Source organism: Juglans microcarpa x Juglans regia, chromosome 5D (genome assembly GCF_004785595.1).
Source record: "Juglans microcarpa x Juglans regia isolate MS1-56 chromosome 5D, Jm3101_v1.0, whole genome shotgun sequence".
NCBI lineage: Eukaryota > Viridiplantae > Streptophyta > Magnoliopsida > Fagales > Juglandaceae > Juglans > Juglans microcarpa x Juglans regia.
This window is the reverse complement of record NC_054602.1, coordinates 25,575,932-25,648,020: the sequence shown is the minus strand read 5'-3', so window position 1 is coordinate 25,648,020 and position 72,089 is coordinate 25,575,932. Positions and strand designations below refer to the sequence as shown.

At 37.8% G+C, this 72,089-nt stretch overlaps 2 protein-coding genes and 1 long non-coding RNA gene across 3 annotated transcripts; 2 read left to right on the top strand and 1 right to left on the bottom strand.

Moving 5' to 3' along the window:
* The first annotated feature begins 9,144 nt into the window (after positions 1–9,144).
* LOC121265844 lies at positions 9,145–10,400 on the top strand. The gene is made up of 2 exons (XM_041169513.1): positions 9,145–9,485; positions 10,022–10,400. The coding sequence occupies exons 1-2, from the start codon at positions 9,145–9,147 to the stop codon at positions 10,398–10,400; spliced, it is 720 nt and encodes a 239-aa protein (XP_041025447.1).
* A 15,922-nt stretch (positions 10,401–26,322) lies between these two features.
* On the bottom strand, positions 26,323–37,892 carry LOC121265949. The gene is made up of 3 exons (XR_005940713.1): positions 37,880–37,892; positions 27,521–27,525; positions 26,323–26,493 (listed from the first exon to the last, which is right to left on the bottom strand). It is a non-coding gene; the product is annotated as an uncharacterized LOC121265949 (long non-coding RNA).
* LOC121265948 (dual specificity phosphatase Cdc25) lies at positions 32,483–35,528 on the top strand. The gene is made up of 3 exons (XM_041169612.1): positions 32,483–32,632; positions 32,737–32,875; positions 35,115–35,528. The coding sequence occupies exons 1-3, from the start codon at positions 32,550–32,552 to the stop codon at positions 35,283–35,285; spliced, it is 393 nt and encodes a 130-aa protein (XP_041025546.1). The 5' UTR covers positions 32,483–32,549; the 3' UTR covers positions 35,286–35,528.
* Positions 37,893–72,089: the final 34,197 nt, after the last annotated feature.

Genomic DNA, 72,089 nt, shown 5'->3' with positions numbered 1-72,089 from the left:
TAAAATTACCATTTTACCATTTACATGTGGGAAAATGACTATTTTACCCCTAATTTAAGGATTTTGCATCCTAACTCTAAAAATCACCAAAATTTACATACCTCATGTAAATTTTGGCCCAAGCTCAAATATCAATTCAGAAAAATTTAAAACTAAACACAACCATTAAAACTCTACAGGGCCGAAACTTACATAGGATATTTCCCTTATTTTTGTTGCGATTCTTTCAAATTTAAAGACTCATGATTAAACCAAAAATTTTCTTCTAATATATTCATAACATATTCCTAAGAATAATCATGTTTTGAGTAATGAACAAAAGTCATCAAAATCACTAAAACCATACTTGAACTCTTTGGTTTTTCTTCTAAGTTCAAAACAGATTTTTGTTTCTAACATGTTTTGATCAACCTCTTGATCCATGACTTATAAAGATGTGATCTTCAAACCAAAATATCATATGCTTTAAAAAGAGGGTCCCAAAACAGATCCAAGTCTCAAACTCAAGATCACATGGTTAAACATCAACCAAAACATAAATTTAGCCAAGAAAATCATCACTTTGGTCTAACCGAATATCTCCTTGCATAAAATTTCATATCTTGAAAACTAACATCAAATATGTTCGAAATAATATTTTAACATGTATATAAGACGCGTAGGATCTTCCAATAAAAATATCAAAGCCATTGGAATAAGATTAAACCATAAAAGATTTAAACTTCTCAAAACAAAAACTGTTTTTCATCTTCCAGTTTCTAAGTTTCTAGATCTAAGAAAATCTTTCATCAAAATTTTTAATCATGCAACAAATCTTCAAAAAATAATCATATACAAATGTTAACAGTACTCCTTAAAAATTTCGGTCCAAGATCTATTTATTAGCTTGGTCAAAAACTCTAAAATAAAACACACTCTCCAGTTTATAGCCCAAAAGTTGTTCCTTTCTGGGGTCTAAACAATGTTTTACCAATCAAATGATCTCCAAATAGAACAAATAAGATATCTACGTAAACTAGACTCCAAAAGGAACAACTTTCATGAAGGAAATTTTGTGAGAAAATACTTAAAAAAGCTTTGAGTCAGGCATGAAAAATAGATAAGAAAAAGTATCCGAGAGTGTCTTTTGTGTTCTATCAAGGAAAAGTGTAAAGGAGGGTTGCTTTTCATGGGAAGTGGACTGGAGAGCCTCTTACACAAGTTATGTAAAGTGATAGGACTGAAAGAAAGCTTGAGTATTGGCCTTTTCTTCCCATTACAATAAACAAAAATCAGCCTAAGATCTTTTCTCAAGCTGGAGTGTAAAAATGAAAAAGTGAGGTGGCCCGTTAGCTTTGAACTTCAAGAACCTTCTAGGCCCTTATTTTGAAAAGATCTAGCCAGCCAAGTGGGTGTGCAAAACTTAGCCAAGAAGCAATACTAATGTGGTTAAATTCATGGGCCTTAATGGGCCTAAACCGAATGAGTCTAAATTTTGGGGTTTTAAGAGGGTTTGGGTTGCAATCAAGCCCAAATCCAATATCACTTGACCCAATCAAATTTTCAAGGTTAACAAGCTTGTATAATGATGTTCTAACACAAATTTGAAGGATTAATAGCATGTGAAAGTATTTTAATCAAGCGATTAAACACAATGCTAGAAACTGATTCATTTAGGTTTTGGAAGCCAACTTTATGGTTTGGATAAAACCATTTAGGATTTTGATTTCAACCATGCTTTTGGGTCCTCCATTGGACTCCAACCTTATAGGATTTCACTAGGGTGGAAATCATCTTTGGTTTGGTACAATTTGATTGGTCAGATGGAATAAAGTTTTTGCTTAGGTGGCATGATCTCACACCTTAATTCCTTTAAATCCATCAAATGTTCCTCATGGTGCCAAGTGTCTAATACTATTCAATAAGTATGGCTAAGATCATGCCAAGTGTCCAAATAAAACTTATCTAATCTAATTTGGACATTCCACCCTATGATTTTAAAACACTGCAATTGGTGAGCTTACCGAGGTTACTATTCACTCTGAAAAAATGAATCATAAGCTTAGCACTAAAAATTTCTAAATATTCATATTAACCTATAGTGAAAATCGTTTACTGAAATTCAACCTCAAAGTGCTCCTAAAAAGAGTTTCATAGTTTCAAACAGGCGTTTCGCCCGAAAATATGAAAATAGACTTATTGCACCATAAAATTCTAAATATTCAATTGAGTCTAACGGCGCAGACCATAACACATTCTGACACTTATAACTACTCAAATAATTAGAATCTCACTTATGGCACTATAGTAAGTGATAACACTGATTATGTTGACAGACTAGACCTATGTGACTGGTCAATTCATGAAAACTTCACGAGGTTCCTAAAGCCAATATAAATTCTACCTTTGAATTTCTAGCGGGCTATTACAAGCGGTGCATGGCCTACTCCCACTATCCTTCTACTTCAGCTCTTAGATGTAGCATTCTCTTGCCAGGACCTGTTCGCCTGGGATTTCTCCCACTCCATGGGGAGTCAGAAACTTCATCTTGAGGTGGTAGGTCGTCATGACGGCCCGCAAGCTGTTAAGGGTAGGCCTTCCGATGATGGTGTTGTACGACGATAGGGTTCTCACCATTGAAAAGTCGACCACAATTGAGGCCGTGTAAGGGGCATTGTGTTGCCCAAGTTTTGTCTAGGTTTGGCTCTTAGAAATGTTTTAGCTTGTTATGGTATTTTAGGAGTCTTAGAATCCTTTGATGTAGTGATTTAAGCCCAAAAGAAGAGTGGCTCTAGTTACCTTAGAATTTCTGCCTTACTTGGGAATTTAGGACCAATGGTATAGGCCCATGATCCAATTCTAAATTTGTTAAGTGTTATGTGACCCAAGAATGTTTTACTTTGAACCTAGTCTTGAAAGTGGGCTAAGGGGGAAAAGAGGTGTAGGAAAGCACCAAAATGGGCTTACATGCCTAGTCCATTGTTTTTGGTCCAGAAATCAAGTTCTAATGTAGGTTTCTTGGAAAAGGGAGCCTAGGGACGTGAAATGGTACCTTTCTAGAAGCTTTGCATAGGAAATTGGAAGAAGGCCTTTGGGATTTCGAATCTTGCTAAGTCTTTGCCAGGTGTCAAACATGCACCAAGGTGCTAGAAGACTTTTGGGATAAGACTTTTATCAAGGACAAGTTTGCCCCAAGGGTTTTTGGCTAGCATGCCCCAAACATTCATTTTGCTTGCCACTTATCACTTAGTGTGTTGAGGACCAATGAAATGTGAAGGGTAACCTAGGGAATAAGCATGAGGAAGATGAAGCAACACCTTGGGAATGGAAAGAGGAGGGGATGGCTAAGGTTAGGGCACACGACTATGCCACTTGTCCTCCATGTCAAGAGCATTTTTGGTTGGAATAGGAAAGGTTATGCATGGTTTCACCAAGTTACCCATTGAGAAGATGTTGACTTGTTAAAGAAAAGGAAGTGCATAAGAGGGAAATGTGATTTTCGGCCAAGGAGGGAAGCCCACATGCCACCTCCAAGATTTGCTCCTTCTCAATGCAATCTAAGTGGGGAACTCCAAGACGTTTTCGATTTTTGAGAGAGGAAGAAGAAGGAACCTTGCCACTTGTCTCACATGCAAAGGTTTTGATTCAAACAAGAAGGGAAAAGTGAAGGGTAACTATATAAGGGGAAGGGTACACGCCTTGAAGGCTTTTCCCTTGCTATTTTTTGGATTCTTGCATGAGTTTCCAGTCTCTCCACTCAATTCTCTCAAGTTCCTTCAAAAGCTCTCTCCCATTCTCTTGTGTTTTCTCACCAACCAAACAGGAAATATCCTTGCAAGAGAACGATTTCGGCACTATCCAAGGATTTGCAAGGTAAGATTCGATTTTCCAAAGCCTAGCTCGCATACAAATCTTTTCTCAATCCAAAAATGAGATTCAAGTCTCATTAGACTTTGAGAAATGATAGAACACACACTTTCTACCATTTTCTTGGAAATAACTTAGGATTTCTAAGAGAAACCCTTGATACCATTAGTGAAGGAGGAATTTATCCTCCATGTTTCGACCATCTATGTATTCTTGGCTATCTTAGGTTTTGTTCTACCTCATGTGTGAAATGAAGATGGTTTAAACCTAACAACCCAGAAGCTGAGTGGTTTAAAGCCAAGCGATGCCCTAGAAACACACACACGCACTTAAGAACATAAGTTAGGGTTTTAGATGCTTTTTCTAATATGATATGTTCGGATTTACAACTTGCTAGTATTCTTTTACTAGGATTTTGTAAGTATACACTCCACCAACTCTTGGTTACACTTGTATATGATTATGTAAATCCTTTCATTTCCATGTTTGTTTTGTTGGTTACTTCTTGTTTGATTATTTGATTATGTTAAAATGATATTGTATCAATCTATGGAAGGAATTTCATGTTTGGAATTTGTGATGAAAATGCCATGAAATACTTGTATATGTTTCGGTTTTCATATGTTCAAGATTGATGGATTATGTGCTATGATGTTTCAGCCATAACATGTGTTGTATGTTTCGGATCTTAGTTAAATATCATGATTTCATGCTTTGTTTTATCATGCTTTGATTCCTATGTTATATGCTTGAAGATTGGAACATGTTTAAGTGATGAATCTCATGATTTTTACCCCCAAGTGTTTCGGCCTAAGCATGTTCCCATGGTTTCATGAATGTGTTTGAATGTTTCATGTGTTTCAAGTAATCATGGTATGTATTGATCATGTTATGATTCATTATTTCATTTATGGCATTTGATATGTCACATGTCAAGTATAAGTATGTACGTCTTAAGTTCCATGTCTCATGCATTTGGGGAAATGTTTTCCAAAGAAAGCAGCTCTTTTTAAAGTAAAGAGTCAAAATATTTTATCACTACCCCAAGTACTAGGACGGGGGATTGTCCTAGTGGAACTCCTTTGTCCACTCTGGAGTGCTTAAAAATGGTGTGGTAGCCCCTAGGTCGGCGAAGAATAGTTTACTAGTCTCGAATGGATTCTTTTTAAAGAATACCGGAGTGAGAAAGCACCTAACTCTAGTGGGTGCATAAGACATGTAATTCGACGAAGTAAGGTCGAGTTAATATGATTCTCTGTTTATGACGTATTCATCACGGTGTACGGACTATTGATGGTGCGATAACTAGCAGGAACACGTGGTACAAGGAGGCGAGCCGTGTTGTGTCCACCCTCTGAGCAAGTATAAGAGCTCATATGATAAGGATCACTCGATTAAAATCTTGTGATATGTTTTGTTAAGACAAGTTCTAAATAAGATTACGTGAATAAGAAAAACTTCAGAAGTTTTTATGAAAAGTTTAAGTCTCTGTTACAAGTCTTTGTATATGGTCAAGTGCATAAGTCAAGTTTTGGATAAGGTATAGGTCAAGTATATGTCCATGCATGCATATCATGATATACTTTTTGTATGCTTGTATTAACTGTGGTATGTTGTGTGATTACTTGCTGATATTTTTCGAAATCTCATTATGGTAGTTTCCACTACCATTCCCTAACCGGACTAGTAGAAGTTGTAACAAGTTTAGTAAGAGGTGACGATATACAAGAGGAAGAGAATGACACTTTTTCTAGAGTTTCTTGGTGTCTGGCTTCTAATAGGACATTAGCGATGAAGAGAAAGGGAACTTGGTTATGTTGTGAAAGAACTTATGGTTCGGATCTTAGTTTTTGAGGAACAATATTTAGAGGAAATCCAGTGTTTTGGGAACTTGAAAATTATGTTTCATGCTTTTGGGATATTTTGCCTTTAAGACCTATGTTTATGTTTTGGGACAATGTTTTGGGTTATGATTTTAGTTTATGGTACCATGTGCTTTGCAATTGCTTATCGCGTTGCTTAGTTATCCGACCATTATTAATTTTTCCGTTGTATCGTTATTGCATACTGCTTGTATACTTTGGTGCATAGCATATTATCTATCATGTACAAGGGGTGTGTAGTCTTGTGTTACATCTCCTAGCGTTTCAGTCACCGTCCAATCCCAAACGGAGGCTGGGGGCGCCACAGAGCATGGTATCAGAGCGATTATGTCTCTAGGTAAACCCACACGTTGTCCTAGGAATGCATGGTACCTTTAACTAGGCTTGAGATATGCAGTCTTAGGCTTGGATCTTATAGCTTTAGGCTTGAATGTAGAGGAAGAAGGAGTTACGTCGTAAGATCGCTAGTTCCAGGGAAGAAAGGTTATTCTCCTTGAGGAAAGGACTGACCCACGCTGGTTTTGTGCATTTTCAGGAAGAAGGGAATTATGGTCTGAAACTGGCATGGGAATACATCTCCAAGAGGCAGGGATCAAGAGACTGGGAATCCTCCAATGGAAGGGGGACAGGCTATAGCTGAAGTTATTCGCCAGATGACTGAAGTGGTGCATACTCAGGTGGAACAAGGACAGAATGCCAGACAAGTACCGCCTAAAAGAGAACAAGGATGTACCTACGAGAAGTTCATGGTGTATCGATACCCGAATTTCGTTGGAATGGAATGACCTTTAAAGGCCAACAAGTGGCTTATGGATTTAGAAAGGACTTTAGAAATCAGTGGATGTACTAAGGAATAGAAGGTCCAGTACGCGAGACATATGCTTCAAGGAGAAGCTGGAATATGGTGGCAAACTAAACGACAACTTTTGGCCCAAGAACTGGGAAGTCTGACCGCACTCACTTCGGAAAGATTCAAGACAAAGTTTGACAACTCTTTCTTTTCAGAGACGGCTAAGCAGCAGAAGGCTTTGAAATTTGCAAGTTTAACTCAAGGGAATATGACGGTCGATCAGTATGCCGCTCGTTTTATGGAAATGGGGAGGTTCGCACCTCATCTGATTAGTACCGAGAAGATGCAACCAAGGAAGTTCTAGAGTGGCTTGCAACCTTGCATCCGAAACCAAGTAGCATGTCTGTAGATAGGAAATTTTCAAGAATTAGTTAATGTAGCTTCGATGGCAGAGGCGGAGCAACGAAGATTGATCGTACAAGCTCAAGCAGATAAGAAAATGGGATTTCCTTACTCGTCAGGAAGTAATACAGGGAAGCGAAAGGCCCCGGTAACCCCAAGTAAAGGAAAGGGCATGGTAGTTGGGAAGGTAGCACCCATTACTCCACCACCTTGTCGCTAATGCAGGAAGAGGCACAATGGAGAATATCGAAGGGCCTCAGGAGCGTGTTTTAAATGTGGTCAAACCGTCCATATGATCCGGGATTGTCCGCAGATTACACCTGAAGGAGTGTCGATGCCAAACGCTAAACCCAAGACTGCAGCAAAGGCCTAGGTTTATGCTTTTACGCCAGGAGAAGTGGACCTAGAAGCTGATGAGACGGCAAACGCTGGAGTGATTACTGGTAACATTTTCAACTTTGCCTTAATTGTCGATAGCTTGTGTTTGGGAAATCTTGAGTAATCATAGTTATCTCTTTAGGTAAAGTTAGCTTGAAGCAATACATGGTATGTGCTTTGTTTGATTCCAGAGCATTGAGGTCTTTTATCTCTAATAGATGCATACGACGATGTGAGCTCAAGGCTGAGCCAATGTCTTGGAAGGTTTTAGTAGCTATTCCTGAAGGGAAAGTAATTGGTTGTATGAGTATGTTGCGAATTGTCCGTTGGAAATCGCGAACTTGGTCTTGACCGCAGATTTGATTGTTTTTCACATGATGAAATTCGATCTAATCTTAGAATGGACTGATTGTTTAGGCATTATGCCTAGATAGACTGTCGGAGGCAGGAGGTAGTGTTTAACTTACTTGCACGTGAAAGGATTTGCTATATGGGTGAATTTGTTCGGCTTGATCTTTTTACGAAAACGGCTGAACAGGTTAAGAAGAGTTTGGTGAATGAAGATGAAGTCTATCTAGTAATGATAAGGGACTTAAAGGAAGGACCTGAAGGAATCCGAGGAATCCCTGTGATTGAGGACTTTCCTAAGGTTTTTGCCGATGAACTACCCGGATTACCTCCAGAATGAGAGACGAAATTTGTAATTGAGCTAGAACTGGCCATAGCTCCAGAACATAAGGCACCCTATAGGATGGCCCCAATAGAATTAAAAGAGCTCAAAGTGTAGATTGAAGACTTCTAGCAAAGGATTTTATTCGACCTAGCTCATCGCCATAGTGAGCACCGGTCTTGTTCATTAAGAAGAAGGATGAGACTCTTCGAATGTGCATTGATTATAGGGATTTGAATAAAGTGACTGCTAAGAATAAATATCCCTTGCCAAGGATAGATGATCCATTGGATCAATTGCAAGAAGCTGCGATTTTCTCAAAGATTGATCTACGATCCAGATATCATCAACTTAGAATCAGGGAGCAAGATGTCTCTAAGACTACTATTCGAACCTGTTATGGACACTTCAAGTTTCTAGTCATGCCTTTTGGGCTGACGAATGCCCCTGTTGCATTTATGGAATTGATGAACCAGATTTTTCGGCAAAATTTAGATAGCTTCGTAGTGGTATTTTTAGACGACATATTGATTTACACTCATGATGAGGAAGAGCATAAGAAGCACTTGAGGATTGTACTGGAAACATTGCGGGAACATTAGTTGTATGCCAAACTTAGTAAGTGCAAGTTCTGGCTTCGTGAAGTGAAATTTTTGGGACATGTGATTTCTAGCAAAGGAGTAGGAGTGGATCCTGCTAAGATTGATGCTGTAAAAGAATGGCAAAGGCCAAATAATGCTCATAAAGTACGTAGTTTCCTCGGTTTGGAGGATATTACCGAAGGTTTGTGGAAGGATTTTCCAAACTTTTTAGTCCTTTAACAGCACTGACAAGAAATAATGCTAGAAATAATGCAAGAGAAGTTTCCAGGAGTTGAAGAAGAGGTTGACTTCGGCTCCAATTTTGGCATTACCGAAACCTTGTAAGCCCTACGTAGTCTACAATGACACCTCGAAGATGGGTTTGGGATGTGTTCTAGTGCAAGAAGTAAGAGTCGTTGCTTATGCTTCGCGACAGCTCAAGAATCATGAACAGAATTATCCTACCCACGATTTGGAATTAGCAGCGATCGTTTTTGCACTAAAAATTTAGAGGCACTATTTGTATGGAGAGAAATGCAAAGTGTACACGGATCACAAAAGTCTAAAGTATCTATTAGTCAGAAGAACCTAAATATGAGGCAACGAAGATGGGTGGAGACCATTAGCGATTATCAGTGCGAGATTAAATATCACCCTGGCAAGGCTAACATTGTAGCTGATGCACTTAGTTGCAAGGCTCAGACAGACTTACCATCGGTTTTAGCAAGATTAAGGAACTTAATGATTAGAGATCTGCCTCAAGATGTCATCTATGCAGTAGTGCAAGAGTTCATATCTGTGATTGAAGAAGAAATCCTGGAAGGACAACGCAAAGATGAGAAACTGGAGAAGCTTCGACAAAAGTTTCTGAAATCTGAAGGGCTGCAACATTCTCTATTGGAAGGAGTGAGATGCTCTTTTATAAGGAGAGGAAAGTAATTCCTAACCTCCCTGAACTTAAGGAAAAGTTACTAAGGGAGGCTCATTGCACCCCTTACAAAGTGCACCCTGGCAGTACTAAGATGTACCGAGATTTAAAAGGGCAGTTTTGGTGGGATGGAATCAAGGACGTAGCATAGTTTATGGCAAAATGCTCCATTTGCCAAATGGAGAAAGTCGAACATCAAAGACCAGCAGGTGAATTACAGTCAATTACCTATCCTAGAGTGGAAATGGGGTGATGTGTCTATGGACTTTGTAATTGGTCTGCCAAGGACCTCTTCAGGAAAGAACTTGATACGGGTTATAGTCGATTGGTTGACTAAGAGCGCACATTTTCTACTCATAGCTAATACAAATTCAATGGAAAAACTATCTCAACTTTATGTTAAGGAAATTGTTTGGTTGCATGGAGTACCTAAGACTATAGTGTCGGACTGAGATACCCATTTTACCTCACGATTTTGGCAGAGTTTGCAAAAGATGTTAGGCACTTGTCTGAACTTTAGCAATGCTTATCATCCTCAGACAGACAGACAGAACGTACAATTCAGACCCTGGAAGATATGCTACGAGCATGTGTTATGGAGCTAAGTGGTGATTGGGAACGTCACCTACCTTTGGTGGAATTTGCCTACAATAATAGTTTCCAAGCTACCATTCAGATGGCACCCTATGAGGTTTTGTATGGAAGGAAATGCAGATCCTTGTTGTATTGGGATGAAGTGGGTGAAAGGAAAATGCTAGGACCTGAATATCTACAAGAAGTACAGAGACAAGAAACTGTGATCACGGAAAGAATGAAAATAGCTCAGAATAGACAGAAAAGTTATGACGATAACCGATGTAGGAATTTGGAGTTTACACCAGAAGATTGGGTATACCTCAAACTATTCACTCTGCACAAGTGACACAAGATGATGAAATAAAAGCTGAAACTTTAGCTCCTTACACCATCGCCCATATCACCCAATCCCCATGGGCTTAGGCCAATGTCTCCTCCCCTTTGGCTGCCTATAAAAAGCCCCTCCACCCTCTCATTGTCTCCACACCTCTTCTCTAAGCTCATCTTGAGTTCTGGAGAGATCTTCTTCCCTTAGAGTACAAAAGAATATAAACCGAGTGAGCGATCTTGGAAGTGCTTGAGTTCTTGAGTTCTTGTGTTGGGAGCTGTAGAGGGCCAAGAAATTTGTAAGTTCTCTTGCCCTAGACCTTAGTTTATATGTCAAGTTGTGATTTTTAAGTGTTGGAGTAATTTTTGGATGAATTTAGAAAAGGTTACCATGCTTAATTAAAATCGGGTTCATTAAGAATGGTTTAAGTGTTTAAATTATTTTAAGTGAAAATTTTAGCTATGGCATGTCTTAGCATATTTTTATATGATTTATTAATGTCTTAGAATGATCATGAAAGGTTTGATTAGAAGCATGCCATCATATGTCTTAATTCTATCTTGTGTTGATCATCAAAATATGCATAGGTTTTAAGTAAGTTTGTGATTAAGGCATGAAATTTGATTTATTCCACCTAGACTTGATGATTAAGCATTTAGAATACCTTTTGATTGGGATAATAATGAAAATACATGTTTTGGGTCAGTTTTAAAAGCATGCCTTTGGGATTTATACTAGGAGCATCAAGCTTAATTAATGGAGGATTAATGAAGATTAAAGTTTTTGACCATGATTAAGTGATAGGATGAACTTGCTCACCCAAGAATTGGCGTTTATCATATCATTAAGGACTATAGTGATTATTTGTGACTAAAGAAAAATTGCATAAGCATGCATTGATAGGGATCAACAGTTAAAATCACACTAAGGCATCAACTAGAGTGCATGCCACGGGTTGAGAATGTTTGAGGTAGTTACACTTTGAATTTTATAATTCTACAGGTATAGATGGTTTTAGAATATTAAAAATATGTAGTCTATAAAGTTTGGTTAAATTTGAGATTTATTTACAAATAGTGAAAATTTTTGGGCCTTAGTGGCAATTTGTGAAAGTTTAGGGGTATTTTTATAAATACATATTTTTGAAACCTTTGATTATGAACAACTTTCATAGTGGTATAAATCCTAACTCAGTATGAATTTTATTTCAGCCACTATGACTTTTCAAATTCAGGAAGTTTATAAGTTGGTCTCTAACTTATACCTTGATAAGTTATTTATGATTTATTGATAAATGCTACATTCATGTTATAATTGTCATTTTGAGCATAAAATATATGTTATATGATATATTAAGTGTATACTTACATGACATGTGATATTTTCATTATTTTAGCATATTGCATCTATAAATGTCATTTTCATATGAAAGCTTGCTACATATGCACATATCATGAAATACATTTTTCAATATTGCATGAAAAATAATTTTTGTTACGACCCCAAAGGCTAGGATAGGGAATCATCCTAGTGGAACTCTTTTGTCTCCTCTAGAGTGTTTAAGAATGAAGCGGTAACCCCTAGGTTGACGAAGAACAATTAACGGGTTTTGAATGTATATATCATTCATCATGCATAATTTATCTTTGTGCACGTTAGTTGTTTAACTTACTGAGATTTCAAGTAAATCTCACACATTGTGGACCCACTATCATTCTACTCTAAATAATAAAAGTTATGTCAGGACTCAAGGAGGACGGACTAGACGGAAGGGTGGATCCAACTGATTGAGGAGGAACCAGATCTCGAGAAAAGACTAGACCTTATCCTAATATTTATAGCACTAGCCCTTCATGTTCTATAACGGATGAAACAGTTGATCCAGTTTTGGAGACTTTTTTGATGATTAGTTGTACTAAGATTGTGCTATTATTTTGCTTGAACTTATAATGGTTATTAATCAATTGGGATGTTTTTAGTTATTTTGGCTTAAATTTTATTTTCACCCTTAATCAGCTGCAAATATTGCATTCTACTAGTTGCACTTATAGGATGCATTTTATGTTAACTGTCATGTACAAGGGTATGTAACCTTGTGTTACATGTTCCGACACTCTAAGTCTCTGTTCCATCCCAAGTGGAGGTTGGGGCGTCTAACTCACTCAAAATGAGTAGCACAAAGGTTATCCCAAGTGCAGCAAGATGTCGCGTAATAATTAGGAATAAATTCATAGATCTTCTCCTCAGGGAAAGTTACTTAAAATTAAACTCGTTTAAAATGGTGAAAATATTCACAAAGAGAAAATAAAAATAATGGTATGTGCAATGAATGGAAGAGTGCAACAAGAAAGAAAATGGCACTAGTCATGGACTAGATTCATATTTTTGAATTTTTGAGTGTCGAAATGAAATGTAAAAGACTAATAAATTGAAATTAACAATCAAAGAATCAACTAAACTGAACAATCTTAATTAATCTGAAAATTAAACAATAAAACTGAAATTATTTAAGTCCTAATTAAACTTTAATCAATCTAATATGCAATGGAACTAAGAGATTAATAAAACTAATCTAAGAATTAAACTAGATTAGAAAGTAATTGACAAAATACGAATTGAGAATTGAAAAGTCCCAAAATCAAGATTCTAGAGTTCATCCTTATATTCAAATCACAAATTCTCAAAATTAATCCATAACAATTGTAATCACTATTAAATGAAAGATTAAATAAGCGAGAAAAATAAATAACACGAAGTAAATAAACGACAAATAAAATGCCAAAAAGTCTAAGCCAAATATCTCAAAAATATTCCATAAACTTTAAACTGAAATTAAATAAAAAAAATAAGGAATGAAAAGAGTAAGCCAAATAAATGGAGATGGAGATGAGAAGCAGTGGAGGAGAAGGTTGGAGAGCAGTAGTTGGATCCTCGAGATTCTTCAAGCGGCGCTGTGTGCATTACTTCTTCGTACGTAGGAAAAAGAAAGTCAAAATATTTTCGTCTGTTGTGCGGCGTTCGTTCCCTCCAAGAAAAGAAACTTTCATTCCTTTCGTAAAAACCAAAAGAAACCTCATTTTCTTTCCGTGTTGCATCCGTATCAATTAAAACCAAGAGTCCTTGATTTTTTTTTTCTTTTCTTTTGTGCGTGCCGTGTGTCCTCCTTTAGAGAAATCCCAAAAATTGCCTTTTATTCTTGCTTCCGTCCAAAATTTAAACACTAACAAAAATGTTGGTGCCTTTTGATGCCTTGACTTTTCTCAAGCTTTTCATTTCTTGACCTTTTGGTACCTTGTCTTTTCTCAACCTTTTCATTTCTTGACCTATAGAAACAATAAAAATTAGAAATAAAATAAAAAAAAAATAATAATAGAATCTCAAAAATATATTGTGCATGTGAATGAACATTATCCAATTAAATCACAAGTTATAAAATTAAGTATAAATCATGCTATTAACCAATTTAAAACACAACTCAGATTTATTCATCTTAACTATTTTTCCATCTAAAACCAATAATAATGTAATGAAATAAATAAAATATATTGGTTCTAAATATATAAAATATGCAATAATTCAGCTCAATCACACTCCCCAACTAGCTTTTTGCTAATCTATGAGCAAAATAGTGAAAAATAATTGAGATGAATATTGCATAAAAATAGAAATCCTAACTGAAACAATCAAACACAATTCTGAATTCTCACAAAAGTGACGCGTTACTACTCAACCCCCAGGGGCTATACCCACCAAGACTATCTCAACAATCTTTCACATAGAATTGAGGTAAATGTATCAGAACTCAAATGTGTGTGTAGAGCTAAACTGGTTGTGTGTTTCTCATTACTAACCATGATTTGTCATAGGATTTTTCAACCTTAAGATTAATCATTGTTGATTCTAACTACCTCAAAACCCAAAGGACTAGCAGTTTTCACACCAGCTCTATTTTTAAAGGTTGAACACTCAACTCTCAAAGTCTTGGGTAACTGTTTCTAGCCCCTTACTTAGGAAAGTTCACTAAGTCGCATTTATCCTTTCTTTTTTTATTTTTTTTATTCTTTTTAAATCTCTCTTTTTATTCTTTTTTATTTCTTTTCTTTTTTTTTTTTTTTTGGAAAGCATGGCTCGGTAGTCCTACAATTTACTTCTCCTGTGTTAAATCAATGAACAGTAAATTGAGGAACACTACAAATGTAAGCATGTGCAAAATGTCCTTCAAAATTTGCCCTTCATTAGACAAAAATCTCACCAAGTCTCATCTTAATGAGTATAGCATCCCGGTGTTTCAAGTCACACATCAACAAAATATGATGCATCAAAATCATGCTCTATGCTTAAGTTTGAAAATAAATCTTCACAAAATGATTATGTTCAACTAGTCCACCAAGATGCTCAAATTTCACAAAATACTAGAAATAGAGTGTGTGTCAATCATATGTATATTAATGCACATCACATTAATTCAATTTTTTTTTTAAGTATGTGTACACACGCTTCACCCCCAACTAGTGAGAGACTTGGTCCTCAATGAATCGAACGAAAGAAAATAAAATGCACAGGAATAATCAAGCAAAACAACAAAAATAACATGAAATATAAAATCAAAGCAAAATAATAAATAAAAACAAACAAAATGCATGTAAAGAAAGCTGTAAAGGGTGAAAAGATCAAAACACTTCTCTAGAACCTTGCACAAGCAAAATCTCTTCATATGGATCAAAGACCTTCAGAAATGGCTTTAGACGTTGTCCATTGACAGTGAAGCAATTGCCATTCTTCAGATTGACAATGTCTACCGCCCCGTGAGGATGAACCTTCTTTACAATGTACGGCCCCTTCCATCGAGATTTCGACTTCCTGGGAAAAAGATGCAGTCTTGAATTGTAGAGGAGCACTTTCTGATCAGGAACAAGATGTTTATCATGGATCTTCTTCTCATGCAATACCTTCATTCACTCCTTTGCCAAGCGGGAATTGTCGTAGGCCTCTCTCTTTATTTCATCAAGCTCTGAAATCACATCAACAACATGCACCTCTGACTTGTCGTAATCACCAGGCATCTTGCAAGTATTGAACACATTCATTTCCAATATCATATTCCCGAATGTGAGTTTCAGCACTCCACTTCGACAATTTATCAATGCATTGGAGGTAGCAAGGAATGAGCGCCCAAGGATGACAAGCGCCTGGTAAATAGTAGTGGCTAGCTGTTGCATATCAAGAACTACAAAATCCACTAGGTTGTAAAATTTGTCCACCTGGACCAACACATTCTCAACAATACCCCTTGGCACCTTGACTGATCTGTCAGCTAACTGTAGTTTCATGGAAGTCTTTTTTAGCTCACCGAATCCCAAATGCTCATACACTGAGAACGGTAGCAAGTTCACACTACTCCCCAAATCAAGTAGAGCTCTCCCAATGCGTGACTCACCAATCATAATGGAAATGTGGGGAGAGTCGGGATCTCCAAACTTCTGAAGAGTCTCACTCAATATCAATGCACTGACTTGCTCCGTTAGGAAATCTTTCTTCTTTACATTCAGCTTCCTCTTCACTGTGCACGAGTCCTTAAAAAATTTTGCATATGAAGGAACTTGTTGTATAGCATCCAAGAGTGGAATATTAATCTTTATTTGCTTGAAGATCTCCTGAATCTCAGTGTGGTATTTGTTCCATTGGCCAGCTGCCAATCTCTGAGGACAGGGAACCACAGGTTGGCCCCCTACGAGTTTTAGCATCTGCACTCACAGGCTTCTTCAACTCTGGTCTCACTACCTCTGGTTCTTTTTCAACTTCACCAGTCTCTGTTGCATCTTCAGGTGTAGGAGCGACTACCTGTGTGTCCATAGTTATCTCTGGTTGAGGAACTTCCTTTCCACTTCTCAAAGTAAGAACGGCCTTCTCTGTCTCAAAAACCTCCCCTGAGACATTATGCACTTGCTATTGTTGTTGCCGGTATACTTGAGGATTAGGCTAAGGTTGTGCTGAAAATTTCCCTTTATCTTGAGTGCTCAATGTTGTATTTATTTTATTAATGGTGCCCTCAAGTCATTTATGGCCTGAGTGTTCTGATTGTTTGTGGTGGCCTGAATCTGCATGAATTGCTAAAGCGTATTAGCCATCTGTGTTATACTGTCATCTAAAGACTTCTTCACAGATGATTGAGGCTGAGAACTCTGTGCAACTACATGAGGCTGAAATCCTAGAGGTGCTACAAAAGGATAGCTCTAAGAACTCTGATATGGCTGATATTGGTGCTGAGGAGCAGCCTGATGAAATGGCTGCTGAGAAGGTGGTGGAGACCGGCCAGGCTGATCATTCCTCCATGAGAAATTTGGGTGATTCCTCCACCCCAAATTATATGTATTGGAGAAAGGTTGATTGTGTGTTCTGTTAACCTCGTTTGCTGATTGCATCTGCTCAGAGCCACTCTCCTGAAATACTGGCATAATCGGGCAATCTTGGGTCTTGTGGTTCGAATCAGCGCATATAGAGCATGCCTCCACTGTTTTCACAGCCTTCACTTTTTCCATCTCCATGACCTCTCTAATCTTCTAGTCAATGCAGCTATTCGAGCTTGAATGTTAGTGTCCTCCTTAAGCTCATATCTGCCCCCACCAGCAATAGCCCTCAATGGCTATGCTGTTAATGAAACTCGATCAGTTCAAATGTTCCATTGTTGTGCGCTCTCAGAAAGATAGTCAAAAAATGGCAATGCTTCATCAGGTTTCTTGCTAAAGAATTCTCCATTACACATAGTCTGAACAAACTGCTTGCATTGTGGAGTGAGACCAATGTAAAAATAATTGACCAATCTCCAGGATTCAAAACCGTGATGTGGACAGACGTTCACCAAATCCTTAAACCTTTCCCAACTGGCCTGGAAAGTCTCGTCAGATTTATGATTGAACTGGCTTATTTGCTCTTGTAAATACTGAGTTCTCTGAAAAGCAAAATTTTTTTGTAAGAACTTACGTTGCATATCAGACCAACTAGAAATAGAATTAGGCTTCAAAGAATTAAACCAAATCTTCGCTTTATCCTTTAAAGAGAAAGGAAATAAACGAAGTCTAATAAATTCATCAGTAGGGGCTCTATTGATAAAAATAGTAAAGGCATCAAAATCTGTCAAGTGCTGATAAGGACTCTTAGAATCCATCCCGTGGAACTGAGGTATCACTAACATCATGTCATGCTTAATGAAAAAATTAGGTGCTAAATAATGCATGATGGTGCAGTGGTGCGAGTGGGCTGCAAATAATCCCTAGTGCAGGTGCACCATAGTTTGTTCAATTTCAATGTTCTCGTCTGTAGAAAAAACAGAAGAGCTATCTATCTCTAGGCTATGTATACTCTTCTCAATACTTGATGTAACTCTAACCAACCTATTTGAATTATCTCACCCATGACATTAAACATTAATCCAAATAGCATAAGTAAGGTTCAAGTAACTGAGTAGCAGGTGACAAGTAAAATGTGTAATCAGAGATCAGATAGTGAAAGAAACATTTGAGATAAAAAATAACAACTCTAAATTTACGTCAAGCAACTAACGGGGCCAAAAACTTGACTTACTAAAAAATGAGCAGTACAAAGGCTATCCCAAGTGCAGGAGGATGTCACGTAATAATTAAGAATAAATTCCTAGATCGTCTCCTCAGGAAAAGTTATTTAAAATCAAACTCGTTTAAAATGACGAAAATATTCACAAAGAGAAAATAAAAATAATGGTATATGCAATGAATGGAAGAGTGCAACAAGAATGAAAATGGCACTAGTCATGAACTAGATTCAAATTTTTGAATTTTTGAGTGTCGAAATGAAATGTAAAAGACTAATAAATTGAAATTAACAATCAAAGAATCAACTAAACTGAACAATCTTAATTAATCTGAAAATTAAACAATAAAATTGAAATTATTTAAGTCTTAATTAAACTTTAATCAATCTAATATGCAAAGAAACTAAGAGATTAATAAAACTAATCTAAGAATTAAAATAGATTAGAAAGTAATTAACAAAATACGAATTGAGAATTGAAAAGCCCCAAAATCAAGATTCTACAGTTCATCCTTATATTCAAATCACAAATTCTCAAAATCAATCCATAGCAATTGTAATCACTATTAAATGAAAGCTTAAAGAAGTGAGAAAAATAAATAACACGAAGTAAATAAACAGCTAATAAAATGCCCAAAAGTTTAAGCCAAATATCTCAAAAATATTCCATAAACTTTAAACTGAAATTAACTAAAAAATAGATAATGAAAAGAGCAAGCCAAATAAATGGAGATGGAGATGAGAAGCAGTGGAGGAGAAGGCTGAAGCGCAGCAGTTGGATCCTCGAGATTCTTCAAGCAGCGCTGCGTGCATTACTTCTTCGTCCGTATGAAAAAGAAAGACAAAATATTTTCGTCTGTCGTGCGGCGTTCGTTCCCTCCAAGAAAAAAAAAATTTCGTTCCTTTCGTAAAAACCAAAAGAACCCTCCTTTTCTTTGCGTGTTGCGTCCGTATCAATTAAAACTAAAAGTCCTTGTTTTTTTTTCTTTTCTTTTGTGCGTGTCGCGTGTCCTCCTTTAGAGAAATCTCAAAAATTGTCAAAAATTGCTTTTTATTCTTGCTTCCGTCCAAAATTTAAACACTAACAAAAATGTTGGTGCCTTTTGATGTCTTGACTTTTCTCAAATTTTTCATTTCTTGATCTTTTGGTACCTTAACTTTTTTTAAGCTTTTCATTTCTTGACCTATAAAAACAATAAAAATTAGAAATAAAATAAAAATAATAAAATAATAATAAAATCTCAAAAATATGTTGTGCATGTAAATAAACATTATCCAATTAAATTATAAGTTATAAAATTAAGCATAAATTATGATATTAACCAATTTAAAACACAACTCAAATTTATTCATATTAACTATTTTTTCATTTAAAACTAATAACAATGTAATGAAAAAAATAAAATATATTAGTTCTAAATATATAAAATATACAATAATTAAACTCAATCAACATCATACATACGTTATGATGTTATGTTATGATAAAATATTATGACCAATACATTAGATTATGATGTCTGCAGACCGGGACGGAACTGTGTTATAGCTGCCCCCCAAAATTTTTTAAAAACACTAATATAGTATGTAGATAATTGTAATTTTTATTTATATAATTAAAATTGCCTCCGCAATTCTCGGACTTTTAAATTTTTTTTTTTTAAATTGTCTCCCCAAATTTCAATATTTAATAACCCCACTTTTCACTTCACCTCAGGTCACCCACGGTGACAACTGATATCAAAATCTACCAAAATCTGCTTGTTACCAATAAAAAGTAAAAACTCGACTTTTTCTCTCTCTTTCTCATCGGGTAATGCTTCAATTTTCACTTCCTTCATCTGACTTCTAAGTTTCTCTTTCTTTTTCTTTCTGTTGCTTCATAGCTTCAGTTTGCGACAGTCTCCTTCTCTCTGGCTGGGTAAGTTGGTAACGCTTCAGTTCCTTTATCTTTGCACAGCAACCTCTCTCTTTTCCTCTCTCTCTCGCTGGACGCTGGGTAATGCTTCGGAAGAAGCCAGTTAGAGGCCCAGAACTCAGTAGGATAATCATACTGATACACTGATATACGGTCTGACAATGACTCTCATAGTCTCATTTGTCATCCGTATATTTTTTTTTTTATATATAATAAAGTAAGCTCAGTTTTGTAACTTTTGTTTGGCTTTTTTATTTTCAGAAAAATGAGTTCTAAAGTTTTAGAGCCTTTGGACTTTGTTACCAAGAGGCTAAAGAAGTTGAAAGGTCAGAGACTCAGAATCACTGACACTGCACTGTACGTTTGTCCTAGAGAATTAAAAGGGCTCAAGTCTGAACTCAAATTTAAGGTACCCGTACATCTACTTGAATACCCTATGCAACAATGCTGCTATTCATTTATGGCTGAGCAGATTTTACTTTTGAGTTTAGATTTTGCTTTTGAGTTTTGACTTTACTTTTGAATTTTGCCATACATTTTGTCTAGATTCTAGAACACACGTTACACACCTACTTTACTTTTGAGTTTTGACTAGTTTTTATTTTGTCATAAATTCTCACCCTGAATTTGATCTAATGATCTGGTATGAATTTTCTAATTCTACCGTAATGATTATTTCATTGCTTTACTGATAGTTTGATAGATTATTTACATCTAGTTTTTTTTTCACTTACTAATAAATATAAATTATACAAAAAAATTTTAACAATTTTATATCATTACTTATTCGGTACTTTTCAAGTTTATTTTTCATTTATAAATTTTTCTTAAAGTATAAAAAAATATGAGTAAGTCAAAAAGAATTGATTCCTTTTTTAAAGAGAAAGATGAAGATAATTCAAAGAGTAAGATACATTTAGAGAGCTCTGTAATAACAGAACGTGATGCTTCTATAACTGATGAGCGTCCCTCTAAAACTTCAAGAATCTAACCTGAAGAGATGGATGCTACTAGGGGTGTGCAAAATTCCGAGAATTTCGATTCCGTCCGACCTCCTCTCCGACGCCGACTCCGACGGAGTCGGAGTTGTCAGAATTCGGAGTCGGAATTCGGAACTACTCCGACTAGTGATTCGGAAGTGGGGTCGGAGTCGGAGCTCCATGTAGCTCCGACTCCGACTCCGAATTTTTTTTTAAACCCAGCTGTAAAACGACGTCGTTTTACAACTGGGTTTAAAAAAAAATTATTGAACGACCCCATTCCACTTAATATGGAACGGCGTCATTTCATATGTCTTCCTAAGGAAGCCTTCTCCTCATGGCTCATACGTTTCCGTTCCCCCCTTCTTCTTCCTTCTCCAGTTCTTCTTCTTCTTCCTTCTCCCTTCTCTCTCGCGTCTCCCGTCCCAGTGACTGAACCATCCCTTCTCTCTCGCGTCTTCCGTCCTAGTGCCAGCGTGCCGCCGTTCGTCTTTGCTCCTCCGTGCCGCCGTTCCTCGTTGCTCCTCTATTTAGCTTCCACCTACGGTGAGCCCTAAATTTATGAGTCCTAAATTTAATTCAAGCACGTCTCTTATGAATTGGAGCCAGTAGTTGTGATTCTTGTGAATTGGTTGTATTGAATATTCAATATAGTCCCAACACGACGCTCAAAACCCTGAATTTTACATTGTATTGCAGACTTGCGCTCGAGCGAGGTGTCGAGCGCACGTTGTATTGAACATTGGCTCGAGCGCCACGTCGAGCGCAAGTCGAGCGAACCTCTCTGGATGGATTCTGCTCGAGCGCCATGTCGAGCGCAAGTCGAGCGAACCTCTCTGGATAGATTCTGCTCGAGCGCCACGTCGAGCGCAAGTCGAGCAAACCTCTCTGGATAGATTCTGCTCGAGCGCCACGTCGAGCTCAAGTCGAGCGAACCTCTCTGGATGGATTCTGCTCGAGGGCCATGTCGAGCGCACGTCAAGTGAACCTCTCTGGATAGACTCTGCTCGAGCGCCATGTCGAGCGCACGTCGAGCGAACCTCTCTGGATGGGTTTTGCTCGAGTGTCAAGTCAAGCACACGTCGAGCGAACCTCTCTGGATGGGTTCCGCTCGAGTGAACGTCGAGCGCACGTCGAGCGAACCTCTCTGGATGGGTTCCGCTGAGCCGAGCGCAAGTCAACCGAACCTCGATGTAATAATACATCGATACAATAATATATTATGATACAATAATACATGTCCAATTGTATAATACAATAGCCTAGTTTATTTTTAAACTAATTTTTTGCTTCTAATTTAATTTTTTCAGCTTCATTGATTGTGATATGGATCCTAGACATAGTGGAGATGATCGTCCACAAAGGAATGTGGCGGATGCCAATGCTACAACTCCTACACCGGTGGGTACTTCCACCCCTAGAGCCACATCTAGGGCAGCTACATCTAGAGCAGCTACATCTTGTGCGAGTAGTCGACTCCCACTCCCAGTTGATATAGAGGATGAGGATATGTTCAACGAAGAGGAGGAGATGCCCATTGAGCAAGATCAACCACCACGACCTTCTAAAAAGAGGTCGTGGACATGGGAGCATTTCACCAAAATTCCTGGTGAAATTGCGAACCCAGTAGCAAGATGCCATTACTGTGGATCACTTTGTGGATGCCATTCGAAGAAGCAAGGTACCAGTGTGTTAATAGCACATCTAAATGGTTGTCAACGATATAAGATAGCGAAGGGATTGCAAGCCACTGATCAGACCAACCTCAGTTACCAAACTTCTACAGCCACTGATGGTACACAGACTAAGAAATTGGTCATCCCTCAATACAGTGAGAAGATGTTGAGGAACATGCTTGCAGAGATGATAATTACTGATGAGATGCCATTTACCACAGTCGAGAAAAGAGGCTTTCGAAAGTTTCTAAATTTTGTTGAGCCACGATTTCCCATACCATCACGGTATACAGTGATGCGAGATTGTATGAAGAGGCATGCGAAGGACAAGGAGGAGATAAGGAAGATGTTTATTACCACTGGCCAGAGAGTGTCTTTTACGACTGACACATGGACTTCCATACAGAACGTCTGCTACATGTGTATCACAGCACACTACATTGACAGTGAGTAGATTTTGCATAAAAAAATTATTGGTTTTAAAGAAATTGTGGATCATAAAGGTGCATCCATTGGGGCGAAGATGGATGATTGTTTAAAGGACTGGGGAATTCAAAAAGTGCTGTGTATTACAGTTGACAATGCCAGTGCGAATGAAACAGCAATTGATTGGTTTAAGCGGAACACGACGGTGAGAGATGATGTCATTCGGGCCCACGAGTGTATTCACGTTCAGTGTTGTGCTCATATCATTAACCTCATAGTTGTTGAGAGATTAAAAGAGGTTCATGATTCCATAACCCGAGTCCGCAACATTGTACGATATGTGAGGGGTTCCCCTCAAAGGCTTGCCAAGTTTAAGGCAATAGCAGAAGATCTAAAAATTGAATGTTCTAGTATGCTGTGCTTGGACGTTCCGACTCAATGGAATTCTACATACATGATGTTGGATGTGGCACAGAAGTACCAAAAAGCATTCGAGCGGATGGAGGTCGAGGATGGGGGCCTGAGGTATGCTTTGTTGGAGCCAGCAAGACAAGGGCTCGGTGCGCCGGACGCACATGATTGGACCAGTGTGAGTTATTTTGTTGAATTTTTAAGAACTTTTTATGAGATAACCATGCGGCTATCTGGATCCAAATATACAACTGCGAACTCATTTTTCAACGAGCTCTCGGAGCTTCACTTCCAGTTGGAAAATAGTTGTACTGACTCTGCTGGATTGTTATCTGCTATGGCTATGAGGATGAAGATCAAATATGATAAATATTGGGGGAATATTGAGAAGATAAATAGATTGCTATTTGTCGCTGTGATCCTTGACCCCCGAGTTAAGTTGGCCGTTCTAGAATTTTGGGTAAATTCCGTCCTCGGGACAGTGAAGGCTGCAGAGTTTATTAAATTGCTAAAAAGTGATGTTGATGACTTATATCATCACTACAGTACTAGTGCTCAGCCTTCATCCGCAGTTGGTAGCTCCTCACATTCGAGGCCGACAGGATTGACAGTTTCCTCAGGTGATACTGGCCCATCTGTAGGGGTTAGAGGCAATCGTATTATACAGCAGTATCATCAACTCATGTCAACAAGGAATATTATGCATTGTATATCTGAGGTTGAACGATATTTTATGGAAGCTGTCGAGGCACCTAGTGATGTATTTCAGTTATTAACTTGGTGGAAAGTTAATTCCACCAAGTATCCAGTCCTTTCCCGTGTGGCCCGAGATGTGCTAGCCATTCCTGTCACTACAGTTGCCTCAGAGTCGGCATTTAGCACTGGAGGTCGTGTGTTGGATGCTTATCGGAGTTCATTGTCACCGTCAACCATGGAGGCCCTCGTTTGCACACAGAATTGGATAAGTGAAACGCCTATTGGACTAGATACCGTTGGCGTTGATGCCGAGAGCTATAGGCTTGAATCGGGTAAGTTTATATGCTTTTAAATGATGATTTAATTATTTTTAATGTTTCTAAATTCTAATTTTTATGATTTTATAGATCTAATTGTGAACCCTAACATAATTACCGATGATTGAGAGTCTGGAACGGACGCTACTTGAGAGTTGGGATGGAGTTGGGAGAACCTCCTTTCTTGGTAAGAATCAAATTATTCTTTTACCGTATTCAATTTTTTATTATCAATTTTTTTTTATCTATTGATTGCTACTTTCTATCTTCATTTCAGGCATGACCAATGGAACAAAAAGTATTTGACTGAAATCCGTGTTTAATCGAATTGTAGTTATATTTCAAATTATAGTCATATTGTTATTACGTTATAAATGAGACTGTTATAACTTATGGCTACATCATACATGTTATTTACTTTTTAAACTATTTATATAGTTATATTTATGTAGTCATATCCCGAGCAAAGACGTGAGATAAGTACTCTTTATTCTATAATTTCTATTAGTACTTATTCATCCTCTCTCAAACGTTTAGAATTTATTATCCAACTGAAATTAATTGAATTATAGAAATTCGTACCATCATTCTTTTTTATAAAATTTTAAATTTATGTAATTTTCAACTCATGAGTCATGAGCACTTTTAATGCTAAATTTCAGGCGGACATAAAACAAATTAAAGATATAATCAAAATTCAGTAACAAAATCAGAACGAATATTTAAATTATTGAAAACTCTTGAATAAACCAAATATTTGTAGATCGTTTCACTTTTAAAAAAAATATATATGTTGCTCACTATTTGAAACGAAATTGAACAATAAAATTTAAATAATAAAAAAAAAAGAACAAAATTTTGTGAGGAGTTCGGAAATTTTGTTCGGAGTCGGAGCTCCGACCTCCGTTCGGAGTTCAGATCGGAGTTCGGGGCTCCGACCTCCGTTCGGAGTTCCGATCGGAGTTCGGAGCTCCGACCTCCGATCGGAATCGGACTCCGACTACGTTCGGAGTCGGAGTCGGAGGGAAAATCCGACTCCGACTTTTGTCGGAGTCGGAGGTCGGAAATGACAACGACGGAGTCGGAGCCCACCCCTAGATGCTACCTCTTTGGAACATGATCCAGGATTACGTCCACAAATATGAGAATTTCCTACTAATCTACAAGATGAGATCCGACGTGCCTATCTTAAAGTTGGTCCATATCAATTTTCTTGGTTTCAAAGATATTCAAATTGCTTGGAGTACTCACCATCGAAGAATGTTGTATTTTATCTTCCATGCTACGTTTTTGCTAAGAAATCAACGGGCCATCCAGGATCAGATGCATTTACCAATAAAGGTTTTGACAATTGGAAAAAAATGAATGATAAAATGAATTGTCCTTTAATAGGACATGTAGGGAGAGATCCAAATTCACCACATAAAAATATTGTAAAATATTGTGAGGATCTAATGAACCAGTCAAGACATATTGACAAGTTAGTTGAAAAACAAGTATCACAAAAGATGGAGAATAATCGGTTGCGGCTCAAAACTTCGATAGATAGTGTTCGATGGCTTACGTTCCAAGCATGTGCCTTTAGAGGTCATGATGAAAGCTCTGACTCAAAAAATCAAGATAACTTCATTGAACTGATAAAACTTATGGCAAGTTATAATGATTAAGTTAATGGAGTTGTCATGGAAAATGCTCCACAGAATGCCAAATATACATCACCCAAAATTCAAAAGGAAATTTTACATATATTTGTAAATAAAGTGTGAAATGTGATTCGGGAAGAAATTGGAGATGCCAAATTTTGTATTCTTGTTGACGAAGCTTGGGATGAGTCTAAAAGAGAACAAATGACTATCATTTTAAGGTTTGTTGATAAAGATGGTTTTATTGGAGAGCGATTTTTTCATATTGTGCATGTCAAAGATACTATGGCTATAACTCTTAAAAATGAGATATGTGTTCTTCTTTCTCGTTACGACATTCAAATTGAGAATATTCGAGGTCAGAGATATGATGGAGGAAGTAATATGCGTGGTGAATGGAATGGATTACAAGCTTTATTTCTTAATGATTGTCCCTATGCATATTATGTGCATTATTGGGCTCATAAACTACAATTAGCTTTAGTTGCAGCCTCTTGAGAAGCCAAACATGTTCATCAGTTCTTTGTCCATTTGACATCCATTATCAATATTGTTGTTGGTTCTTCTAAGCATAATGATGAATTACAATCTGTTCAAGCTGCTAAAATTGAAAGTTTGATCGCTTCCAATGAGATTGAGACTATAAAAGGGGCAAATCAAATTGGTACGCTACAACGAGTTGGAGATACTAGATGGGGATCTCATTTTCAATCAGTTTGTAGCTTGATGAGGATGTTCAGTGCTACTTGCTCAGTTATCAATACTATCCCAAATGAGGGATCAAATTATTCTCAACGTGGTGATGCTGAAGCGGCTTACATGGTATTAACATCTTTTGAATTTATTCTTATATTACATATGATGAAAAAAATCATGGGAATCACTAATGCACTTTGCCAATCTTTGCAACAAAATTCTCAAGATATTGTGAATGCCATGAGCCTAGTTTCAACTACAAAAGTACTCATTCAAAAGCTGAGAGATGATGGGTGGGAGTCTTTGCTTACTGATGTTAAATCATTTTGTGAAAAATATCAAATTGATATTCCTGATATGAATGGCCAATATACTAGAGCTCGAGGCAAATCTCGTCGTCAAGTTGACAAGTCATTGACAACAATGGAGCATCATTTTAGGATTGATATATTTACTGCTACAATAGACTTCCAGTTGCAAGAATTGAACAATAGATTTAACGACCATGCAATGGAACTTCTCATTCTTAGTGCTGCTTTAAATCCTAAAGGTGCATATAAATCATTTAAAATTGATGATATATGCAAATTGGTTGAGAAGTTTTATCCACAAGATTTTACTGAGCAAGAAAGATTCCTTTTGAGAATTCAATTGCAGCATTATGAGCTTGATGTGTTGACGCATCTAGATTTTCAAGATATGTCTACATTATCTGAGCTATGCAGAGGACTGGCAATTTCAGAAAAGTCAAAGATTTATTATTTGATCAACAGGTTAATTCGTTTAGTACTAACTCTTCCAGTTTCTACTGCTACTACTGAGCAAGCATTTTCTGCAATGAAACTTATAAAAACTAGATTGCGTACTCGAATGGAAGATGAGTTTCTTGCAGATCATTTGTTAGTTTATATTGAGAAAGAAATTGCCAACAATTTCACTTTAGAGATGATGATAGATGAATTTTAGTTCATGAAAGATCGTCGTCGAGTTTAATTTGAAGGGGAAATCTTAATTTTTTTTCTTTTCTTTTTGTAATGGTCTCTAGCAAACTATGCAAATCCTAAGAAAAATTATCTTATAAGATGATTTATGGACATGTATTTTTTGTATACAATTTTATGACGTATGATTATTGTTTATAATATAGTCACGGACTCACGTGTAAAAAACACATAAGACTTATACTCACAAATACCACACACTTTATCAATCGCCCCCCAAACACCAATTCCTAGTTCCGCCCTTGTCTGCAGACAAAGACGTAGTGTCAACATAAGTTGTACTACGGTCATCGGCAGGTACTCACAGTGCATAACGAGCTGTGATGATACCATACATTATGTTATGTTAATGATGGCTTTAATAATGATGAAAAGTTATGGTTTTTGAAAGCAATGAGGTATGAAATGTTCTCTTTTGAAATGTCATGTTTTTTAAAAGAGAAAATGAAAAATGATCTCTGAAAGATAAAGTGCATAAAAGTTTTTCTATAAATATTAAGGAACCTGGATGGGAGATAAATAGGAATTTTTTTCTGCATATCATTGCATGCATCTCATGTTTATCATTAATCATGCATATCTTATCTCTATGCAAGTTGATTGTTTAACTTACTGAGATTTTAAGTAATCTCACCCTTATGAACCCACTTCTATTCCCTCTTGGAATGATAGAAGTTATGTCAGGACCATCATTCGACAAACAAGATGAACCGTTGGCTTCAGATGGTTGAGGAGGAACCTAATCCGAAGATGCAAATGGACTTGATGTTAACTTTTGTAGCAATGGCTCTATATACTATACAGCAGATGCGAGAGTTAAATCTGATTATGTAGATTCTATTTTATGGAGATTCTATCTCTCACATTATGTTGAACTCAAGTAGATCTCTTAAGTGAGAAAGTACATATTTATGGTTTATAAATCATTGGGATGTTTAGTTCATTATGGCTTCAATTATTTTTATCACTCTTATTTTTGTTGCGATTATTACATATTGCTAGTTGCATACTATGATGTATTGCATATTAAATACCGTAAACCCGGGGGGGGGGGGTATGTAAACTTTATGTTGCATGTCCCGACACTCCAAGTCTCTGTTCCATCCCAAGTAGAGGTTGGGGGTTTCACACTCCTAGAGGTGGGCACATTCCCCTTCCTCTGAATGCAACTTCATGCGGACGCCCGCGAGGGACTCCACTACACCATCTTGCTCGGCCCAGGCCCTAAGTGCTCTTTCATGAGCCTAGGCTGCAAACTCCTGCAACTCTCTCTCTCTCTCACGGCCTACCCATCTACGATCTAGGTCGCCAACTGGTCAATCCCCTAAAACATCCATGCAAAGAAACCATGAGAACCAAAAGTGGCAAGGGCATAAACCAAAAGGAAAGTACCGGAGACAAGATCCCTCTGAGCCGACATGTCGTGTCCTTCATGGCCTCCACTCGTGAGACACTAGAACTCGAGCTGCTCCTTGGCCCTATCGTGCAGCTCCGTCTCCCGCCACGGAAGGTTGTGCCAATGGGGCTCTGTAGCTCGGCAGGGTTGGGAAAAGGTAACCCGACAGGGCCATGACACCCCCCCGGGCGTCCTCCTCCTCCGAGATCGAAGAGCCCATAGTGGTTAATGTGGTTGTTGCCTCAATTGGGCGTCCCCCAGGGTTCGCTGTCAAGGATTTGTCATCCAGCAACCCCTAGCCTCGTCACGCCAGTGGCATTAGGCGAGGACCATCACGTCCCCATGGATGGATTCCCCGCCTAAGACAACTCCAAAAGGAGGAATCAAGGAAGCCTCCCCCATGTCCTATATGGTCCCTAACTCACCACACACCAGGTTCTTAACGATAGAGCGGAAAGACAATGTGTCCCCCCTGAAAATGATGGATAGAGGGGCACAAGAAAGGTGACCACCCTCCCCAAACCCCCCGTGGAGCCAGGAGAAACCATCACCCACAATGGTCAGGGCCAATGAGGTTGGATCCAAAAAAGTTGCGAAGAAAGTCAAGTCGAGCTCTTAGTCCTTGTCGTCCAACCCTCCAGGCTTGCACGCATGAAGCGGGCCGCCCAACACCCGTGGTGGCAAGGTAGTCTACCTCTGCTTGCTCCATAAGGGCTTGAACGTAATCAAGCGAAGGCGAGCCATGAAGTCCAACCACACCCGCTCTCTCTTCCTGCTGCAACGAGGTAGTAGGTGACTTGGGAGAGATTATCTATGAAGGCCTAGACAGGCTTGAAGCACTCCCCGAACAGGAAAAGGCTCCCACCCATCTGCAATGTGCCCGAGACCTGTAGAAGATCGGGCAGACGGAGTACGACTCCTTTTGCTCGATTCCCCTGCTCGCAGGCTGCAAGGCCTTTTCTCCCTCAGAGGATGGGGAGGTCCCCTCAGAAAGTCACAGCCCGAAGCTCCAGACTTGTCTGACATCACCACGAAAACCTCAATGTTTGTGCGGGTCAGCAAAGCTTCGCTTCACACATCCTACTAGTGCGCCTCAACCCATGCTTGAACTAGCTTGACACGTGCCAGCTCATGGGCGGATAGACTTTCGAGAAATCTCGATCGTTTGGGACTACCCCCAAACAGCCTTGACAGGAAAGTCCTAGCGAATCGTCTCCCAGGGAGGAACTCCCAACCTTGCCTAGACATAAAGAAGAACTTCTCTTACCAATCTTTGACACAGTCAAACTAGGGTTCCAAGTGAACGACTTTAGACCCAATGCCAGATCTGAACCTGCACACGTTGCCCTCCCGACACTTAATCTAATAAGTATAGAAAAACTCCCTCGCAGTTGGATCGGGATAGTCCTCATCCACACAACATCCAATGCCACACCACACAACAAGACATTAAGTTCCTTCAGGCATTGGGGTGGAGCTACGTCGGAGCCAACACAACGAAGTCCAGGACGTCTCATACCAGACAATAGAAGGGGAGTCGCAACCAATTGGCGAACATCATGGGTAGAGAGCAACCTTCGTGGCAAATCCCTCTAAGTCCATGGCCCTTTGTCGAGGTCCCGATCTCTCTAAGTCAATGTACTTTGATATCATGTACTAGCTGCGCACAGAATCAATGTTGGCCCAAGAAGTGGACGCTGACCAGTGGTACCCCTTAAAGTATTGCGAAGCCTAGCAGGGTACATCGTCTAGTCACTAAGGGGAGCTTCGAGGTGCAGCACTCTACCTGAGAAACAAGAAGAAGATTTGGGGGGCATTTGCCCTGACCGGTGGATCTAGGAGAGTTATGGGCATAAACTGGAGGGAGTAAGAAAATACCTGAAAGATGGGAAAAACGTGACCTAATCCCGACAAATATAGGAGAAAGCATTTGCGGCCACGCGACGCGAGAGACAGGGCACACACTGTCCTGGTCATGAGATGGTAATTGACTAATGAGTGCATGTGAGGCAAAAATAAAAAAGGAGGGAAAACACAATTCACACCGCTCGCACGGCGGGAATTGGCGGGATAACTAAAAAGGAGAAATTGAGACCTAGATAACGGGCCGAGAAACCCCTGGGGGACCAAAGTTGAGGGGCAACCGATCCATTCTCCTCATCGATGAGGAAGACCCTCATTAACGAGAAAGGGGACCCCTCGCATTTAATGAGACGATTGGGAGCACGTGTAAAAACTACCTGGGAAAGGATGAGCAACCGACAGGTAGTCACCTCGGGGAACACGGGCGTACGGAAACCTAGGGAAATGGGTTATTACAAAGGGAACGAGTGAAGACCCTTTTGACGGTAAGATGATTCTACTCTAACTAGAAATAATAAGCTCATACGGCAACTGACTAGGGCATCAGAGGCTACCCAACACCGGCCACTCTCCTTTTTCCCTTGCAGGTGTCGTGTGTAGGCGGTCGCAGGAGGTGGCTACAAAACATGCCTGAACACCCCTTATTAACACACTCTTAGTAGCTTATCTACGCTAGGTACAAATCCCGAATAAACAAGTCTCGCGCAAGTCATTTATAAAAAAATGGGTCTTATTAAAAAAGTATAGTTTTTTTATACTTTTTCAAGGTGGGATCCCTTTTTTACAAAGACTTGCGCAATACTTGTCTATTTGGGACTTATAGAAATCATTTTTCAAACTTTTATCTAAAAAAACATTTTTTTTTAATTCTAGCTAACGATTTTTACAAAATACTATACATCAACTTATTTATCATTTTTATATCATTTAAATATTTTTTCTTTATTTATTTTATATATTTTTTAATTACCATTAAATTTATAAGAATCTCATATTTTCCATATATTAATGTGGTTATAATATCTCTTTATCTCCAAAATGATATTAATATCCTAGTAAAAAATTAAAAACTGAATTCATCGTATTTTTTGTGAACTTTTTTATCCTTTTATCATGTTTTGCAAAAATTTTATTATGAATAATTTTCATTTTATTAAAATAAAGTATTCTAATAATATTTTAAAATTTTCATGTTTTATAAATAAAAGTAAAATGCGAGAAATTTAAAGAAAGATAAAAAAAAAAAGAAATAATTAAAAATGTGTAGCTTTTTCATGTTTTATAAATAAAAGCGAAATGTGAGAAATTTAAAAGAATTAGGAAAAAGGAAGAACTAATTAAAAAAATGTGTAATTTTTTCGTGTTTTATAATTAAAAGTGAAATGTGAGAAATTAAAAAAATAATAATAAAAAATAAAAAATATCACAAAGATGAATAGTAAATATTAAATACACAGAAACACTTTAATTTTTTTTTATTTTATATAATTACATTTATCTTACTTAATCCAATTGACAAGCGATTCTGTTTTCGGACAAAACGGTGAAGGAAAAGAAAGGAAGAGCACAGGGGTAGAAATGGCTCGGAGTATCTCCTACGTGACTGGCTCTCAGCTACTCTCTCTCCAACGCCGCCCTAATATAGCCATCATCGATGTCAGGTTTATTCACCATCACACACTCCTTCTTTCTGATTTTGATTTATATCTTGGGGCCGGAATTTGCTACGGAAACGTAAATTGAGCTAATTTTGATGGGTTTCTAGGGATGACGAGAGAAATTACGACGGCCATATTGCTGGGTCTCTGCACTACGCGAGTGACACTTTTTCTGAAAAGATATCCAACCTTATTCAAGAGGTGAAGGGGAAAGATACCCTTGTTTTCCACTGCGCTCTCAGCCAGGTTTTGTTGCAGCTTTCAAATCCTGTTACGACCTTATCTTTGAATTTTGTGATTTTTCCCTATTGGGTATCTCGTGTAGTATATAGAGGTTTTGTGGGGGTGGGAAGGTGTTCTATGCAGTCTGAAACAAATTGGCTTCGAAAATTCAGTATAACCTGTAATTTCTTAGCTGCGGGGAAGATATTAGTGTTAATACCACTAATCAATTAGATCTTTCATTATTTTTCTCATCCAGTCACAGAAAAAAATCTAAGTAAAATGCAGTCTAAGATCTGAATTGCGTTTACTTCCTTTTCCGTCTGGTGCTCCATACGGTTATTCTGGATCTTTCAATATGGCATTGGGATGTGCCAAAAACTCTTATGTTTTTGCAGGTAATAACTGAATTTTTTCACCAAATCTCTGGTCCTACTATAATACTGGTTGATCGCAAATTTCGGAATGAAGTAGTGCAGATGATTATAATTATTTCCAGTCATCTAGTTTTATATGGCTATTAACATCTTACGTATCCTGTTTAGGAATTCATCCAGCTCAGTTGGACATGAATGTCCAAGACAATATCATGTCATTTTGGATTCAGTCTGGAAGGGGACGTGAGTGTATATGCTGTCTTTATCCACTAATCTGTTTTTCAGGCAGAACGTTTGGGAAATTCAAGTTGGTTAGTGAATAGTTTGAGTAACACTTAAACTTGTCTTGACTTAATTGGGATGGACTATCATATTTTCCTTGAAGGTTTCCGATGGTGCGCTAAAGTTGGAATTTCATAAATGATTAGGTATATAATCACTTATGAAGTAAAAGTGATGGATGCTTGGGAAGTATGTATACCACGATTGAGCATTGTTGAAAAAAACAAGGGCAAATCACTAGCAAAACACTTCTTTCGAGTTGGAGAGACCACATGGTGTCTGTAAAAAAATTCCTCAATGAATGGTACTTTATTATTCATCGTTCCTTCAATAAGCAAACAATTATAATCATAATAGCAAAATGAAGCTTAGTTTAAAACAGAGTAGAGAAAAGATAAAGCCGGAAAGCTAAAAAACAAATCCTATTGCAACTCAAGTAATTGCACCACCTCAAATAGTTGCACTGCTATTCTTGTCCTGTAGCATATCTCTTCACCAGCCAAAGACTTCGTGCTCTTGGGACCCTAGCCTTATAGAATAAAATATTTATGTTGTGTGAGGGTCTACGACTTCTTCTACTTCCATCATTAGGTTCCTATGGTACTATTGGCTTTGATGAAGTTGTTAGCCTCCATGTTACAGGCATTTTTAATCAAGTTGTCTATCCGTAGAGTTGGAAGAAAGGGCATCCTAGGAACATTTGGAGGTCACTAATAGGAAGTTTTTGGACAGATACTCACATTCAGAATTATCCTTCTCTTTTAATAAAAGGTATGCATCTTGTAGTTGAGTGAAGCTTGATATATGCATTAATGAGATAAAAGTTACAAAGCAAGTGGAGGTGGGCAAGATGATCTATTATGAAAGAACTATTTAGAAGTCAGGGTGCTATGTAAATACATATGAAGAGGCTGCTTATTTGAATGTTTTATACATTCATATACTATTGAGTATCCCTTTTCTTTGAGATCACTGTTGAAAATGACTTTTTCTTCAACTTTTGCACATTTCATTATTTTAGAAACTTATGAGCCCTAGAACCTTAAAGGAAAATATGATATGAGAAATTATTCATCAAATATCAATTTGCTCACTTTCCTCTGTACTCAAATGACCCTACATGGCTGATATGAGAGATCAGTGAGATCTTGTCCAAGAATTTGATGCTGCCGAATGTAGGTACCTTGGACGATATATGATATACATATGTGGATTGGTAACTGCTCTCTTGAATGCATCCTCGGAGAAAATTTTTCGGTAGTCTTCAAGATTCTTCCCACTCGATTATGTGACACCCAAACTTATCAATATATATAAATACACACACAGATATTGTGATGTCCAATATTCTACATCTGCACATCATTTAATAACAAACCTTCTTTACAACAATTGTTGTGATTTCTTTTCTTGGCATTATTATACCGAACTTCATTCATAAATTCTGTTCTTACCGAAACTCTTTTGCAAAATTTTTTCTATAAGATAAATTTTATTAATAATTAAATTGGGTGTAATCCTGATATACAGGAAGTATACAAAAAAACACCTAACTAGCTTGGGGGTTTTCCTGAAATATCTACCCCATTGTTATCGTTCTCTAGGTTCGTGGACCAACTTGTGCACGAAAGATTGTCAATTATCTTGAGGAGATGAAGGAAGATTCAGGAATAAAGAATATTTGGGTCCTGGAACGTGGTTTCAATGGTTGGGAAGCTTCTGGTCGACCTGTTTGTCGCTGCACAGATATCCCCTGTAAGGACGAGAGTGCATAGTCATCAATGGAAAGAACTCCTGGACGGGAAAGAACGATGGTATGATGTTGGGGCCATCTACTTACAATCAGTTTACAGGATCCATGTCCAAACAATATATTCAGTTCGTAATATAGAATATGTAATTTGATTATGTTCCAGTTTCTACTCAGTACGTTTTATCCTTTTTCTACTTAGTGAGAGAGGTATTACGGGGAGAAGCCCACAAATTCTATTATTGGAAGAAAAACTGTTTGGTGTTAACTACAGTGTAATTATTCTTCTCTTTCCAGGATGATAAAGGAGGAATTTGCATGTTTGGATACCTTTTAAATGGAGAACAGGATACTCTCCATTTCTTGGATAGCAATCAATTTAATGTACAATATGGAATATCTTGATTATTTCAAATTATGTTGATGAGTGAAATGACTAAAATATCCTGTATTTTGTATGTTTCTCTTTTTCTCATTTAAGCCGAACTCTAGGAGATTCAAATATCAGCCTCTCACACGTGACAATTAGCTAACCTCGGGCCACAATGTCTACTAGCAAATAAATACCTAATGCACATGGACGTTGTAGAATGAAAAAGGGTCTTGGATGCTCTGGTTCGGAAATGCTTGTCTTGGCTATTTGACTGAAGAGTGTTAGATCTGAAGACAAGGTTGAGGCTAGTCCGTTTGCACCTACCATGTCAGCCACTTTTAGAAGAAAAAATAAAAAGAAACCAAGGTCATGTTTGGTTATATAAATGAAATTTTTTTAGATGTATTATTTTTTGGGTTTTGAAAAATGGAAGTAAAGATTTTGAACAACGGTTTTTTTAAGAAAAATAAGTTTCGTATTTGAGTTTACAAAAGCTGATAGATGCTACTGAAATACACAATAATATAGAAAAAATTACAATAAAATTAGCATTTAACTGAAACAAGTTTGGACTTAGCCACATCTAACACTCTTTAAGGAAATTCAAGTTCTTTGTAGTTTGTAAAGTTTCAAATGATCTGGTGCAACAGACCTTCTCTTAACTTGTTTTCTTCAAAATATAATAGTCTAATTGATTATCGTATAACTCAAATCAACTAGATACAAATAGTCAGTCCAAACTTTCACTAAAATAACACCTCTTTGTCTCAAAATATTATAAAAAATATCTACGTCCACCCCTTTTCTTTCTACCGATTTTTCTCTATATGGTACGGAAAGAAACAACACCACCACACTAAAATGAAATAGACACACAGGACGGGCCCAGCCTCCATGAATGACAAAACAATTCAAACAAAAAATAGACATTTTGCATCCGGCAAATTAGGAATGAGGAGTAATATTACTCATTATTTCAATTCTCATCATATTCTCATCATTCATCATGAAATGATGTCATAAAATGATAAGAAAATGATAAAAAAAGAGATGATGAATAGATTTTTTTCTTAAAAGAGAGTTTTCAGAGCTAACTCTAATTCTCTTCTTGGTTTATGTTTCTTGATGTTTGCCCTCTGAGGTAATCTCAGATTTTCCTTTGTAAGTGGTACGCACTTCTAACTGAAAATATACCATTGGTTGTACCTCTCCATATCAATTTATCTGCACTGCCACATTGACTTATTGGGATTTCGCTAATCAGATTAGCTTTTTTCTGTGAAAAAGGTATAGAGCTAACAAGGGCCATATTCTATTGTTTAGTGTCATGGTCTATAAGCGCAGCTACCCTCTCCTCTGCATAGGGGTGCAAATGGTCCGGTCCGGCGATGGACCGAAAATCCAAAGGGACCTAATTTTTTTTATTTTTTTAAATAATTAATAAAAAAATTTATTTAAAATACTAAATTAAATTAAGTGACTAATTAATGTGGATTAAGTAACAAACTCAATAAAAAAATATTTTATATGGTCAATGATAATAAATTAGATGAAAATTATATTATTAATTTATATAATTACTATATAATTAACTAATTGATATTATATATTAGTTAATTCATAGAATATTAACAAGTGTTAATAACATATTTAAAATTTTATATTGTTAATAGTGATAGGTTAGATGAAGATATATATAAAATATTGTTAATTTATAGAATATTAACAAGTATTAATAACATATTTAAAATTTTATATTGTTAATTGTACAATTATTATATAAAAAATATATATAAAATATTTTTTATTTTTTTATCTTTCATTCGGTCCGGTCCGGTCTGAAAAAATCGTGGACCGTGGACCGGACCGAACCTTTTTAGTCCTCTAAAGTCTGGACCGAGACCGACCGGACCAAATCTCGGTCCGGTCCGGTCCGGACCGAAACAGTTGATCCGTTTGGTCCGACCGGACTATTTATCACCCCTACCTCTGCATGAAGTAAGTTGACCTTGCTTTGGACCTTTTTCTTTTTTTGAAAAGACAAATGTCACATGTCCAAGAGTGACCCCGGCCCAAAATTATTAATAACCCTTACTTATGGCGGAAGAATATTGTAGTAAACAAATCAAGTCACCTGAGAACTTACAAATAATCCAAATAATTAATACTATTCTAGAACTCAGGTTCCGTAAATAAAAACCCCCATTAACCAAACCTTTACAAAGAACCACTTCACATCTCTTAACAAAATAAATATGTCCAACCAAAATAACACCATAAAATAAATACATGAAATTAAGTTCTAACATAAGGAATACCAAGCTTGTCTATGCAAATAAGTCCTCGAATGCAACCTTGAATGGATTCCAAACCAGAAAAGTTTGAAACCAAGCCTCTTGTCCCCTGTTTTGCCAATAAATTTGCTACCATATTTGCTTCTCTGAATATGTGCCTAAACCGAACATTCATTTCAGATGCTAATATTTTGATATCTTCCCAATAGTCCCAAAGAAACCAATATTTATACACACCCGACGCCAACCATTGAATTATAAGTAAAGAATCTGATTCAATCAAAATATCCCGCAACCTCAGTTGTTTACATAATCGACGACCATCCAAAACAGCTTTACATTCAGCAATAGTGTTAGTGGCATGACCATAAGAATGGGAGAACCCAGCAATCATATCTCCATTTAAATCCCAAATAATTCCCCCTCCTATTACCACAACATCCTCCATCCACATTTAACTTTAGTCTCCCTCTCAACGGCTTCCTTCACAAAATTAACAAAGGTTTTTTTTTAACAATAGGTAAAATGGGACAAGACAAACTTTCCAGAATCACCTTATCATTTCCACCCATGTGCCAAAACATCTTCATATTACTAGAAATATTCCTCAGCCCCACTTTTACCTCCTAAATCACATTCTCAGGTTTAAATTTAAAACCTTCCATTCTAGCCGCACATCTAGCTTTCCAAAGTTTCCAAGAAATAACAATAGGAAGGAACACTTTAAGCCAACCCACCTGCGAACTCAAAGACGCCCTTTGCCACCAAATATTCAACATGCCCTCCCAATTCCAAATATGTGAAACATTAATGTTACAAGATTTTGCAAAGAAAGACCATACCTTTTGAGCTCCTTCTCTCTCACATAAAATATGATGCAAGGTCTCCACTTGATGTTTAACACAACATTCCCATCTCGATACCATTGGAATGCCTATGTTCCAAATAATGTCATCCACCAGAATAGCCCTTCTCTTAGCTCGCCATAAGAAAAAGGACATCTTCTTTGGTGTCCCATTTTGCCATAACCATTTTTTCCAATGACATATTTCACCTCTTTGTTGAATTAATTCCCAAGTTGATTTTGTGGTGAATTTGCCGTCAACCCCATGCTTCCATGCACAAATATCATGTCCTTGCCGAAGCTAAACTCTAGACTCAATAATATTTCAAATCATCTCATCTGGAATCAAGTGCTGCAATTCTTGCAAATTCGGCCCTGTAGCATCAAAAACATCTGCAACTTTCAAATTTAAATCTCCTACTACAAGAATTGAATCCATCAAAGGTTCAGTTCCTAACTAATTTATCCATCCAAAAATTTCATTTTCCTTTCCGAATAAGCCACTTCAAATTACATATCACTTTTGGCATTAAAGCCATTACACCCTTCCAAAATTTGGAACCAATTCTTAAATGCATCACTGAATACAAACGAGAATTACCAATGTATTTAGTAGTAAAAAATCTTGACCACATGGAACCCCCTTTAATCAATTTCCAAGCAAATTTCATTATCAATGACTCTTGAACATCAAAAGGATTTTTTATTCCAAGCCCCCTCCTCAACCGACAAATATTTTTTTTTCCACGCTATCCATTTCCTTTTTTTTTTTCCATTGACGAACTCCAAAAGAAATTAGAAAATAATTTCTCAAGTTTTGATAACACACCTTTTGGCAAGTTTAAAACAGAGAGCATGTGAATAGGCATACTATTCAAAACATGCTTAATCAACACAATTTTTCCTTCAATAGAAAGCACTTTGCTTTTCCACCCTGACATCTAATCTTTTGCCAAGGGAGAATCAAACATTCTGCAAATAACGAAACTCCCAAATATGTGCACAGCCAAAAACATCTTTGTTCCATTTTTTCAAAGCCCCTTTTAATAATTTCAACTTTCATGTTATCTGCACCATCACACAACCATTCACCCTAGCATTCCACACCTCTTGAACAAGAGGAATGAAATCATCATGTGAACCCCACATGCGAAGAAAACAAAAAGGCTGAATAATCATCTCTTGGTCTTTAAGCAACTGAACCATCATCGGAGCATGATCTGAAGAAGTTCAAGGCAAATACTTAACATGAATATCCCCAAAACAATTTAAGAATTGAATATTAATGAGCACCCTATCCAACCGAGCACATATTCTTCTTCCACCTAACCTTCCATTACACCAAAATAAAAGATTTCCCTCAAAAGGCAAATCCAGCAAAGCAAAATCATGAATACATTCATTAAACTCTGATTTAGCCCGAGAAGCTTTTAAAAGACCTCCCACCTTCACACTATGATTTCGAATAATGTTAAAGTCCCCCCAATGATCCAGGGACGACCACAAGGTTGCTGACTTTTCAGAAAATCCCATAGTCCATGTGCTTAGCTCGAAAACAACTACCATAAACAAAAATTGCAAGTACTCAATATCCTCCATGGACAAACCAACCACTAATAGCTTGATCTGAGATTGAGATCAAATCAAAATCAAAATCCACGGTCCAAAAAATTCAGATTTTTCCTCCACAATCCGCCTTATTAAAATGAAACGACAAATTCATCCATCTTGCCCATCTACTACATTTAGTAGAATGTACAAAAGGTTCTAAAAGAGCCACCACAGAAGGCCTACTTTTATTCAAAATATGTCGAAGTCCTTTTTGACAAAACAATCCCCCTAATATTCCAAGCAAGAATATTCATAAAAAATTTAAAGGAATTTTTGGAACGAGTACGGCTTTCCAAAACCATTATTGATTTTTCTTTCCTTATCCCCTTGACTTTTTTCAATGGGACATGCATATCAGGATCAGAGTCAAAGCACTTAGCAGCTAATTCATTAAGATCATCCTCTGCTTCCCCATCAGTAACAGCCCGACTCCTCACTCCCTCCTCTTCCAACTCTTCTGTACTCAAACCTCCCAAATCAGCCAAACCCAACTCAAATTCCAAAACCTCATTAACTAGACGCAAGGAGCTTCTAGGTTTAGATTTTTTGGAAAATTTCGAAGATTCAACATCAACCTCCTCCTTTACAATATCACACCAGTTCACCTTTTGCCTTGGATCATGGCCTAGAATTCCAGCATGTTCCTCATCAAATACATCTCTCAGTATAGAAGAACCAGCATTCATCTGCTCAATAACTCCACTGTCATTCAGCTCCAATTCAGCCTTTTTTTTCCACAGCAATAGGACAGGAGTTAAACGCCACTCCCAACTGTGAAACATACAACGTTTCCTTAAAAACCTCGATATTCAATGCTCTCTGATTTCGGATGGACTCAAAAATAAACTCTCTCCTGGACTTTGAAGACTTTCCAACAACCTTCTCAGCAACTAGGATTTGAAGATTGTCCACCCGATTCCCCACAACCTTCCATATTTTTCCCCTTTGATCTTTTTTACCTTCATCCTTCATATCAATTTTCTTTCTTTTTTATCCTTTGATTTCCATTCCTTCCTTAAACAATTAATCTCCTTAAACAATTAATCTCCAAATGCCCCTGCTTGCTACAACACGCACAAAACAATCGAATTGATTCAAAAATTACCTCTTGATAATGGCAAGAAACCAATCCCAGAGGCCCCAACCAAAATGATTTACGAAGTGGCTTTGAAACATCTATCTCAACTCAAATACAAGCTGCCTCTGGACAAGTCACACACGCCGTAGCATTATCTCTCTTCAAATACCTACCAAATCCATTACCAATACTACTCAACATTGATTCTTGGAAATAATTTGGCGGCAATCCCGACAAGGTAACCCACACAGGAACCCAAGGTGAGTCTTCCTCTTCCACAAAATCCGGACCTTATAAGAGGAAGGTTGGGGCAACCATTTATCTAGCTAGATTTTGATAGATTTTCCATTACCAACTCTCTAAATTAATCCTTCTTCAAGTAGTGGTTTTGCTACTGGGAAGCTCCTCCATAGAGATGAAGGTCTATTCCCTAATTGTGTTTGGTGAAAGTCTCCCTTTGGATAATATTTGAGGGATAAGACTCTTGCAGCAAGAGAATGAGGAGCCTAAACCAGTCTCCAGCATTGTTTGGCCAGCATGGCTAAGTTGCCAATTGGTCCAATGAATCTTTCTCTCTCTATCTTTCTGCCCCCACCAAAAGCCTTGCATCAGTAGATTAATCTCCTGTGGAATGGCTCTTGGGATTTTGAAAATCCCCAAACAATAAGTTGGAATAACCTGTATCACAGATTTCAGAAGAATATCCTTTCCATCTTGTGAAAGAAGTTTGGTCTTCCAGTTGCTTAGCCTTGATCTAACTCTATCTAGCAAGCTATTAAAGGATCTGAATCAAGTTCTACCCACTTAGGTTAGGAGTCCCAAGTATTTCTCATAAGACTATATGGATCTGCAACCAACTATTTGAGTGATAATGTGCTTTGAATCTTCTTTTGTATTGTTGCTAAAAAATATCGATATTTTCTCCTTGTTGAGTCTTTTGTCCCACTCAAAAAATGAGCAGCACAAAAGTTGTCCCAAGTGCAAAGGGTGTTGCGTAATAATTAGGAATAAAATTCCTAGATTGTCTCATTGAAGAAGTTGCTTAAAATCAAACTTGTGTAAAATGGTGAAAATATTCACAAAGAGAAAATAAAAGTGGACATATGTGCAATGAATAAAAGAGTGCAATGGGAATGAAAATGGCACTGGTCATGGACTGGATTCATATTTTTAGATTTTTTATTGTTGCAATGAAAAGTAAAAGACTAAGATGCAAAATAGTAAACTAATAACTAAAATAAACTCGCTGAAATTAATTAACCAAGAATCAACTTACTAAACTAATTTAATTAATAGCACATTAAACATTAAATCCGAAACTAATTAAACACCAAATTATAAAGCAAGCTAACTAATCTAACATTAACCAACTAATGAGGCAAAACAAAAAAATTAAATCTCAATTACCCACCTAGTAACAATTGAAAATTGCCAAACTAATTGCAAGACTCAAAATTAACAACTAAATCTAACAAATTGAAATTAAACAATTGAGAAACCAATTAAGCTAAACAATCTTAATTAAAAAAATTAAAATTAATTAAGCTCTAATTAACCCTTAATCAATCTATTGTCTAATGGAACTAAGAGATTAACAAAACTAAGCTAGATTAGAAAATAATTGATAAAATACGAGCTGCAAATTGAAAAGCCCTAAAATCAAGATTCTAGCTTGTATTCAAATCTCAAAATCAATCTAAAACAATTGTAATACCTATTAAATCGAAGCTGAAAGGAGCAAGGAAAATAACTATCATCAACGTTAAACAAGCAGGATATAGAATACCCAAAATCGAATGGTTCTGAGCCAAAAATCTAAAAAATACAACATACAATTCAAACTAAAACTAAATAGAAAGTTAGGGAATGTAAAGAGCAAGTAAGATGGCTGGAGATGGAGACGACAGGTAGTGGAGGAAGGTTGGATAGTGGCAGTTTGGACCCCTCGAGGAGCATTTCAAAGCTGGAGGCCCTGCTTGTGCTTTTCCCTTGCGTTGCTTCTGAAGAACAACCCAGCGTGCATCTGTTTTCCTCCCGACGTGCATGTCTTTTATTTTTTTGCTGCTTAATGTCTTATGATGTGCTTTTTCGAGAGGAGAGGTGCTGAGCCTTCTTTTTTGTTTTTTTTTTTTTTTTTTTTTTTTTTTTTTTTGTCTCTTTAAGCATCAGTGCATGTCTTGGCTTATATGGAAAATTAGAAACCAGAAAAAATTAAAAGGAAGAATAAAATATCAAAGATGTATTGTGCATATGAAGAAATGCCACCCAATGAAATCACAAATTATAAAATTAAGCATAAACCATGCTATCAACCAATTTAAATCACAACTTGGATTTACGCCTCTTAACCATTTTTCCATCTAAAAGCAATAATAATGTCATGAAATAATTGAAATATATTGGTTCTAGAATATGCAATAATTCAGCTAATCACACTACTCCCCAACAAGCATTTTGCTAATCCCTAAGCAAAATAATGAAAATTAATTAAAATGAATATTGCATAAAGATTGAAATCCAAACAGAAGCAATCAAACACAATTCTAAATTCTCACAAAAGGTGACACATGACTACTCAACCCCAGGAGTTATATCCACCAAGACTGTCTCAACAGATAGAATGGGGGGGCAAATGTCTTAGAACTCAAATGTGTGTGTAGCTAAACTGGTTTTGTGTTCCTAATTACTAGCCATGATTTGTCCTAGGATTTTTCAACTTTAAGATTAATCATTGTTGATTCTAACTACCTCAAAGCCAAAGGGACTAGCAGTTTTCACGCCAACTCTATTTAAAGGTTGAACACTTAACTCCCAAAGTTTTGGGTAACTGTGTCTAACCCTTTACTTAGGAAAGCTCCTTAAGCCCCCTTCATCCTATTTTTTTTCTTTTCAAAATTCTGTTTCTTTTTTTTTAAATGGCTCGATAGTCCTGCAGTTTACTTCTCCTGTGTTAAATCAGTGAATAGTAAATGGGGAACACCACAAGTGTAAACATGTGCAAAATGTTCTTCAAAACTTGCCCTTCATTCTATATAAATCTTACCAAGTCTCATCTCAGTAAGTATAGCATCCCGGTGTTTCAAGCCACGCATCAACAAAATATGATGCATCAGAAATCATGCGTTATGCTTAGGTTGGAAAATAAATCTTCACAAAAATAATTCCACTCAACCACTCCACCAAAATGCTCAAATTTCACAAAATGCTAGAAATAGAGTGTGTGTCAATTATTTGTGTATCAGTGTACATCACAGTAATGCAAAATTTTGTTCTCCTGTGCACACATGCTCTATCCCCTAACTAGTGAGAGGCATGGTCCTCAATGAATTGAACTAAGGAAAACAAAGTGCACGTGAATAAGTAAGCAAAATAGACAACCAAGCATGTGATATAAAATCAAAGCAAAATATTGAATATAGATAAAAGACAAAATGTGATTGTCTAGATATTTTGATTAAAATATTTGCCTACAAGAAAGTAAATTGAGACTAAATAGTTCCAAAAGTGAGATTAAGAGTGCGTTTAGATGTTGAGTTGAGTTGAGTTGAGTTGAGTTGATAAAATATTATTAGAATATTATTTATTATTATTATTATTATTGTTTTGAGATTTGAAAAAGTTGAATTGTTTATTATATTTTATGTTGAGATTTGAAAAAGTTGTAATGATGAGTTGAGATGAGTTGTGTTTCCAAATGAAGCCTAAAAGTTAGATTTTAAGACAAAAGCCTTGTCCTTTGGATTTACAAGTTTAGAGGAATAAATTCATTATTTACCAAGCTAATGGGCTAAATGGTTTTGTTTTACCTGCAGGCAGTAAGGCCCAGTCCCATAAGGCCCAGTCCCGTAAGTTAAGCCCAAAAGCTCATCAGTCTTTTGGCCTAGCCTCGAGCTCAAATGCTAACCCACATAAGGACTATGTTGCGGCTTCTTCTCAATACAACAAGAAAAATCGAGAAGGGTCTCATCCTCTAGATGGCAGAATTGCGAATCAAAGAGAAAAGGTTAGAAGAGAGAGAAGGAAGGAGATGATGGAAAGGGGGATAAAAGGAGAGAAGGCACACGAGAGATGGAGAGCGATTCAGGACCTCATTTTAGAATCTTTAGTCTGTTTTTGTATTTTCAGAACAATCATTGGTATTCTTCTTGCTTTTTGCTAGGGTTTTTGAATCATCTATCACATGGTGATTCGGGGCTAATTTCTATAGCTAGGGTTGCAGAGGAAAGGGTTTTCTTTCACCATTTTCGATTGTTATTTGTTGCTGTTATATTTAGCTTATACTTGTTGTTTTATTTTCATGCCTTATCTATTATCGATTTGGAAGGATCTTTTGTTCTTGACCTGTTGTAGACTCACGGCACAACAGAACCTTGAAATAATCAAGGATCCATCAACCTTTGAGTCTTGAGATGAAAGTGGATTACAATACAGTGAGGGTTTTATTTCTCTCGATGCTTTTAATTTGAGTAATAATGTTTGTTTGGTTTTAAAGTGTTAATTTCTTGATTGAGTTAGCATAAGCAAATGTGCCCAGCAACTATAACCTGGTGGAAGAGGCAACCCTAACCCTGAACCCCTAGTATTTATGCTTTTTGACAAATACAGTTTTAGTTTCTAAGCTTTCAAAAGTTGTTTTGTATTCTTACTCACCTTGTTTCAAATATTAAGGCTATAGATCTAGTTTTATATTAATGTTTTCCTTAGAGTAATTACAAACCCTTGCTTCACTTTTCAAACCATTAAATCATCCCACATTCTGTATAAATCTAGTGCACATGGCTCACTTTTGCTCTCCCTGCAATTGAGAACAAATCAACTTCACAAAGGAGATTTGTACCACCATATTCTACTTCCTCTTTGATTGAATTCGTTTTATTTGTTTGAACTTTGCTGGATTATGTTGATATATTCATTCCTGTGGAAATGACCTTGGACACTCCCACTACACTCCAAACCTGCTTTTATACTTGGAAGCATTATTTTGATGAGTATCAAAATGCAATTAAAGAAATCCATAAGAGGGGAAAAGATAAATAAATAAAACAAATCGTGGGATCTTGCACAAACAATATCTCTTCATTGGGCTCGAAGGGAGTCATAAATGGCGTGAGACGTTGTCAATTGATAGTGAAACTATTCCCTTTCTTCGGATTGACAATGTCTACTGCGCCATGAGAATGGACTTCCTTTACAACATAAGGTCCATTGCATTAGGATTTCAGCTTCCCAAGAAAAAGATGCAATCATGAATTGTAGATCAGTAATTTTTGATCAGGGACAAGATGTGTGTCAAGGATCTTCTTGTCATACAAGGCCTTCAGTCGCTCCTTTGTGAAGCTGGAATTGTCATAGGCCTCCCTCCTTGCTTCATCAAGCTCCAAAATCTGAAACTTTCTTAAATCTTTGGCAGCATCAAGTGAAAAGTTAATTTGCTTAATAGTTCATAAAGCACGATCATGAATCTCAAAGGGCAAATGCAAGCCCGACCAAAAACCAATCTAGAAGGTGACATCCCTATGTTAGTTTTGAATGCAATCCTATAAGCCCAAAGAGCATCAAGCAATTTTTCGAACCGATCCTTCCAAGTGGGACGGACTGTTTTTTCAAGAATGAGCTTGATCTCTTTATTGGCCAATTCAGCTTGACCATTAGTCTGGGGGTGATATGGAGTAAAGACCTTGTGGGTCACTCCATATTTCTGCATAAGTTTTTGAAAATGTTTGTTACAAATATTCGAACCCCCATCACTAATGATTGCCTTGGGCATGCCAAAACATGCAAACAATTTTTTCAAGAAACGTATGACAACCTTATAATCATTTATTCAACAAGGTATGACCTCTACCCATTTTGAAACATAATCCACAACAACTAAAATGTAGGAATTCCTAAATGAATTTGGGAATGGTCCCATAAAGTCAATCCCCCAATAATCAAATATCTCAAGTGTAAGGATAGGGAAAAGGAGCATCATGTTACGTGCTGTGATTTTTTCAAGTTTTTGACAAGGCTCACTTGCAGAAAGACTCCACATCCCCATAAATGGTGGGCCAGTAGAGTCCACTTTGTAGAATTTTGGCAACAGTTTTCTTAGCTTCAAAATGGCCTCCACAAGCCCCAGTATGGCAAGAGTGGAAAACAGAGGTAAACTTCATCAGGAATACATCGAAGCACCAACTAGCACAATACTTAAAAATGTAAGGAGTGTCAAAGTAATAAAATCGTACATCTACAAGAAACTTACACTTGTAATGAGCTGTCCAATGCTCCGGAATCCAATCAATGACAAGGTAATTCACAATGTCTGCGAACCATGGAGTGCGCGACACTGCGAAAAGATGCTCATCAGAAAAATCATCATTCAAGGAATAAGTGGATGTAGACACATCAGGTAGCTGCAATCATGACAGGTGATCAACTACCACATTCTCTACTCTCTTCTTATCCTGAATAGTAATGTTGAATTCTTGGAGCAAAAGAATCCAATGAATCAACTTGGGTTTGTCATCCTTCTTTGCAAATAAATACTTAAGAGCAGAATGGTCAGTGAAATGACAACAAGGAACCCAATAATGTAAGTATGAAATTTATCTAAGGTAAACACAACAGCTAACAACTCCATCTCGATGGTGGTATAATTTTTCTGTGTATCATTCAAAGTAACACTTACATAATAAATGACTGAAGGCCTGTTGTCCACTCTTTGGCCAAGAATGGCACCAAGAGTGAAATCACTAACGTCGGTGATAATTTCAAACAGCAAGTCCCACCGAGGAGACTGCATAATAGGGGCAACTCTTAAGTGTTCCTTCAGGGTCTTAAAAGCATGTTAGCACTTAGTGCTACGGAAATTTGATAGTAACATGAAAAACCATCGAAAACAATAAAAAGCATTACCAGCTACTTTCTCTAAAATCTGATCTAGGAAAGGTAATGGGAAATGATCTTTTCGACTAACTGAATTCAACTTTCAGTAGTAAATAACACATTCTCCAGCCCGTTGCCTTCCTAGTTGTGATCAATTCACCATGATCATTTTCAATGACAGTCAAACCAGATTTTTTTTTTGGACTACCTGTGTCGAACTTACCCACTTGCTGTCGGAGATAGGATAGATAATGTCAACAACTAACAATTTCAGCACCTATTTCTTCACTACCTCCTTCATGGTGGGATTCAACCTCCACTGTCCATCATGAACTGGTCTCACATCTCCTTCTAGAAAAATATTGTGGGTACAGATTGAAGGGTCAATACCCTTGATGTTAGCAATAGTCCAGCCTATCACTCCTCGATGTTGTCTCAGCACTGTTAATAATTTGTCTTCCTGCTTTGAAGTAAGCTGGGAAGAAATGAAAACCGAAAATATGCCCTCAACTTGGCCAAGAAAAAAGCCTCATACTACTCGGGAAAGTCATCCTCAAATGCATTCTAGGAATCAAATTCCGATAACAGCTCTGAAACATCAAAATCATATACCATATCAACTGTATGCACCTCAGAATCGTCGCATCCACTAGGCATCTTGCAAGTGTTGAACACAATGTCATATTCCCGAATGTGAGCTTCAGTACACCGATTTGACAAAGTGTTTTGGAGGTAGCAAGGAATGGGCATCCAAGGTTGACAGGCGAATGGTAAATAGTGGAAACTAGCTGCTGCATATCAAGAACTACAAAATCATTGGATAGTAAAATTTGTCCGCCTGAACCAGCACATCTTCAACAACACCCATCGACACCTTGACTGATTTGTTAGCCAACTGTAGCATGATGGAGGTCTTTTCCAGCTCACCCATTCCCAATTGCTCATATACTGAGAACGGCGGCAAGTTCACACTGCTCCCCAAATCAAGTAGAGCTCTCCAGTGATGGCCTGAGTTTCATCTAGGCTTGACCCTTAGAATTGTTCTAGGTTGCCATGGTATTTTAGGAGTTTTAAAAGCCTTGATGTAGTGACTTAAGCCCAAGAGAAGAGTGGCTTTAGTTACTTGGGAATTTCAGCCTTATTGGGAATTTAGGTCCAAAAGTTTAGGCCCATGATCCAGTTCTATTTGCTAGGGTTATGTGACTCAAGAATATTTTGCTTTGAACCTAGTCTTGAATGTGGGCTAAGGGAGAGAGAGAAAAGTATAGGAAATGCCAAGGGTTGGCTTACACGCCTATCTTGGAAAAGCTACCACTTGTCATTGTATAAGAAACTTTCTAGATGATTCAAAGGACAAAAGGAACCTAGAGGAGACCAAAGGATTTTCGGCCAAATTCAAATTTCCACATGTTTAGACGCTTTGTCTTCCCAATTCGAGTTCCAAGGGAGTTATCTTGGAAAGAGAAGCTTAGGGAAATGAAATGGGACTTTTTCTAGGCATTTTGCATGGGAAACCGAATGAAGCCTTATGGGATTTCGAAACTTTGTCAGATAATGCCAAGTGTCATGCATGCATGGAGCTTCTAGAAGGATATGTGAATAGACTTTTGGACTAAAGGACAAGAATGCCCTTGAAATTTTGGTTAGCACACTTCCAAGTACTATGTATCTTTGCCATTTGTCACCTAGACAAAAACTGGACCAATAGAACATGAAAGGTCACCTAGGGAATGAGAGTTGGAAGATGAAGCATCACCTTGGGAAAGGAAGGAGGAGGCGGACGGCAAGACCATGGCATGTGTCTTTTGCCACTTGTCATCCATGCCAAAGGTTACTTGCTTGGGAAAAAGAAGACTCACATGATATTTTACCGTGTTACCCTTAGAAGAAACACCCAATTGTTTGAAGAAAGGAAAGGCATAAAGAGGAGACAAGAAGAATTTGGCCAAGGGAAGGGAGCCTACACGCCAACCCCAAAGAAAATTGCACCTTCCCAATGCAATCCATCTTGGGAATTCCAAGAGGTGGTTTCGACCAAAGTGAAAAGAGGAAGGAAATCTTTGCCACTTGTCTTATATGCATTAGTTTTCAATCACCAATGAGGGAATGAGGAGTTTTCTATAAAAGGGGAGGAAGACCACACGCCCAAAGGCTTCTTTTTTTCCATGATTCGAAATTTTCATGCTCTTACCCTCTCCATACAACTCTATCATATTTTCTTGAAGAATCTCTCACTTTTTTATACTTTCTCCTCAACCAAACAAGAAGATTTTCTTATCTCAAAAAGAGATTTCGGCACACTAAGTCTAGTCAAGGTAAGAATCGGTTTTTCCTTCTAAGCTTCACACACATATCACTTGCTTAACCCAAAAATGAGATTCAAATCTCATTTGGTCAATGTGGAAGAAAGAACACCCACTTTTCTTGTGATTTCTTGAAGATGGTTTAAGGTTCTTAAGAAACCTTAGAAGCCAAATGGAGGGAAGAGTTTATCCTCCATGTTTTTCGGCCACTACCCATGTCTTTAGTTATTTTAGGGTTTGCTTTACCTTAAGAATGAATTGAAGAAGTTTTTACCCCAAAAACCCTAGAAGCCGAATAGATATAGACAAGTTTTGCTCTAGAAATCTGCACATACACTCAAGAACAATGAGGTGAGGTTTTTAGTTGTTTTTCTAATGAGGAATGTTCGGATTCACAGCTTGCTAATATTGCTATACGTGGATTTTTTTTGTAAGTATACACTCAACCTACTATTGGTTAACACTTGTATATGATTATATAAATCTTCTCATTACCATGTTTATCTTGGTTGCTATTTCTTGATTGTTTGTTGATTATGTTACTATAATCTTATATCAATCCATGGAAGGAATTATATGCTTTGAAATTGTGATGAATATGCCATCAAATTCTTGTAGATATTTCGGTTTTCACATGTTTATGAATGATGAAAAATGTAACATGATGTTTCAGCCATACCATGTCTTGAATGATTCAGATCTTGGTCAAATGTTACGATTTCATGCTTTGTTTTACTAAACTATGATTTCTATGTTATTTGCTTGAAGTTTAGAACATGTTTATGTGATGATTTTTCATGTTTTTGTGCCCATGAGTTTCGGCCTTAGCAAGATTTTATGGTTCTATGTACATGTTTTTTTATCTATCATGGTTTATGTGATTATGCTATGAAATGAAGATGTTATGCTTGGCTGTTCTATGCACGGCATCTCATATGTCATATGTCATGCATAAGTTTGCATGTTTAAGTCTGATGTCACATGCATTTTGGGGAAGAAATGTTTCAAAGAATTATTTTCAAAAAGTGTTTTTCAAAGAAAAATAAAAAGTCTAAAAGTTTTATCATGACCCCAAGTCGGGGGAATCTTGGTGGAACTCATCTATCCACTCTGGAGTGTATAAGAATGGAGTGGTAACCTTTAGGTCGACAAAGAATAGTCGACGAACCTCGAATGGATTCTTTTCAAAGAATGCCGGAGCGAGGAAGCACCTGATACTAGTAGGTGCATAAGGCATGTAATTCGATGAAGTAAGGTCGAGCTATTATGATTCTCTGTGTATCTCGAACTGTAGGGATGGTGGTACGCAGGGATAGTGGTAGAGTTCCGCCTGCGATTCCCGCCTACAGATCGTTAATAGTACGATGACTAGGAGGAACACGTGGTGCAAGGAGGGGAGCCGTGTTGTATCCACCATCTAAACAAGTATAAGAGCTCATATGATAAGGATCACTTGATGAAAATCTTGTGATATATTCTGGTAAGGCAAGTTCTGAATAAGATCGCGTGAATAAGAAAAAATTAAGAAGTTTTTCTGAAAAGTTTAAGTCTCTATTATAAGTCTTTTACAAATGGTCAAGTGCATAAGTTAAGTTCTGGTTAAGGCATAAGTAAAGTACATGTCAATGCACGCATATCATGATATACTTTTTGTTTGCTTGTATTAACTGTGGTATGTTGTATGTTTACTTGCTGAGATTTCTTGAAATCTCATTATGGCAGTTTTCACTACCATTCCCCAACCAGAATTGTAGAAGTTGTAATAGGTTTGATTAGAAGCCACAATGACCAAGAGAAAGAGAACAACACATTTTCTAGAGTTTCTTGGTGTCTATCTCCCGATGGGATGATGGTTATGAAGAGTACGAGAGTTTAAATATTTTGTGGAAAAAAGAGAGAGAGAGAGAGAGAGAGGACATCAATGTTTATGACCAACTTTTGTGGATTCACATTTCTTTTGTGGGAATCCCGTGTTTTAGGAACTTTAAAATTATGTTTCATGCTTTTGGGATATTTTGCCTTTAAGGCCTATGTTTATGTTTTGGGTTATGATATTAGTTTATGGTGCCATGTGCTTTGTAATTGCTTATAGCATTGCCTAGTTATTCGACTTTTATAATTTTTTCGCTACATCATTATTGCATATTGCTAGTGTACTTAGGTGCATAGCATTTTATTTGTTACGTATGAGGGGTGTGTAGCCTTTTGTTATATGTCTCAGTGTCTCAGTCACCGTCCAATCCCAAGCTGGAGCTGGGGGCGCCACATCTCCCAATGTGTGACTCACCAATCATAATGAAAATGTTGGGAGAGCCGAGATCTCTAAGCTTATGAGGAGTCTCTCTCAATATCAATGCACTGACTTGCTCTATTAGGAAATCTTTATTTTTTACATTCAACTTCTTCACCATGCACAAGTCCTTCAGAAATTTTCCATACGAAAGAACTTGTTGTATAGCATCCAAGAGTGAAATATTAATCTTTTGGCCAGCTGTCAATCTCTGAAGATAGGGAACCACATGTCGGTACCCCCTACTAGTTTCGGCCTCTGCACTCACAGGCTTTCTTGACTCTGGTCTCACTTCCTCGGGTTCTTTCTTGGCTCATCTGTGACATCTTCAGGTGTAGGAGCAACTACCTATCTGTCCATGGTCATCTCAGGTTGGAGAACTTCCTTTCCACTTCTCAAAGTAATAACGGCCTTTGTTGCCTCAATAACCTCCCCTAATACATTATGCACTTGCAGTGGTTGTTGTCAGTATACTTGAGGATTAGGCTAAGGCTATGCTAGAAATTTCCCTCTCTCTAGAGTGCTCAATGTCATGCCCATCTTATTAATGGTGTCTCGCAATTTATTTATGGCCTGAGTGTTCTGATTGTTTATGGTGGCCTGAATCTGCATGAATTGCTTAAGTGTATTAGCCATCTGTGTCATACTGTCGTCAAAAGACTTCTTCGGTGGAGCAGATGGTTGAGGCTGAGAACTCTGCGCAGCTACATGAGACTAAAATCCTGGAGGCACTACAAAAGGATAGCTCTCAGAAGTCTAATATGGCTAATACTAGTGCTGAGGAACAACTTGGTGAAGTGGCTAATAAAAAGGTGGCTGAGACTAGCCAGGTTGATCATTCCTCCATGAGAAATTTGAGTGATTCCTCCACCTCGGATTGTATGTGTTCGAAAAAGGCTGATTATGTGCTATGTTAACCCAATTCACTGATTGCATCTGCTCAAACCCATTTTCCTGAAATACTGGCATAATTGGGCAATCCTTGGTCTTGTAGTTCAAATTAGCACATAAAGAACATGCCTCTACTGCTTTCACGGCCTTCACTTTTTCCATCTCCATAACCTCCAATCTTCTAGTCAATGTAGCTATTCGGGCATGAATGTTAGTGTCCTCTTTAAGTTCATATCTGACCCCACCAGTAATAGCTCTCAGTGGCTGTGCTGTCAATGAAACTCGATCAGTTTGAGTGTTCCATTGTTGTGCACTCTCGGCAAGATAGTCAAAAAATAGTAATGCTTCATCAGGTTCCTTGCTAAAGAAATCTCCGTTGCACATAATCTGAACAAACTACTTGCATTATGGAGTGAGACCACTATAAAAATAGTTCATAAACCTCCAAGATTCTGAACCGTGATGCGGGCAGATGTTTATCAAATCCTTACCTTTCCCAACTAGTCTGGAAAGTCTCTGATTGAACTGGCTGATTTGCTCTTGTAAAAAGTGAGTCCTCTAAAAAGAAAAGAATTTATGTAAGAACTCAAGCTACATATCAGACCAACTAGAGATGGAATTAGGCCTCAAAGAATTAAACCAAATTTTTGCTTTATCCTTTAAAGAGAAAGAAAATAAAAGAAGTCTAATAAATTCATCAGTAATGGTTCTATTGATAAAAGTAGTGTAGGCCAACTCAAAGTCCGTCAGGTGTTAGTAAGGACTCTCATAATACATCCCGTGGAACTGAGGTATTACTGATATCATGCCACACTTAATAGGAAAATTAGGTTCATCATCAGGTAAAACAATGCATGAAGGTGTAGTGGTGCAAGTGGGCTGCAAATAATCTTTAAGAGTGTGTGGTGCATGTGCATCCATGGATTGTTCAATTTTAATGTCCTTGCTTGTAGAAGAGGCAGAGGAGCTATCTATCTCTAAGCTGTGTATATTACTCTCAGTGCTCAATGTAACTCTGAACAACCCATTTGAACCGTCTCTCACCCAAGAAATGAAACATCAGTCCAAATAGCAAAAATAAGGTTCAAGCAACTAAGTAATAGGTGATAAGTGAAATCAGAGATAAAGATAGAAACTTTTCACGACAACGGCGCCAAAAACCTGACTCACTCAAAAAATGAGAAGCACAAAGGATGTCCCAAATGGATAAGGGTGTCGTGTAATAATTATGAATAAAATTCCTTGATCATCTCCTCGAGAAAAGTTGCTTAAAATCAAATTCGTGTAAAATGGTGAAAATATTCACAAAGAGAAAATAAAAGTGGTCATATGAGCAATGAATGGAAGAGTGCAACGAGAATGAAAAGGGCACTAGTCGTGAACCACATTCATATTTTTGGATTTTTTAATGTTACAAGGAAAAGTACAAGACTAATATGCAAAACAGTAAACTAATAACTAAACTAAACTCGCTGAAATTACTTAACCAAGAAGCAACTTACCAAACTAATTTAATTAATAGCATATTAAACATTAAATCCCAAACTAATTAAACACTAAATTTTAAAGCAAGCTAACTAATCTAACATTAACCAACTAATGAGGCAAAATAGAAAATTAAATCTAAATTACCAACCCACTAACCAACGAAAATTGCCAATCTAACTACAAGACTCAAAATTAAAAACTAAATCAAACAAATTGAAATTAAAAAATCAAGAAACCAACTAAGCTAAACAATCTTAATTAACAGAAAATCAATTAACAAAATTGAAAATTAATTAACCCTAATTAACCTTTAATCAATCTAATGTCTAATCGAACTAAGACATTAATAGAACCAAGCTAGATTAGAAAATAATTGATAAAATACAAGTTGGAAATTGAAAAGCACTAAAATCAAGATTTTAAGGTTCATGCTTGTATTCAATTCTCAAAATTTTCAAAATTAATCCATAACAGTTGTAATACCTGTTCAACGGAAGCTTAAAGGAGCAAGGAAAACAACTAACATCAAGGTTAAACAAGCAGGAAATAAAATACCCAAAACCGAATGGCTCTAAGCCAAAAATCTAAAAAACCACAAAATTCAAACTAACACTAAATAGAAAGTTAGGGAATGGAAAGAGCAAGTAAGATAGCTAGAGATGGAGACTGCAAGTAGCGAAGGAAGGCTGGATAGTGGTGGTTTGGACCCCTCGAGGAGCTCTTCAAAGCTGGCGGCCTTGCTTGTGTTTTCTCCCCCTGCGGCACTTCAGAAGAACAACCCTATATGCGTCCGTTTTCCTCCCAGCGTGTGTGTGTGTGTGTTTTTTTTTTTTTTCCTTCTTAATGTCTTATGATGTGCATTTTGGAGAGGAGAGGCGTTGAGCCTTTTTTTTGTCTTTTTTGTCCTTTTTTTTTTTCTCTTTGGGCATTAGTGCATGTCTTGGCCTATATGAAAAATTAGAAACCAAAAAAAATTAAAAGGAAAAATAAAATATCAAAGATATATTGTGCATATGAAGAAATATTGCCCAATTAAATCATAAGTTATAAAATTAAGCATAAACCATGCTATCAACCAATTTAAATCACAACTTGAATTTATGCCTTTTAAACATTTTTCCATCTAAAAGCAATAATGATGTCTTGAAATAGTTGAAATATATTAGTTCTAGATATATAAAATATGTAATAATTCAGCTTAATCATCTTTGGCTTGGGACTGTTACATAGGTCTCCAACAGCTGCAAAAGTCTCCTCCGTTTCAGTGAGTTTACCTTGCAAAAAAGCAGGCTATCATCTGCAAAGAAAATGTGGTTGATTTTGATCTTCCCTCGAGCCAATGGAATTCCAATGAGATGACCTGCAACTTGAGTTTAATTTAACATGTTACTAAGAGCTTCTGAGCAAAGAATAAAGAGATAGGGAGAGAGAGGGTCACCTTGTCTAATCCTTCTTGAAGGGTAAAATTTCCTGCTGGGTATTCCATTGATGATAATGGAATATGAAACTGTTAAGACACATCTCATAGTAAGAGCAATCCATTTATGAGAAAATCTCATCTTCTTCATCACAGCCTCCAAGAATGGCCACTCAATCCTATTATAGGCCTTACTCATATCCAACTTTAGAGCCATGAAGTCTTCCTTTCTTTTCAACAGAGAGTTCATAGTATGCATGGCCTCATATGCAACAATCACATTGTCAGTAATAAGACTAACTGGGACAAAAACACTTTGAGTAGGTGATATGATGGAGGGAAGGATAGACTTTAATCTGTTAGCCATCACCTTAGCTAGAATCTTGTACAACACTTTACAGAGGCTGATAGGTCTAAATTCAGTGGTTGTGTGAGGTTTTTTTACTTTTGGAATCAGAGCTATGAGGGTATCATTAATATCAGAGTTCCAAGAGGTTGTATTGAAGGCTTCTAACAGCTTTGCATACACCATTTCCAACTATCTCCCAATGATTTTGGTAGAATGCTGCTGGAAAACCATCAGGCCCTAGAGAGATTAATGAGTTCATTTGAAAAATTGTTGTTTCTACCTCTTTAGCAATGCCTTCTTGAAGGAGTTTTTCATTCATATCATTTGTCACCATGAGACCAAGAGTGTGTAAGCAAGCATCCATCCCTAATGGCTAGGAAGAGCTGTATGACCTTCCACATCAGAAATTGATTTTATGGAATTGATTTTCCTTCTCTGATTTACACACATGTGAAAAAATATGGTATTTTGGCCCCCTTCTTTGAGCCACTTTTGTTTAGCTCTTTGTTTCCACTTAATGTCCTCATCTTCAAGTAAACCTTCAATCTCTTTTTGCAGGTTATGAATTTTGACCAAGTTGTGTAATACCCACTCCTTCCTTCTTACGTACGCTTCTTCTTTCTGACGTACGTTCCTTCTTTCTGACGTATGCAAATTCGAGGACAGGATTATGCAACAGTCTGTCCTTCTCTCTAACAACTGTGAGCCTCGTCATGCGTGTCAAACCTCAATGGCGTATTCCTAAAGATATTATGTGACTTCTAAGGCACGCCCAGTGTTTTAAATGTATTGGAAATAATTATAAGAAGTATTTTCAGTGTTATTGAACTAAGTTTGATTTTAAATACGAAAATTATAATATTCTTGAAGAGCTCTAAAAATATTATAATTGTCAGAAATCACTTTAATATTATTATTAAAATAATTTCAGTTATTTAAAATATTATGAAATTTAAATTATGTTGAAAGCTTCAATTGATTAAATGGTTTTATCCTTTTAAATATATTAAATAAGACTTCATCATTTATTAATGATGAAGAATATTATTTTATAAACTAAAGTTAGTTTAAATAATATTCTACCTTAATTCCTCCTAAGTGCTTTTAATTAAGTTAATGTTTATGCATTTTCAAATCATTATTTTAATCCTTCATCGTTAGATCTTTTTGAGGATCCCAAAACGAAGGGACTGGGTTAAATACCCAGACCCCTCTTCCTTCTCCCTCACTTTTCCCCAGCCCCTCTCTCTCCTCCCTCTCCCTCTCGACTTGCACTGCATGACTCCCTCATGCCCGATTCCTCCACTGCCCAGCCTGGCGCCGCCGAGTCCCGGTGAGCCTCACCGCCCCTCCCACCAATACCTCCTCCCTCCAGCGAGCCTCCCCGCAACAGTCTCCCTCTCTCATGCTCTCTCTTCCTCTCTCTCGGCAGTGCACAGCCCGAATGGGCTTGGTGCTCACTTCACCACCGTGTGTCGCCCAACGGCACCACCACCTCCACAGCAGCCTCCCCTCCCACAGGCCATCATCCTCTAGCAAGCTCAGCCTCCCTCTCCCCCCCCCGCGTTGCACACACGCACAATACCCATGAAAATGGGTTCACACGGCTTCAAGGCCACCACGGCCCTAGCAACACCGTGTGCCTGTTCCAGCCCCACCGAGCACCACCACGAGCTCCTCCAGGTCTCCCTCTTCCTCCTCCACATGACCCGAGGCCCATAGCCTCCCTCCATCGCACGGTCTTCTCCCCTCTCAACCGCAAGGGTTCTTCTCCCTCCACCACCGTATGTCGCCACCCACCGCAGATGACCACCATCTCTAGCCTCCTCTAGCCACCACCGACCCATCCCAACCACCTATAGCCCCGATCTGCCACCCATGCATGCACACTCTCTCTCACGGCATCTCCCCCTCACACACAGCCAAGTTCACCTCCACCACCGTGGACCATCGTGCCACCACCTCCGAGCCTCCACGGCTCCACTAGCAACTCTCTTAGCCAAACCCTAGGTCCAAACCACCACTTTATGTGGTGGGTAGCCACTGCACGTGATGGACAACCACTGCGCGTGGCTGACCGCCACTGCACACGGCTAGATCCGTCATGTTACACTCCTTGCCACCATCACAAGGCCACCACGAGCCCTTCCAAGACCACACTTAGCTATCAAAATGCCCAAACAGTAACTGTACGTGGGTTAGCCGCCACGTACAACCCTTCTGGCATCATTGACCGTGACGATCAACGAGCAACTCACGGGTTATCCCGTCGATGGTAAAACCCTCTATCCCTCATTATTTATGTTAGATGTTGATTAGTTGATTAAGTTGTGGACTGTGCTGTTGGTAATTGTGGAGTTCGCTGTATTGAGATGTGCTATGTAGTGAAGTGTTGGGCATTCTGTGTAGTGAAGTGTTGGGCATATCTGTGTAGTGTATTGTGAAGTGTGAATCGTAGTTGAGAATTGTGTTGTGCAGTGTTGTGGGCTATGCTGTGTAGTATGGTTGTGGAGTATGTGCTGTATTGGTAATGTAGCATGTGGAATGGAAACAGTACAAGCTAAGTGTACTCTATGCGTGGCATACTGTAGGATAAGGAGAGTATATGTAAAATATACCCTTCTAGCGTATTGTGGAATGGGAAAAGTACACGTGGAGTGTACTCTATGTGGCATGACATGTGTGAAGGGAGTACACGTGAAGTGTACTCCATGTGGTGGAGTGATGCACCATATGGCGGGTATGCCATAATGGTGATGTGGTAAAGTGTGTATGAAGGGAGTACACGAGGAGTGTACTCCATGTGGTGGAGTGATGCATCATATGGCGGGTATGCCATAATGGTGATGTGGCATAATGTCTATGAAGGGAGTACACAAGGAGTGTACTCCATGTGGTGGAGTGATGCACTATATGGCGGGTATGCCATAATGGTGATGTGGCGTAGTGCGTATAAAGGGAGTACACGCGGAGTGTACTCCATGTGGTGGAGTGATGCATCATATGGCGGGTATGCCATAATGGTGATGTGGCATAATGTCTATGAAGGGAGTACACGAGGAGTGTACTCCATGTGGTGGAGTGATGCACCATATGGCGGGTATGCCATAATGGTGATATGGCATAGTGTGTATAAAAGGAGTACATGCGGAGTGTACTCCATGTGGTGGAGTGATGCACCATATAGCGGATATGCCATAATGGTGATGTGGCGTAATGCATGTGAAGGGAGTACACATGAAATGTACTCCATGTGGTGGAGTGATGCACCGTATGGCGAGGTATGTCATAATGGTGATGTGGCGTAGTGTGTATGAAGGGAGTATACATGGAGTGTACTCCACGAGGCAGCGACACTCATTGTGGCGTGTCGCAGAGATAAGGATGGTTGTGTGATTGATGGGCGTGGAATGTGATGAATAGTATCGAGAACTATGGAACAGTGTCCCGAAGTAGTTATGGCATAGCCTGTAGTCTGAGGTAACAAGCGTGATAGACTTATGGCTAGGAGTATGCGTGAAGTATCAGAACAAGTGTAAGAGTACGCAGCAGAAGCATGACTGGGCAACGTAACGTAGTGACGTGGTTACTGACAGTCATGCTTATGATAAGTGAGGAGTTAGTGTAGAATGATGTAACAGGATCGTGACGAGATGTCACGATGTAATAGGAGTACGTGAGGAATCGTACTCGTGATGAGTTAAGGGTTGATGTAAAAATGACGTAGCGGGATGTCAGGTGACGTGACAAGGTCATGGTGTAGCTTGGGTGTAGCCTCGAGCTATATGACGTGACATAAGGCATAGTGGTGAATGGAGCCTTGTCGTATTAAGTGTTGGGATGAACTGTCAAAAGGGATAGGTAGCATGAAGAGTCATGCTAGCCGAGTTAAAAGAAGGTTGATATCGAAGTATGATGCTTGTTTACACGAGCAAGTGATCAACATGTTATATGTTGATCTTAGCTGATAAGGGGATAAGGTACATGTGTAATCTGGTGAGACACATGTGCCGGACGGATTCACTTTATGTAATGGATAATTTGTCCTTAACACAGTTACACAATGCTTAAGCCTCAGGGTTGGGTTAGAGTCGTGTGGCTTGTATGGATGGAAATGAGGATTTAGTGTGGGCTTAAGGTGCATGAAGGTAGTGATGGGTGTATTGTTAGGATTGGGATCCGTGATTTTATCGGTCGGAATCATGCGTCGAATGTGGTTCGTAAGAAGGCTAAGACGAATGTCTTAGTGTCTTAATCTTAAGGTGAATCATGGGTTCACTTTAGTGGATGAGCACTCGAAGCAAGATCTTGAGTTAGAAGATATGGTGACCGAAAGTGGTCCCTGAAGGGTTTAACATATTAAAGGGCACGTAAGAGCATGGGATAGAAGGAGAGTGTTCCAAGTGATGTGTAGTTCTATTTCTAGTTTAAGTTGCTTATGCATTAGATAAAGAATGATGTTAAGGTTATGTGTATGCATGTAGGTTACCATCTGACATGCACATGAATGGACTACATGATATGCAAGTAGCATGGAGTCCAGGTAAGTGTTACGTTCATACTCTTCTAGAGTCTTCTAAAATATAAAGAAATGAAACGAAACGATTTTCCTCACAATGCTTTACGAAAAGACACGAAAGATGTTTTACTAAAGAAAATGCTAAGTGTTCAAAGGTATACGTATGTACGGCCCTCCTTGGCAGCCCCTTTTTACGCAACGAAAGTATTAATTGTACGCATATGAATGGATGACTATACGTTGTATCTATTGTATGTATTTTCTAAGAAAATCCATGAACTGCACGAACGACATGAAAACGAACACTTTTATGGATCCTACGAACCAAGGCTTTTATGAGTGCCATGAGGTGATGCTCATAGATGCCATGAAAGACGACGTTTAAGGTGACGCTTATGGATGCCATGAAAGCTGACGCTTAAGCTCATGTATGTTTTAAAATGACATTTTCCATGAACGACCTGTTAAATGAAGGATAGAATTGAAATGAACTGAAAAAGGAAAGACGATTTTCGGGCTTACGCTCCAAACGATGTTTTCCTCATGAAATGATGTTTTCTCATGAAAATAAATGTTTTCTCATGATATGATTGTTAAATGAAAGAAAATAAAAGAATGAAAGCTCCAGCTCTTTAGAGCAGACATGAATGAATGAAAAGCAAAGAAATACATGAAACCATGAAATGTATGAAGATACATAACGGCCAAATAAATGAATGAAAAGGATACCAATGAATGGACAGATTGTAATGCCAGGTAAATAGTACTGGAAGTGCACCCAGTGCTGCCCCCTGACTGAAAAGGGATTCCCAACCCGTGGCCATGGGTGGAGTCCGGGTCCAAAGGAAGACCGCTAACCCCAACACACAGGGTGTAACAGTGTGTATTGGCCTATGAAAGTGATAAGAAAGAATGTATGAACGGATGAATGCATGTACGCACGAACGCATGAACGCACGAACTTTTAAGAAATGAAGGCACTGATGGGGGAAACGTTTTACTGAAAGAAAGCCCAATTTTAAAGGAAACCCCGTCTAGTGATGTTTTCAAATGAACGCACGTATGTATGAATGCACCGCATTCTTACAGAAATGAAGACACTGACTGAGGACATGTTTTACGAAAAGAAATCTCATTTTTAAAAGAAAACCCCATCCAGTGATGTTTTCAAATGAACGCACGTATGCATGCACGCATGTACGTCTAGTATGTATGGAATGATGAATGCATGAATGAAAACCTATGTTGTTATATTTTAACTGTATAAGTAATGCTTACGAGTCATCGACTCATTTTAGTTTTTATGCATGTCCCTCCCCCTCACAGGAACTGAGTGAAAAGGATGGACACTGCCCATGGGGAAGAGCACGGAAGTCTAGACATAAATTTTAATCGTACGAGAGACCCTTTTATTATAAGATTAATGTTTTCCGCTGTAAACCTCTTTTATTCTAAAAGCACATTTTATTTTATAAACGTAGAGTCTTGCATCCTGGGTATGCAAGTAAAGAGTTTTAAATTGAACAGTAATTGTCGTCGTCCTTTATAAAAATATTTTATTAAAAGTCTCACCACAAGGACGGGCGTTACAAGTTGTCACCTTCATTTGTTTCTTGCAGGTCTTTGAGAAGAAATAACTTGGAAGATATAAGCACTTTGGGGTTCCTGCAGGCTAGTTTTCTCCATATTGTGTAAAGATTCTTTGCATCTGTTGAGGAAACTAGTTGTTTATATAATATCTACTATACGAGTTTGGTTTTGAGTCCATGTTTTTTTTTTTTTTACTAAATCACGACATTCTTCTTTTTGTGCCTAACTTGCCTCATATCTAAAAAGTCTCACTCTCTTTCTACCATGTAGCCTCATATCCCTTATCTCAATAAGAAGAGGACTGTGATCTGAGCTTTGAGCAGCAAGAGTAGTAACACTGGAATCATCAAAATTGTTGAGCCATTCATAATTGCTAAAGCCACGGTCCAGCCTCTCTTTTGTGAAGCTACAATCTTCTCTATTATTACACCATGTAAACTTAAGGGCTTGGTAACCCAAATCATTCAGTCCACACAATTCAATAGCTTCTTTGAATTCTTCCATTTGTTCACAATGCCTTGGAGCTGCTCCTGCTTTCTCGTGCTGGTCTAAGATTTCGTTGAAATCACCCATACATGAAATCATGCCATGCTTTCTAGGGGTTACATTTCCTTCCAGAAACTCCAACTAGCAGACCACTTGGAGATAATTGGATTGTCATAGAAACCTGAAAGGAGCCATTGCTTGTCTGTGGCGGGATTAATGATCTTGAAAGAAATATGGCTCTGTGAGTAAAGAGTCAAGTGATGTTGTCATCTGATCTTTCCAAAAGAAAGCTAGTCCTCCACTTGGGCCAATACTATCCATAACAAAACTACTATCACAACCCAATTTATATCTAACTTTCTCCACCTTATGTTTGTTACACTTTATTTGAATGAGGAAAACAAAATGTGGGCTCATAGTGTTCACCAAATGGTGAAGTTCCTGAACTATTCAAGGGTTCCCAAGCCCTCGACAGTTCCAACTGAGGCAAATCATTATTGCTCATGGGGCTGCCTAGCAATCTCCACCAATTGATCCTGAGTTTGACTCCTTACAGGTATGAGTTTTGGTTTTTTAATAGAGGAAGAAGACTAAGAAAGCCCCCTATTGTGTTTGTATTTCTTTTTTTTTTCCCTGATTTGAACTTATTGATAAGGCATTATTAAAGGAGGATACTCCTCTAGCACGCCTCTTGCAACTTGGCCTCTTATTCATCACCTTAGCAATGTGACTAGGACTCAATTCAACTTTTTGGATACTAACAGTGTTACTGACATGGGGCTCTTTTACATGAATATGGTCAAAGGAATCTATATTAATGATAGATTCTATATCCATATTTGCATGGAAAAACGTACCTACAAATATGTTATTTTTCTTATGCTTAGACCCTTCCACTTAGGCATGTATTCCCTTCCCTAAAAGGTTACCATCATGGATCACCTTAACATTTGGATCATCATTGCCCTTTTTACTACTTGTATTAAGGCATGGAATCTGGTTGATAGTTGACCTTGAGTAACTGCCAAATTTAGCTATATCTTTAGTTACCTTATTCAACAGAGGATCCTTTGATTGCAACACAGATTGTTGCACTGATGTTTCCTTTCCTTTTCGGGATCCTTGCTTATCCCTATGCCGGAATGTTCATGTGCCCGATTCTCCGATTGATCATCTTTCGGCTTGCCACTATGTCTTTTGAAGCCATTGGATTGAGTTTTAGAAGGAGGAGCTCTAAGCCAAGGACCAAACTGTGTTAGAGTTTCTGTTGTCGATTGTCTGTCCTTTTTAAGCAACGAACAACCTTTCCCTTGATGTTTCAGCCCTCCACAATTGAAACAAAAATTTTGTAATCTCTCATATTTGAAACCAACTCACTTTTGATTCCCTTCTACATTTAGCCATCTCCCACGAGCAACAGGTTTTGTGATGTCCAGATAAATTCTGGCTCTGAGAAATTTGCCCCACCCTAGGCCTTCTATGTCTACATCAACCATTACAACATTTCCTATAGATGATCCAATTTGTTCTCTCAGCTCTCTTGCCATCCCTACCAGTGGTAAGTTATGATTTTGCACCCAAAAAAGTTCTTGTGACCAACCGGTTATTTTTCTCTCGATTGGTCACGAGTCTCACCTTTGGGTTTTAAATTCTGAAGTTTTATTTTAAATATTGCAAATGATTTTTAAATGGAGCCCAGTATTTTAAAGTCTTCGAAATATTTTAAATATCCAAAATTATTTTAAACGGGGTATTTTTAGTATTATTGAACCAAGCCTAATTTTCAAGTAAACCTTTCTATATTTTTGGAGCCCCGATGTGACCACTCGAGTTTGTCCAGACTTAGCCCTTAGAATTCATTCTAGGTTGCCATGGCATTTTAGGAGCCTTAGTTACTTTGGAAGGCTGTAGAATCTTTGATTTGGTAACTTGAGTTCAAAAGGAGAGTGACTTTAGATTACTTTGTAATTTTCGGCCCTATTAAGAAACCCAGGTCCAATGACTTTAGGCCCATGACCCAAATCTTAAGTCACTAGTGTCATGTGTCATGAAGATGTTACACATTGAATCTAGCCTTGATAATGGGTTAAGGGGGAGAGAGAGGTCTAGGAAAGCACCAAGAATGGCTTGCATGCCTAGTCCATTGTCTTGCCCAAAAAATTCGAGTTCCAAGGTAAATTTCTTGGAAAGGGAAGTTCTGGGTAGTGAAATAGAATTTTTCTAGAAGATTTGCATGGGAAACCGATGGGAGGCACATAAGATTTCGAATTTGGTCAGTTTTTGCCAAGTGTCAAGCCTACACTAAGTTTCTAGAATAATATGTTAAGAGACTTTTGTATCAAGAATAAATATGCCCTTAGGGATTCGGCTAGCACACTCTCAAGCACCCCATTTACTTGCCACTTGTCACTTAGTTTATTTTTGGACTAATGGCACATGAAAGGTCACCTAGGGAATGAGCACTAGGAAGTTGAAGCATCCACTTAGAAAAAGAAGAAAGAGTGGACGGCTAGGGCTATGGCACACGCCCAATGCCACTTGTCATCCATGCCAAAGGTTACTTGTTGGGAAAAGGAAGAGGGATGTGATGTTTTACCAAGCGAAGAAATATTCACTTGCTTAAAGGAAGGAAGGGCATAAAAGCGAAAGAAGGGAATTTCGGCCAAGGGAAGAGAAACCCTACACGTCACCCCCAAGATGTCCCTTCCCAATGCAATCCAAATGGGGAATTCTAAGAGTCAGTTTCTGCAAAAGAGAAATGGGAAGAAGAAACATATGCCACTTGTCATCCATGTAAGGATTTTGCAAGCAACCATGGAGGGAAGTGAAGGGTCTTCTATAAAAAGGAAAGGGTACATGCCAAGGGGATTTTCCCTTGCCATTTTTTTAGAAGTCGCATGAACTCTCACTCTCTCCACACAATTCGCATATGTTCACTTGAAGGTTCCCTCACTTTCTTGTATTTTCTTTCCAACCAAACAAGGAGGATCCTTTCAAGAAAGGGAATTTTGGCACCATCTAAGATAGACAAGGTACGGATCGGTTTCCTCTAATTTTTCACACACATGTCACTCTCTCAATCCGAAAATGAGATTCAAATCTCATTGGACTTTGAGAATGATAGAAGAACCACACTCTCTACCGTTTTCTTGGAAAATGACTTAGGGTTTTTAAGAAAACCCTTGAAGCCAATTAATAAGGAGGAGTTCATCCTCCATGTTTTCGACCACCACATGTATCTTTGCTTACCTTAGGTTTTGTTTTACTTCATGAATGAAATGAAGCAGTTTAACCCAAAAACCCTAGAAGCCGAGTAGTTTAAGGTCAAGTGATGCCCTAGAAATTCACACACACTCTCAAGAACATGAGATAGGGTTTATAGTTACTCTTTCTAATATAGTATATTCGGATTTACAGCTTACTAGTATTTCTTTACGCAGATTTTTTGTAAGTATACACTTAGCTTACTCTTGGTTACTGTTTGTATATATTTGTGTAAATTGTAAATCCTTTCACTGTTTTGATTGCTTGTTTACTATCTCTTGATTTTTTGTTTGAATATGCTAATATGATCTTGAGTAAATCTATGGAATGAATTATATGCTTCAGATTTGTGATGAAAATGCCATGAAATACTTCTATAAGTTTCAGTTTTCATTTGATTTAGGTTGATGGTTTATGCAACATGATGTTTCAGTTTGAACATGTCTTGAAAGTTTCGGACCTTGGTCAAAAACCTATGATTCCATGTTTTGTTTCACTATGTCTCGATTTCTATATGCTTGAAGTTTGGAACATGTCTAAGTGATGAATCTTCTTGTTTTTGTGCCTATAAGTTTTGGCCTAAGCAGGTTCTCATGGTTCCATGTATGTGTTTTGATATTTCATATGGTTTATGTTATCATGCTATGAAATGAATATGTTATGCTTGGTTATTTTATGCACGGCATTTCGCATGTCATATGTTAAGTGTAAGTAAGCATGTTATAAGTCTCATGTCACATGCCTTTGGGGAAAAGTGTTTTCAAAAAAAGTGTTTTCAAAGAAAAGAGTTTATAAGTTTTATCACGACCCCAAGTGCTAGGGCGGGGGAATGTCCTAGTGGAGCTTCTCTTCCCACTCTTGAGTGTTTAAAAATGGAGTGGTAACCCTAGGTCGATAAAGTACCGTGACGAGTCTCAAATGGATTCTTTTAAAAGGATACCAAAGTGAGGAAGCGTCTAACGCTAGTGGGTGTATAAGACATGTAATCCAACGAAGTAAGGTCGAGTTAATATAAATCTCTGTTTATGATGTATTCATCATGGTGTACGGACCTTTGACAGTGCGGTAACTAGCAGGAACACTTGGTACTAAGGGGAACCATGTTGTATCCATCCTCTGAATAAGAATATGAGCCTATGAGCAAAGGATTTCTCGATGCAAATCTTGTGATATGTTCTGATAAGACAAGTTCTGATTAACTTCATGTGATTAAGAAAAAGGTTAAGAAGTTTTTCTGAAAAGCTAAAATTTCTGTTACAAGTCTTTTGAAAATGCTCAAGTGTACAAGTCAAGTTCTAGTCAAAGGCATAAGTCAAGTACATGTTCATGCACGCATTTCACGATATACATTTTGTATGCTTGTTTTAATTTTGATATGTTGTGTGATTACTTGCTAAGATTTCTTGAAATCTTATTGTGGTAGTTTCCACTACTATTTTCCAACCAGAATGGTAGAAGTTGTTACAGGTACCCCAGATACCCAAAAAACATGAACCCAGATGGTTCCTTGATAGAGGACAAGTACGCTGTTCAGGCTCGCCATGACTATACCGCTAATGCATTAAAACATACAACTAAACTTCTCAGAGGGATCCTAAATACTATTAGTGAGACTAAGATCGACGCTATGATCTATCAACCATTTAAGAATCTGAAGTTTTTGTGGAATATGGACTAGTTATCTACCTATCTAGAGCGAGCCTCAAAGGCCTCGACTGACCCAAAGACAATATCAAAGGATTTAGGTTTGACACCGCCATAGGCTCAGCAATCCCATGGGGTTGTTTGGTGTCTATCCCCTAATGGAACAATGGTTATGAAGAGTACGAGAACTTAAGTTATTTTGTAGAAAAAGAGAGAGAGAGAGAGAGAGAGAGAGAGAGAGAGAGAAGGAAAACAGTACTTATGGTTTTAGATCGCAACTTTTGTAAAGCTATGTTTTGAAGAGGTCCCATGTTTTGGAAGTTTTAAACTATACTCTATGATTTGGATGCTATATCTTTATGATACATGTTTATGTTTTGGACAATGTTTGGAATATGATATTAGTACAGTGCCATGTGCTTTGCAATTATTTATCGTGTTGCTTAGTTTATCCGACTTTTGTTACTTTTCCCGCTACTACGTTATTACATACTGCTAGTGTACTTAGGTTCATAGCATATTATCTGTCATGTACGAGGGGTGTGTAGTCTTATGTTACATGTCCCGACTTCTCAGTCACGGTCCAATCCTAAGTGGGGGCTGGGAGCCCATACCCAAAAATAATATAGTTTTAGAAAATCATTTTATTTAAATGATTTTAGTTCTTTAAGAGTATTTTGTAATGTTCATTATTTCATTTTATGTTAAAAACTCTATTATCTAGATGGATTTACTTCTCTTAGAAATATTTATAAAAATCATCATTTTATTTTATGATGAAAGATTATATTTTTAGAATTTAAGTTGGGTTTTAAATTAGTCCCATTGTATTTCTATTTTATTTTCTTAGTTTTAGTTAGTTTGTTATCTCTGTTTAATTTCCACCGTTAGATCAATTTAGGAACCCCTAGATGAAAGGTTGGGATTAAATCCCAAAAGCCCTAATTTCCATCCCCAATTTCCCTCTTCCCTCTCTCTCCTCCCCTCCCTCCAGCCGCACCCCTCTCTCTCTCTCTGATCCCTCTTCTCCTAAGCACTGCCCACCATAGCCGTCACAACCCAGTCGCGCCACACCATCAACACCTTGTCACTAGCCACCTTCCTTCCTCTCCCTCCCAACCTCTCTTCCTCCTTAAGTTTCTCTCCTCTCTATCTCGGTTCCTAGCTGCGCTGCCGCCAAGGACACCGTTGCTGCCACCACCTTGTCGAGGCTGCCAGTCCCACCGCCGGAGCCCCCTGCTCCTCCATACCTAGCCCAACAGCCCTTTTGTCCCTCTCTCTCTCTCTCTCTCTCTCTCTCTCTCTCACTCACTCACTACCGCGGCCTCCCCTACAGTCGGGCGCCGCCTCCAGCCACAGCCATGACCACCTCACGCCACCCCAAGCTCCACCACCATGCCCCACTACCCCTGTACGAGAAACCCTAAATCTAGCCCCTCCAAAATAGCCCGTGGTTTGGGTCATGGCAATGACCACCAAGGGGCAGTCACCCCCCAAACTAAAAGCTTTTGACGCCACGAGACTATGTCGGGCAGCAAGCCACACAACGAGTCAGCCCCTACGCATGGTATAATTCATATTCCTTTCCCTCGATAGTTATTTTATTGTGAAGCTTGATTGGCATTGTAGACTATGTTGTTGTTATGAAGTGTGTGGTGTTGTGAATTGTGAACTATGTGTTGTTGTTGTGATGTGTTGTGTGACGTGTAATGAAGTGTGGGATGGTTGCGTAGTTGTGGAGTGTTTTGTGGATGGTGATGTGAAGTGTTGGGAGTTATAAACGGTGCTTTGTGGAGTATTTGTATTGTGGATGTGCGTAGTGTGAAGTGACGGGTGTTATTGTGTAATCGTGTTGTGGTTGTAAGTAGTGTGAAGCAATAGAGTTGTGCAGTTGTGCAGTTGTGACGTAGTGGTGGTATAGCTTGATGTTGTGAAGTGTTGGTGTTAAATGTAGAGTTGTGCTGTGAGAAGAATGGGGTGATTAAGTAGTTGTGTAGTAGCCGAATGCCATGTGAAGTGATGAGATCATGGTGCAGTTTGGAAGTGGTTGAGAATTGTGTAAAGTATTGGGATAGTTGTGTAGTCTGTGAAGTGGCATGATGTTAAGTGAAGTGTTGAGCTGTGAAGGTTGGGGAAGACTGTGAAGCGTGATGATTGTATGGGTTTGACTTGGATGTTAGTGTTGGGTTTATGAAGCTTATTTATACAAGCGGGCATTTTAATGGATTATATGTTAGTCTTAGGTGATAAAAAGGGTAGGGCACATATGTAAATTGGTTGGACACATGTTCCAGACAAATTTAACATTTGTAATAGATAATTTGTCTTAAGTATGAGTACACGATGTTTAAGCCTCAATGTTGGTTTAAAGTTATGTATTATGCTTAGTTAAGATTGCAAGAAGTGTTGATGAGATTATGTATGAATGGAGGAAGAGATGTATATATTGACTAAGGTTGAGTTGTATAACTTGGTTGGTCCGAGTTATGCATCGGAAGTGATGGTTTGATAGGAAGAGTGTGATGAAGGTGATAGCGTGTCTTAACCCTTAAAGTGAATCAGGTTCACTTTAAAGGATAAGAACATGGAGTAGAATGTTGTGTTTGGAAAGGTGGCCTCAAGTGGGTCTCAAGCTATAGGTTTGAAAATTTAGAAAAGTGATAAAAGAAAACATAGAAAATGGAATTGGATAGTAGAGTATATATAAGTGAAGGAAGTCCTAGTGAAAAGAAGTTTATGTATTTTCTAAGTTAAGTTATTTCACTTGAAAATGAAATGATGTTAAGGTTATGTATGCATGTAGGTTGCCATCTGACATGCACATGAATAGATTGTATGAAATGTAAATAGTATAGAGTCCAGATAAATATTATGTTCATACTTTTATAAAGTGTTCTAAATGATATGAAATGAAAATGAAAAGTTTCTCTTTATGATGCTTTATGAAATGAAATGATGTTTTATGAAAGTATGCTAAGTATTAATATTTAAAAGGTATACGTATGTAAAGGCCTTCTTTGGCAGCCTCTATTTATGCACCCAAAGTAATAGTTGTATACATATAAATGTATCTTATATATGTAGTAGTTATTGTCTTTATTTTCCATAAAATGAAATGTTGAGATTTATGCTTGATGCTTTTAAATGATGTTTAAATTATGCGATGAAAGTGTATTTAAATGATACTATGAAAGTGTATTTAAATGAGACTATGAAATGAGTTTTAAACGATGCAGTGAAAAGAGATTTAAAGAATGCTATAAAATGAAGTTTGCTGATGATGTTTACGTTTACGCTTTTAAATGATGTTTATGAAATGAAATGGATTGATGAATGAAAAGAAAATGATTGAAATAACTAAATGAAAGGAAAGGAAATGAAATGAATGAATATTTTAATGTATGAAAATACGTAACGGCCATGACTGAATGATGGTACCAAAGGATTGGGCATATTGTAATGCCGGTAAGTAGTACTGGTAGTGTACCCAATGTTGCCCCTAACTGAAAGGAATTCCCAAC

Bases quoted from the DNA above. Each gene is read 5' to 3' on its own strand.
- LOC121265844 (XM_041169513.1), top strand. From the start codon at position 9,145: ATGAGGCAACGAAGATGGGTGGAGACCATTAGCGATTATCAGTGCGAG. The intron at 9,486-10,021 runs GTAATTCCTAAC...ATCCTCAGACAG, and splicing joins TCTTTTATAAGGAGAGGAAA to ACAGACAGAACGTACAATTC.
- LOC121265948 (XM_041169612.1), top strand. From the start codon at position 32,550: ATGGCTCGGAGTATCTCCTACGTGACTGGCTCTCAGCTACTCTCTCTC. The intron at 32,633-32,736 runs GTTTATTCACCA...ATGGGTTTCTAG, and splicing joins ATAGCCATCATCGATGTCAG to GGATGACGAGAGAAATTACG. The intron at 32,876-35,114 runs GTTTTGTTGCAG...ATCGTTCTCTAG, and splicing joins TCCACTGCGCTCTCAGCCAG to GTTCGTGGACCAACTTGTGC.